The sequence below is a fragment of the Sander lucioperca genome, chromosome 22, assembly GCF_008315115.2.
Source record: "Sander lucioperca isolate FBNREF2018 chromosome 22, SLUC_FBN_1.2, whole genome shotgun sequence".
NCBI lineage: Eukaryota > Metazoa > Chordata > Actinopteri > Perciformes > Percidae > Sander > Sander lucioperca.
In genome coordinates this window covers 17,528,293-17,599,771 of record NC_050194.1, presented here as the reverse complement: position 1 = coordinate 17,599,771, position 71,479 = coordinate 17,528,293, and the positions used below count along the sequence as shown (strand labels likewise).

The window sequence follows — 71,479 nt, the reverse complement described above, 5'->3', positions numbered from 1 at the left end:
TTTGCTTTGTGTGCTTTTTGGGCTGCAGCTGCTGTGGAGTTTATATTGTTGAAACAACTGTTATCTGCTTTGGTGTTGTTTAATTCTTCTGTTAATTCCAAAAAGGAATGTCAGGTTATTTAATGTAGGTGGCTTTATAATGATTGTGGTGTGGCACCCACCGTGGTGCCCATACCTCTTTTTATTTATCGGCCATTTCTGATAAATTCTGTCTTTTTTCTAATTCTCGTAGGGCTACACTGATGAAGGTGATTCATGAGTTAATTCATTTACTGACACAGTAGAACACTCAGTTATTACTGAAATTAGTATTAGATAATTGATCATTAGTTTTATGCGCAGATCAAGTGCCATCTAATGTAACGTTTACTCGGAGTAGGCCTACATTTTAACTGATCTACACAACAAGTACAAGTAGCCTACTTTTACTTGTTTGCGTGTAATATTCTGGTACTCTTTTCATTCCTGTTTTCATTCTCTGCTACATTTCAAGAGCAATACTGTATTGTACTTTATACACCACTACATTTATGACAGCTCGAGTTACTAGTGACTTCTCAGATGAAGATTTGATCGTAAGCAACTTAATATTAAATACAACACACTGTTAAAAAATTCAGTCGTTCCTGACCTTTAAACCTGTGACCCCATTCAAAAATGCTGTGTGTCGTTGGAGCCTTTCTACAACTTTTCCCTCTAGACTTCTTACATGATGTAATATTTTGATTACATCGTCTGTTTGAGGCCCAAAGAGGTAAAATTACCCATTATTTTACAGAAAATAGCAAAAGATTAATACAAATGTTTGAAGCTTTGTCTTTTCCTTCTTTGCTACCCATTAGGCTAATCATCTCAGATTTATCTTGACACCCTTTAGAGGGAGCTAACTCTTGATCATTGATGTATCAGTATAAACAATAATAGTATACATAATAATAATAATAATAATAATAATAATAATAATAATAATAATAATAAATAACAATAATTATAATAATATATCAGTAACATTTTGCCTAGAACAAGAACTTTTACTTATACATCAAATACATTTTGCACTGTATTTTAGTTCTGGTACTTATAACCTAAGTAACTGTTCTGAGTACTCTTATCAACACCCAATACTTAGTTGTGATTGTATATTATTTTTTTTGTAGCTACCACTTTATTGTGGTATTGTTGTTAATTTTTTTTTATCCCCTATTAAAGTGTTTGTGTCTGCTGTGGTCTGTTCTGTAAATCCTGAGAGAATTAGAACTACAGAGAGCATCTTAAAGAGCAGAGCCTTCACTGAAAAACAAATGTTTTGAGGCATTTTTACAGTGGTAATTTCACCTCGATGATGGGTTGTGTGTGGTCTCATTTTGTTTTGAGTTGTTTATTTATTGCATACAGCAAAAAAGGCCAATCTAAGAAGCTTACTGCTTATCCGACAAAAGCCTTGTGGAGCTGGAGCTTAGAAGCAATGTAATAGGAAAAACAGACCTTCAAATTAATATTGCACAAATGCAGTCACTCTGTGCAACTTTTTACTAATTTACTACACAAACATATTGCAATCAATAAATGGACATTCCGCATACTAGAGTCTGCAGATGCTTTTCCTGTTATGATTCACAAAATGTTAATGCGGTTCATATGAATTTACCTTAACGTCAATGTTAAGAAGCCATGTGAAGCGGCTTTTTCCTGTATCCTCGTCCAGAGCCTGAATGATGATGCAGGTTGGTCCATCCTCAGCTCTGTAAACATGCAAACAAAGTCAATAACTTGTTTACCAGGGTTTATTATGGATTATGTGTTTATTGTGTATATTTTAATATCAAAACGAAAACATCCACAAACTGCTCTCATATCTATTGTGTTTATCAATGTATATAAATTAATTAAAATGTACTAGGCCCTTATATACATCATTGCTAGCAGCATGAGTCCAGAGAAGTGGTGGAATACAACTAAGGACATTTACTCAATTCCTTTACTAAAGTACAATGTTGAAGTACTTAGTATTTCCATTTTCTGCTACTTTATGCTACTCTGCTACTTTGGTTTGTTTAACTAATGACATTCCCATCAACCTCAACTGTACTTTGTGTTGTAATTAACAAATGTTACAGTTGCATGCTAACGCACTAAATTAAGAGAGTGAACTCTGTAAGCATTATACTTGCAAAACATCACCATGGTAGCATTATCATTGTGAGCTGTAGTTAATCATTTTGGTCAAAATTTGCTTTGTTCAGCCATTTTACTTCCTGCAAGATTATACTCCACTCAGATGCTGTATATTATGAGAGAAAGTTTAATGAAGCTGAATATATTCTAACACGTGATATTTCTGCCTAGTTGAAACAGATTAGTGCCTGGTCTGCATGTGGTCCTACCTCACAAAGCCTGCCTGGGGTGGGAAGGACTCCAGCTGAATCGCTGCTCCCCCAAGATAAACGCTGGACTTTTGTTTGCAGCTGTGTCTGACACTCAGGAAATCCCTTTGGCCAATTAGATTTCCCCCTGTCGAGGCTGAAACCTCGTGAGTTACGATCGTTTCGGGTCCAACATGCTTCAGAACCTACAGAGACACAAATATATGTTTGCAAAGCACTACATGGACTGCAGGACTGAATTTAAATGCATGCAATGTCAGAATACATTTATATATATATTTTTTTATATATGGCATTCTATCAATGAATATATATCTATAAGCAGAAATGTGCAGACAACTAGACCTTAATTATTTAGTGAGGAAACATTTTTATAGAATACAGATCTCCTCTAAACTCAGGCTGCTTGAATTGAACTCATATGTTTTTTTAAAGGTTACAGTTGATAGAATATCCAATCATCAAAGGTTAGCAGCTTACTTTGATATGCTCTACGCTCGGGTTCCACTGGTGCATCTCCTCTACTCTGACAAACAGTAGGTCGTAGAGCTCGTCCACGCTGGCCTCCAGGACCGTCTCCAGTCTGAAGACCTTCCCAGCTCCCGGCACCACTTTGCTGCAGATCACATCCCCCTCACTCTGAAAAGGAGCAACAAACAAGCAGAGATATACGTATAACCATAACACAATGGACACTTAGGTTGGTGGAAATTGGAAACAAATTCAGTTTGGAGAAGATACAAAGCACTCAATCAAGTCAGGATGGCAAGCAATAGATGGTACCTCTGTGACCTCGACCTTCCATCCTTGTGTGTCTTCCAACATACAGAGAGCCTTTCTCATTGCTTCTTGGCCTTGTTGTATATAAAACAGCTGATCTTCTTTTAAAGGCACAGGCATTATATCTTCAGGTTTGGGCTCTGCAAAAGATTCTTCTTAGTAATCTTTCAACAACTACACTCTGAAACCAGAACATAATTATGTTTTTTTTTTTGTTTTTTTTTTACCATTATACTTTAATCCAGCATGTGTTCTCTTTTGATGTTGGACCTGTCCCCATCTCTGCAGGTGTGTGAGCTCCTGGCCTATAACTGCCACAGCTGTGCGTTGAAGTCCTGCACGATTAAACCATTAAGAGACATAAAAGAGAAACAGAAGCTCAGTAGTCTTACCCAGAATGCATGAAAATTTGCATGAGAAGGAATAAAGAGAAACGTCCTTCCTCAGATTATTGAGAGTGTTTACCTGTGCGACTCCTTAGATGTGGGTAGGAGATTCCACAGCAGAGCTTTACAACAGCAGGCAGCATGTTGTCTGTCTTTGGCAGTGACAGCAAAGCAACAGAGTGTGTCTCTGGTCTTTATATGGCCTGTGAAGGACGCGCCATAGAGATAAGGGCCAGAGACGAAGATAGGACCTGTTCTGAATTCTTTTCCCAAGGCCACACTTAACAAGAGTTTTATCAACTAAAACACAGCATTAGACGCAAGGCAGAGAGGCAGAACCTAATCTATGTGGGAGACTTTTCACCAAAATCTAATTTTTGAGGTATGCTACTAACTAAAACACGAGGTGTCATGTAGGAAAAAAAAAAAGAATGAGATTAATCATTTTATTTGTGCGCTTGATTTAGTAATTCATGCTCTCTATTTAAGAAGGCCATGTTCTTTGCACTTATTGTGCATAAATTTGTATCCATGAAGCACTACTGGATAGCATCCGTAGTATCATCGAATTTGTTATGTCAAAAAAGTCCATTATTCTGTAGATATGACACAGTGTGTAGTCTATATCCACGACGTTCCACTTTCGGGATTGCTCCGATGTCACTCTTTTCGGCCGGATGTCTGTTACCTTCCACTTTCTTTGAGTTGTAATTTTAAACTCTGGTTGATTTATGAGGACTATGGTTAACTGCTCCTCAGATCTCTGCAGGGTAAATTGAGACAGGTAGCTAGACTTTCTGTCCAATCTGAGTTTTCTGTTGCACGACTAAAACAACCTTTGAACATACAAGTTTCACCAAAACAAGTTCCTTCCTGAGGCTATTTTGCAGCGGCAGCATGGCTCCATTCGGCGCTTAGCATCATCTTGGGCGGGGATTGGTTTAAAGAAATGCTAATAAACTAGAGTACGTTTTTCTCCCATCGCGGAATACTGTGTGGACTAGCCAGACCCTCCTCTGCAGCGCTGTGGAGGAAGGTCTGGCAATGCGAGACTACACAGTGTGTAGCAGTCAAACCCTGAATCCAAGATGTATAGAAAATCGTATCAAATCCAAATGATCCACAGTGAGTATGTTTACATGCACACCAATATTCCTCTTTTATTCCGAATTTATTCCGGTTTTAGAGACATTCTTTGGACATGTATACAGCGCATTCAGAATATGTCTCTCAATCAAGGTTTTTACCGCAGGCTTATGTCAGCTCTGTGTGTTGCTATGGTTTCTGTACACAAGCCAACCATCCAACAATTTGCAAGGCTACAGACCCGATAAGAAGGAGAAACACAGCTACTTTTAAACATTATCAAAGACTTGGATATGAACAGGTTTTTTGATATGCGCACATATCGCTACGCCGACCTTTTCAAGACAGTAGGTGGCTGAAGGAATGAAAGAGGGAGTCTGCCACCGCTGGTAAACTTTGAAAAAATAGTATTTTGCACGGTTACATACATACAGCAAAAAACTCAATATTATGTGCATGGAACCGTAGTCAGTTAGAGTGTGAAAGATACTGTACATGCAAGACAAGACTAATGGTATAAGGTTAAAAGTTATGCTAAATCCCAGGCAAAAAAATAACCTCCTTAACAGAGAAAATCATTACCAGGAAACCCATGAAATGCCAAAAATATAGGTTAGGGTTAACAGGTAACTTGTTGTGGAGAGAAATCCCATGATTTAAATATCCTTGTCCTTTCTCCCCCGGGGCCAACCGGGAATATTAGGCCAGCGTGATATGCATGAGAGGCTCAGAGAGATCAGAGAAATCATTTCGCTTAGTAGCCATGTTTGTGTGAATAAAACTGACCCTGGACACAAAGTTGTATTAATCATTTATTCAATTCATGTTTTACATCATTTTGTCTGTTCATTGATCTCTTTTAACAGACTCCTTTTTAGAGTAAAGGCTAATACAATATGTGAAGTATGATCCCATTTCATCCATTCATTTATCTGTACTAATTACTTTTCATAGGTAGTTGCTATTTACCATGTCTTTGTGGAAACAATAATTGTATAATCATTCATTCATCTGTACTGCCTCCTCTTCATGGTTGTGGCTCGTTACTACACCTGTGAATTATGACCCCTAGACCGAATGGGTTTTTAATTCAATTCCTTCAAGTCAATCAATCAATTTCATTTGTAACATGAAATCGTACTAGGTACAATTACTGTGAAATGTTATCCCATCTGCTGCTTTCATGATTCATTATAAAGCAAAATATGTCTATTCATTCACCTATCTCTGAACTGACTCCATTTCAGGCAAAACTAAGAATCTTCCATCCATCTGAGTCCTATCTACTGTACTATCTATGTCAACTTCACCCTCTCACTTTGGAGGAACTCCTCAGTCTCCTTGTATGATATAAGGTATATTAGTGAGGTTTCTGTGATTGCAGTGATTGAAGAGGGGTTACTGTCATAGCTGTAAAATATTTGGTAGAAGGCCCAGCGACGCCCTGTCTTTTCAATGCTTCCTTGCAGAAACATTGCTGATAAAGCGCCAGCAGACAGCTGCCTCTTATCGCCTGGAGCCAACAGGTCCTTGTGAGAAGGATTCCTGACGTCAATGCTGAACTTCACCTGCTGACCAGGCCAGCTGACCTTAAACTGCGGTCACGCCACCAGGGAAGAGGCATACTGTAGCAAGGACTTGTTTAGGAATAGCCACTGGGATCCTCAGCATTTCTAGTTGGAAGTATGAGTATGTCTAAAAAAGTCATAGTATAGTATGTCAAAAAAAAAAACATAAAAAAGTCATAGTTAAGTATATTAAAAAAAGTTAGAGCATAGTATGTCGAAAAAAGTCATAGTATAGTATGTCGAAAAAGTAATAAAGTTATGGTAAAGTATTTCTAAAAAAGTGAAATTATAGTATGTTGAAAAAAACGGATACAAAGTCATACAGTATGTCGAAAAAAGTGATGGTATAGTGTATCGTAGTGGGGGGCGGATCGATCCAAATATTGACAATATCGATACCAACGTTGGTATCGATATTGATCAATACCAGTGTAATGAGATCAATACTAGTAGTGGGAGACCCGGGTTCGAGTCCCACTGCGATACATCAACCAATGTGTCCCTGAGCAAGACACTTAACCCCTAGTTGCTCCAGACCTCCGACATATGTATATAGCAATTGTAAGTCGCTTTGGATAAAAGTGTCAGCTAAATGACATGTAATGTAATGTAATCAAAGAGGCGACCTGGCCAGAGGCGTCAGACTGGGGGGGAAAAAGGGGACTGAGTACCCAGGGCCCTCATGTGAGGAGGGCTAGAATGAATAGCTGTGGATGCGGGGAGGGGCCCATAAAATATGCCTTTCTACAGGGCCCATAATTTTGTGCTACGCCCCTGGACCTGGCTGTCTGTGTCTTGCTGCTTTCAAGTGCCGCTCCTGTCACAGTGCAGAGCAGGCACACTGCTGCTCCCCCCTCTTGTGATTTGATGTTGTACCGTCACGTGACTCAGCGGCGCCAGGCAAACAAGCAAGCAAGCAGCCAGGTCTGGCAGCGGCCAGCAGCACACACACACAAGCAGGACAGAGACGGAGCAGAAGAATGCAGAGAGGAAGAGGAGCGCTGTGTGGCTATATTTTCAGGCCAAAAATGAAACGACAAGCTGTATAATATGTAAAAAGGCTAAGATACAATTTTAACGCAACAAATTTATACAAGCATATGAAAATTCTGTCCTGGGTTTTAACTCATTAATAATCCAAAGGAAAAATCACTAAAATGATGAATCCACCTTAATTATTAAAAGGTATCTGTATCGTATTGGCGATACTGACAGTATCGCACACCACTAGTGTATCGAAAAAGTCATAGTATAGTATGTTGAAATAACTAATGAAAAAAAATCATAGTACAGTATATCGAAAAAAGTCATAGTATAGTATGAAGAAAAAAGTCAATGTATATCGAAAAAGGTCATTGTATATCGAAAAAATTCATAGTATAGTATGTCAAAAAAGTCTAAATTAGTAAATCGAAAATGTCATAGTATAGTACATCGAAAAAAGTGATAAAAAGTTACAGTAAAGTATGTTGAAAAAAGTCATTGTATAGCATGTCAAAAAAAGTGATAAACAATTCATAGTATATGTTGTCGATAAAAGTCATAAAAAAGTAATAGTATAGTATGTCGAAAAAAGTGATAAAAAATTCATAGTATAGTATGTCGAAAAAGTCATAGTATGTCGAAAAAAGTGATAAAAAAGTCATAGTATAGTATGTCGAAATAAGTCATAGTATATTGAAAATAGAAATGGTATAGTATGTTGAAAAAAGTGATAAGTTAGTTTAGTATGTCGACAGAAGTCATAAAAAAGTCGTTAAGTATATTGAAAAAGGTCATTGTATAGTATGTCGAAAAAAAGTCATAAAAAGGTGATAAAAAAGTGATAGTATAGCATGTCAAAAAAGTCGTAGTATAGTATGTCGAAAGAGTCATAAAAAATCATGGTGTAGTATGTCGTCAAAAGTAATAAAAAAGTCATAGTATAGCATGTTGAAAAACACTGAAAAAAGTTTTAAAAAAATCATGTCAAAATAAAAAGGTCATAGTATAGTAGGTCAAAAAAAGTGATAACAAAGTCATAGTATAGTATGTCGAAAAACTCATAGTATAGTGTACTGATAAAAGTCATAGTATAGTATGTTGAAAAAAGTGATAAAAAATCAAATTATAGCATGTCGAGAAAAGTGATAAAAAGTCATAGTGTAGTATATCGGAAAAATGTCGTGGTATAGTATGTCGAAAGAAAGTCATAAAAAAGTCATAGTATAGTATGTTGAAAAAAGTCATAAAACAGTTATAGTATAGCACAGGGGTCTTCAACGTTTTTTTAAGCTAAGGACCCCTTAACTGAAAGAGAGACCCCTACTACATATATTGTATCAAATGAAGTTGCATATTAAACTGAACCTACAATAAGGTGTAGGGCAGCCTAAAGCCTTTATACCTTTTTTACATTATATTAAAATAGCCTAACAATCATATTTTAATGTTAAACATACATGTAGCACAATGAATCCTTAGGATGAACTGTGTGTGTGGCTGGCCTTACTGCCTACCTTACATATGTGCCAGTAAGCAGTGGGGATTTATGTTTGCTAATAATATGTAAGATTCATTTTAAAACCTTTTAATTTTTGAAAAAACTTTCCATAATTTGGAGGCCCCCCTGCACTGACTCCGAGGACCCCCTAGGGGCCCCGGACCCACTGTTGAAGATCCATGGTATAGCATGTTGCAAGAAGTCATAGTATAGTATGTCGAAAAAGTGATAAAAAAGTCATAGTATAGTATGTTGAAAATGTCATAGCATAGTGTATTGATAAAAGTCATAGTATAGTATGTCGAAAAAAGTGATAAAAAAGTCAAATTATAGCATGTCGAAAAAAGTGATAAAAAGTCACAGTATAGTATATCGAAGAAAAGTCATGGTACAGGATGTCGAAAAAAAGTGATAAAAAAGTAAATGTATAGTAGTTGAAAAAAGTGATAAAAAGTCATAGTATAGTATATCGAAAAAAGTCATATTATAAGCATGTCAAAAAAAGTCATGGTATAATATGTCGACAAGGTCATAAAAGGTCATAGTATAGTATGTCTAAAAAACTAATAGTATAATATGTCGACAAAAGTCATGAAAAAATTATATTATAGTATATCAAAAAAACTCATAAAGTCATATTATAAATTAGCATGTCCAAAATAATCCTAGTATAGTATGTCGAAAAAAGTGATTAAAAAAGTCATAGTATAGTATGTTGAAAAAAGTCATATTATAAGCATGTTGAAAAAAAGTCATGGTATAATATGTCGACAAGTGATTAAAAAAAGTCATAGTCTAGTATGTTGACAAAAGTCATGAAAAAGTCATAGTATAGTATAGTATGTCGAAAAAAGTCATAGCATAGTGTATCGAAAAAGTTATGGTGTAAATTGTCCGACTAAAGTCATCGTATAATGTATCGAAAAAAGTCATAGTACAGTATGTCGAAAAAAATTATAAAATAGTCATAGTATAGTATCTCGAAAAAAGTGATAAAAGGTCATAGTATAGTATGTCGAAAAAAGTGATAAAAAGTCATAGTATAATATGTCAAAGAAAGTCATAGAAAAGCCCTGTACAGTATGTCAAAAGTAGTAAAAAAAACATATAGTATTCCGAAAAATGTCATAGTATGTCGAAAATTCATAAAAAAGTCATAGTATAGTATGTCGAAAAAAGTAAAAAAAAAAAAATCATAGTATAGCCTGTAGAAAAAAGTCATTATAGCATGTGGAAAAAATTACTCTTTGCTCCTTTTTGTGGTAATTTCACATCTTAGTCATTTGCATCTCTTTGTGGTCGTTTTCAATGTGGTTGCTTTTTTTCTTCTAGCATCTCTACATTGTCATTTTTGTGTCTTTGTAGTCGTTTTGAGTCTGATATTGTGTCTCTGTGGTTGTTGTTTCTCTTAGTAATCATCTTGCGTCTCATTTGTTGTCTCTTTGTAGTTGTTTTGTGTCTCATTGTGGCTGATTTTTGTCACTTAAGACAACCAAGTCTCTAGCCCAGGGGCCTGGTAGTCCTGTTCAATAATTTCTCGCTGTGCATACTGATTGATTTACTGTATAAATATAAAAAAAGAGAATGAATGCTGAAAGCCAGACTGTATGTTACGGGGAGGTGGAGGAAAGAGGACCCAAACGCAGAGAGAGGCAGGCAGGCGATGGTTAAACACAGGTTTAATGAACAAAAACTGAGGAGAGCAAACAACGAAGGAAGTCCTGAAGGCACAGGCAAAAAGGTCCAAAATACAAAAACCAGAATAGGGAATCCAAAGACAAGGGCACAGGCTACGACACGCTGACAGGACAGGACCACAAACAGACACAAAACGATCTGACAAGAGACAAAGGGAACACAGAGGTTAAATACATGGGGTAATGAGAAGACGCAAGACAGGTGACACCAGGGCTGGGGAACAGGTGGAGCACATCAGACAATCACACAGGCGGGAAAACACAAAGTAAAGCTAGACAAGACAAGACAGAAAACAGACTATCAAAATAAAACAGGAAACAGGAACAACAGACAGAAAACATGAAATAAACTAAGCAGAGACTTGACACAACAAGATACGACACAACAGGGAACAGAAATATACAGAATGTTCAAAAAACCGAAAATGTACAATACAAAAAACAGAAAATGTACAAAACCATAACACTGTAGTTTACATTTACTTTATTGAGAGCTTGGAACAAAATATTCAATTTGACCATCTTCTGTGTTTATCTAGCTGTGTGCAGGTTTTTTTTTAATGCACAATCCATTAGCAGCTGTAATTCAACAGACACATTCATCTTTTGTTCAGTGATTCTCGTAATAACAGCAATAAGTTAGATATATGTTTAGAGTCAACTTAATTGTCATTGCACAGAGTACAGGTACTAGGACGAAGAAATGTTGTTTAGCATCTACCTATAGTGCAAAAAAGCAAGTGTAGAGTAATGTACAAATATCTGTTGTAATTGTTCTCCCCAGAATGGGAGAACACATTATCAAAGCATAAGTAAGCCACAAAGGAACTCAACCACTAATGACAACACAACATGAATGGAAAGGTTACTGTTGATGCTACAGTATGTAGTGCTCAGGGACGAAGCCAATGCATGTGAGTACGAGCAGATTCCTTAGAGATGACCCTTTTCCAAAAACACGGTTTGTGTGGTGAATTTCCATTTCACATTAAAGATAATTAACACTTTATAGGGCAGTCTCATGTATCACACGTATCTTTACTACTATCTGTTCTTGTGTTTTACCTTAGCAGCTATAGTTGGACGCATTCCCTTCCAGTCTTCCTCTCAAGTAACAATTTTGGTAGTAGTGTTTGGAGAAAAGCTTTTTCAATTGTGTGATGAAATTTCTTATGAAAAGTTTGAGAATAGGTTTTTGGAATAGAAATTGAAAAGAAATGTATCTTTGTCTCCAGAGTGACCACCCAGGTGTGCCTATGTTGACTCCTTTCTACTAACACAATCACACTCAGTTATGACCTTGAAGTTTTTCAAGTCTAGGCTCTCTAACAATTGTGTAGCTTCAATTCAAAAAAGCACAACGGGGTCTCAAATTTATTTGGGGGTTGAATCATGTCAATCCAGTAAGTTTGAGTTTCATTGTTTGGTAATGATTTGTTGAGGCTAAAATAATTGAGGTGATTGGACCTATTTCACTCCTCATTTTGAATGTTGAAAACGTTCAGTTTTTTTTTTATAACAATGGTGAAATCTAGCCTGCAAGGCTGTACTGCTGCATTCATGTGGTCTCAAATAATCGGAAAAATGAGTTTACAACTGTGAAAATTCATGTCAATGCCCCTTCAAGTCCAAACAACAAGAAAACTCACGAATTTGTAATTTGTATTAGGATGTAACCCTTTGTTGCTGTCCACGTAGAGTGACCAAGTTTGGTAAGTGGTTATTTATTAGCATTAACACTGATAAAAGTCAGGGAAAACAATATTTCAGTGGTTTTAGGGAATGTTAGGTAAGACATCACTGATACAAAACTTCAAACTGGGAATACTGGAAACAACCGTTGTGTAAATGCTCTGAGCAATAAAATACAACACCTTCTACATCTTCTTTGTAGAGTCCATGTTTTTTTTTTTTCCCACATTTCCTAAAGTTGAGCTGAAGTCGGAATAACGACTTCCCAACTCAGGAATTAATTGGTGTCTACATTGTTCTTCCAGGAAAAGTGGTTTTCAAGAGTTAATTCATGGATGTTTTTTGTGTTTTTGGGTAGAGGGTATTGTGTAGAGATTGTAAAGTGTGATTTAAGCCAATATAAATGACAGAGCTACACAATTTGAGTCCTTTAACAGCCTCAAGTTTTGCTTTTAACTCTGATTATGTGATGTAAATATTTAGAGGGATGTGATCATATATAGCTATTCTTACAGGCTCTTTTCTTGGATATGTTATTATTTATAGGTAGTTTAAGCAGCGTGTGATTCATTCATATCTCCCCATCTAGAATCTCTAGCTGCTCTGAAGATGTTTTGCATAGTACGTTTAAGTAATCCCAGAAGGGGTTGGAGTGTATGAAGTCCTCAATCAAACACTGTTTATTGATTTGGAGCTGTTTCTTGATGGGAATTTTATGGTGTTTACACATGCAAGTATGATATTATTGGAGGCATGTGCTGGGTGTCTGGTTATTATCTGTGTTCCATGTGTAACCATTTGCTTTAATGTCAAAACAGCAGCCTAGTTTCATATCTCTTTTTTAATGTTTAGTTTAACTATTAATACGTTAATGTATTATTATATGTGTCATGAAGACTGGAGCAGGTGGTCCCACACACAGGAGACTGCAGGCAGCAGGAACTTTAAAAACTATTTTTGGTTTGTGCAGGCAAGGCAAAACTGGACCCAACAAAGACTGAAAAATTAATATAAACTAATCTGACGAGTGGATAAAGTGCAGATGGAGAGATGGGCAGAGAAGTTCAGGTGAGGATAATGAGGTGATTAGGCAGGATAGCAGGCTGAGAGCTGATTAGACCGGAAAACTCTAACGAGGCTGATTGAGAGCAGGTGTGTAGATGGGCCAAGGAGGGAAAAGCAGCACAGGAACACAGGAGGAAAAAACACTGCTAACAGAAAACCCAAAACTTAGTTCATTCTTTACAAAAAGTCTGAGCCAGAATCTGACAATATGTTATTAATATACATTAGTAATTCATAATGCTGTCAATACTGTGAATATATCTTCAAAAAATGAATGTATCTAACATTGGTTTTGGACCTCTGAACCAACTGCTTTTTAGCTCATATCACAACCCTGTTCCATACAAATGAAGATAATATACCACTTTTTCCTTGTTTTTTCTCTCTGCTTGTAGACCCAATCACAATGTTTGTCTACAATAACTTCAGGGTAGAAAATACCTGCTTGCATGTACAATTTGATGGCCCTGAGCAAACGGGATGAGGAACAACTGGATATACTCATCTAATTTAATCTAAAATGCATGTTTAATGCTTTCACACTTTTACACTTTCATTAACATAACGTTGTAGACTTTATTTACCTGTTGTACAGACTAAAGGAAATGACACCACCCAAACTAGCTAGCTAGCTAGTCTGACTGGTGGTGAAATGTTGCTGTTCATAACACTAGATTTGATTTATGAAAGACTCTAGCAAAGCAACATAGTACATAAAATAAGCACAGCAGAAACTTCAGATTCAACCAAAGTGCTTAACTACATTAGTCGCAGCAGGCAGCTAAAAGACTGTACACACTATACACACTATAGACTGTACTCAGTACCGAACAGCAGGCCGTTAGAAATTAGCTGGCTGATCGGGGCCGTAGTCATTCAGATATATAAATAATGGTACACTCTCTATAATTTGTGTATTAGAGGAGAAAGCCAACTTTGCTTTGTTTGTTATTCTACTATGACGGCAAAGTAAGAACAGGAAAAGATAAATGAGCCGGAGCTAGTCTGTTCTGCAGCTAAATTCAGTTGGACAACAGCAGTTTCTTTAAAGACTCTTTGACCACAATGTGTAAAATACTACTTTGATTATTTTAAAACAACCTCACAGTTTATAACAACTATTTTTGACAGCAGCCATGTGGGAAACTGGACTTTGGAGCTGCTTAAACAGTCGACCTCTAGTGGCTGTAGTAATAACGAGAGCAAAGAAGGAAGTCAGGTGATGAGTCTAAAGAGCAACATCCACAGTTGGGGAGGGCTTGGGTGGATGCATGGGTCAAACCAAGTAGCTTTGTTTTAATTCACAACTTTAACCACGTGTTTAAAACTGGTACTCTCCAGCGGTCATATGTTGTATGCGGAGTCATTGGTAAACAAACTGTTTAGGTATGAGGGCGTGTTGGATTTATAAGAAGATTATTGAATAACACCGTCTTATCCTTAACTAGATCAATTACACAAGCTAAACTTCAGTGCTATTTAAAAAAAAGAATGTGTTGCACTTAAAACTTTAGTGACGCATCATGGAACATCTAGTCTCGCTTTGCCAGACCCTCCTCCAAAGCGCGCTGAAGGACAGTCTGGCTACTCCACATAGCATTCGGGGATGGGAGAAAAACGTGCTCTGGTTTAATGGCATTTCTTTAAACCAATCAGAATCGTCATTTGCGGTGCTAAACTCCGCACAGAGCCGCTGCAAAATAGTCTTGCAAGAGAAAACTCAGATTAGACAGATAGTCTAGCTAGCTGTCTCAATTTACCCTGCAGAGATCTGAGGAGCAGTCAACAACAGTCCTCATAAATCCACCAAATTTGGAATCCACCAAAAAGGAAACGGAAAATACATGCATCCAGCGGAATTTCCTGCAGCACCGGAGCAATCCCAGAAGTGAAACACGAAGGATATAGACTATGGAACATCTGAATACTGAGTGGACAGAGTGACTGTCAGACCACATACTTGAAACATTTAACATAGTGTAGTTCTATGACAGATTGAAGGACATTTCACTGCTCTGTAATCTCCCACGCTTTTTGTGCGGCTTTAATCACACTGCTGCAGCTGTCCAGCTGTCTTTTTCTCCCGCCACAGCTGAGTTTTTTTTAGACACCCATATTCTCACTTTAAATCCTTACATATCCTTATATTATGTTCAACAATATGTTATGGCCTCACTAGAACATTTAATGCCCTCCTAAAGTGTATCTTTTGTGGTGATTTTAAAAATGACTGGTCCATTAAGCTTAAAGTGATTTATGTTTTGGGAGGTTGCTTGCTTTGATTGAAAGCTTTTTCCCACTATCCCACTTGCACTCTGTATGTAGCATTTACATTGTTTGATGTAAATACCAGAACCATGCGCTACCATGACAGTCTGAGTCAGTTTTGTACATCACGTTAGATACTGTGACATTTTATTCTGTCAGCTGATTAGGTCAGCCTGATCTTGATAATATTTTTGCTAAGTCCAACCAGACCTGCTATGTGATTGACTCAGATTGTACTGTAGATTTGCTACTGAACTGAAGAGCCAAAGAGAGAATAAAAAATAGCACCTCTATCATATAGAATTATGCTAAAATGGGGCATGCATTATTTATGAATTTAAGCCAAGCTCAAATCATTTCTCAGGCCAACACTATCCTTGAAGTCATAAGTATGCCTTTGAGCGCCAGTGTTATCAACTCTTTTCAAAGAAAAGAAGCCAATCTAGCCTTCTGGTGATTTGCAGTTATTAAAGGAGATTTGCTACATTGCCAACAGCAACAGTTGGTATCAGAAGTGTCACTTTGTCCATCCATCCATCCATCTTCGTCCGCTTATCCGGGTTCGGGTCGCGGGGGTAGCAGCTCCAGCAGGGGACCCCAAACTTCCCTTTCCTGAGCCACATTAACCAGCTCCAACTTGGGGATCCCGAGGCGTTCCCAGGCCAGGTTGGAGATATAATCCCTCCACCTAGTCCTGAGTCTTCCCCAAGGTCTCCTCCCAGCTGGACGTGCCTGAAACACCTCCCTAGGGAGGGGTCCAGAGGGCATCCTTACCAGATGCCCAAACCACCTCAACTAGCTCCTTTCGACGCAAAGGAGTAGCGGCTCTACTCCGAGCTCCTCACGGATGACTGAGCTTCTCACCCTATCTCTAAGGGAGACACCAGCCACCCTCCTGAGGAAACCCATTTCGGCCGCTCGATCTCGTTCTTTCGGTCATGATCCAGCCTTCATGACCATAGGTGAGGGTAGGAACGAAAATTGACCGGTAGATCGAGAGCTTTGCCTTCTGGCTCAGCTCTCTTTTCATCACAACGGTGCGATAAATTGAATGTAATACTGCACCCGCTGCGCCGATTCTCTGACCAATCTCCCGTTCCATTGTCCCCTCACTCGCGAACAATACCCCAAGGTACTTGAACTCCTTCACTTGGGGTAAGGACTCATTCCCTACCTGGAGTAGGCATTCCATCGGTTTCCTGCTGAGAACCATGGCCACAGATTTAAAGGTGCTGATCCTCATCCCAGCCGCTTCACACTCGGCTGCGAACCGATCCAGTGAGTGCTGAAGGTCGCTGGCCGATGATGCCATCAGGACCACATCATCCGCAAAGAGTAGCGATGAGATCCCCAGCCCACCGAACTGCAACCCCTCCCCACCCCGACTACGCCTCGATATCCTGTCCATAAATACTACAAACAGGATTTGTGACAAAGCGCAGCCCTGCTGCCCTAACCACTAAACACACACACGGCCTCCCTTAGATCAGGGAGCCCGTTCCTCCCAATCACGCCTCTCCATGTGTCTCCATCATTGCCCACATGCGCTTTGAAGTCCCCCAGCAGAACTATGGAGTCCCTCCCTGGAGCCCCATGCAGGACTCCATACAAGGTCTCCAAGAAGGCCGAATACTCCGAGCTTTTGTTTGGTGCATACGCACAAACAACAGTCAGAGTTTCCCCCCCCACAACCCGCAAGCGTAGGGAGGCGACCCTCTCGTCCACCGGGGTGAACTCCAACGTAGCGGCGCTCAGCCGGGGGCTTGTGAGTATTAATATTGCAGGTTAAGCCTGATAAGCCAGACATCTAGCAAACGGCTTTGCCCTTTTACAATAAGAACAATCTCCGAGCTAGCAAGCTAACGTTACACGCTGAATATGGCAATGTTGGTTATGTTGAAGTTTGTTTATCCCCATTTTAGTTTAGCGTTCTAGCATGATAACATTTGCTAATTATCACAAGAGCTAAGGCTGATAGGAATTCCATGTGCATTGCAAGCATTTGGTTTTAAAGTATTAGACAAATTAAAAGTTTGACCAGAACATGAATACCTCTATTTTCATGGCAATACATCCAATAGTTGTCAAGACATTTCACTCAAAACCACAAATGTAGACCTTTATGGTGGTGCTCGACAAAATGTGACCAACATCATCGGGGTGCATCATCTAAGAATCACAAATGTCTCGACAAATATTTCGGTCCAAAATGATCATTATTAAATTATCTTTTGCCTACATTAAGCCACATGAACATAACTATCAGCATTCAAGTTTTATTTCCCTGAAGGTTGTTAAACTTCAAATCATTCAAAACATAATCCTCCAGATAAGTGATACAATTATGAAACATCATCCACAGTATCATGTCACACTACCCCACCTATTGAAGTCCCCTTAAATTGGCTTGTGGTTCTAACAAACATTGAAAAAGCAAATATGCTAAATAGAACCTGGTATATCATCTATCAAGGGACCAATGCACAATGAAACCAATTAATGCTCATAAGAAAACCATAATACAGTGAATATTATGATGAAAATCAGGGAGGTCTATGCACTCTTAGTGTGCTGAAGTGGATTATCTTGAAGATTATCCTGAGCTCTTGGGTGCACTTCAAGGACCTCTGCGTCTCCAATTCTCTCTGCAAAAGAATACTCAAGTCAGAATCACACAAAGTTTGATTTGATTTTATTAGGATCCCCATTAGCTGATGCAGAACATGCTACTCTTCCTGGGGTCCACACAAAACATAAAACATTACAACAGATAAGAGTTTTCAGACAAAACAGCCACATGATATTAAAATAAGAATAGTATAACTTTACAGTTAAAGTTATTATTCTTTCTTGCAAACATAACTATACATATTCATCTTCATTTACTCTTATAAATATTACACTAAATTCATAAGCACTGAAGTAAAATATTACAACATCTTCGTATACAATAGGGCCATCTGTTCTATTTAGAAAACAATGTTTACTCTGAATGTTCTGGTTTCCTCTAATAGGCCTACTTATTGACATTTATACAATACAAAATGTACAACAATCATTGCAAAACTGAATTTGTGTGTCAAAACTAGATTATAAAAAGCACCCAAAAGCCTATTGTAATCCATTTAAATGTTCGTGAAAAAGGACAAACCAAGACAAATTTACTTAAGGAAAAAAGGCACAATTCAAAAGAGGACTTTAATGACTTCAGGGACCTCCTGCTGTGCCATCAAACAGACTGCTGTTGATGTATAGCCTAATGTATCATACGGAAAGAGCTGTCTTTAATCCAAGGACATGCATAAACTCTGATAGTGGTGAAATGTGAAGGCTCATGGGAGGACACCTGCATTAAAAAGTATCTAGCAGGCAGGAGAGAAATGAGGAAAAAATAGTTCTGCTATAATAATAAACTAAGGCCACATCCACACTACTTCGTTTTAATTGAAAAATGAATATCTTCTGTTACGTTTATGCCCATCCCAAGCCCTTAAAACGGAGTCATTTGGAAACACTGATGACCCTGTTTTGGTTTAAATGTCTAGGGTTGTGTTGTATTGTGGACTGACATAAACGAAGATCTTCGGTAATGACGACGCTGAGGCCAACGTTTGCTTCTTGATTGGGTCTAGCAGATATGACGTGTCCTTCCCTGATTTGTCACGCCCCTATTACGTGACCCTTTCCCGGAAGAAAACAAGGTAAAACAGCCTGCACTGACTACAAGTGGTTATTTCAACATGGATAACAGGCATTGCTGACCTTGTTGTGGATGATAGCAGTAGTTACGCAGTTAAATTCTGCCCTTTATTATGCTCCTACTGCCTACATGCCAGAAGCAAGCTATTGAACGATTTGCAACAATTCACGCATCCGTAATTATGAACTACAGACCCCTGTCCTCCTGCAGAAAACAAGATGCAGTGCTATATAGTCTGCCATATGCTACAACACATTCTTTGTGCTGGTGCCCCACCAAATGCAGCTGGTGCCCATTTTATTTTTTGGCCCTTTGGACAGCCAAAGTCCGCCACTGGATCTGGATGTCACTCAACACCATAGGTCAACAGCTAGCTATTGCAACAGCTAGTTAGTGAAAACACATTGGGTCAAGCTGTCTGAATGATTACTAACATATAACTATTATATTCTAATGTATTTCATACCATAGAACCACATCATCAGATTATACTTTCTGCTTCCTGTTTACATGGGCATGCGCAAGCCCAGTATATGTGAATGGTTATTTGATATGTGTTTTTAGCTTGTTAGTATAGATGGAGATAAGTTCTGCTACGGTGCATAAAAACTATTGTGTGGACGGAGATCCATTTTTTTTTCAAAACTGTTTAAAAATGAAAACGTAGTAGTATGGATGTAGCCTATAAAACACTAAGAATGAAGTTGTGCACTATTTAGTTACCTGGTTTTTCGTCGCTGAAAACTTGGTTTCCTTTGTATGAGCTGTGGAAGTAAATAAACAATGTTAAACATGCTGAGCTCGAAACATTCTTGAACACAAGAACCAGATAAAATGTGAGAGATTATTTTGACCCCGTTCTTTGTGGTTTTCTCCACGACTGGTCGAACGATGGACCATACACAGATGGAGATGCACCAGGATGAAAAGCCTGGAGCTGCTGGAGGTTCTGCTGATGATGGCCCGAGAACTCAACACCGTCCAGAGCTTGCTTGATCATCCCCATCACCAGGTCTTTCTCTGAGGGTACATCACATCACATAATACCAGGAAAAGAGTTAAGTGATTCTTCTTATCAGCAGAGCAATTATACACTCTTTCAGTGGTTCATTTAAGTAACTGTTAAATAATAAATAGAAATGAAATTGAATTACTAACTGAATGAAATTCATTAATAATTGTTGAAGACAATGATCGTTTTTATAAACATTTTACACATTTGTCAGTAGCAGGATTTAAAGAAATTTAATTTATCAATTAACTGATTGTAAGTGCAAACTTTACAAACTGGAGGTGTGCAGTTTGGAAGATACTATTTCCAGCCAGGGAGGGGATGAATGAAGTAAATTCACTGTGTGGAATGAAAAACATTTTTACCTCTTTGGCCTGCAAGCAGAAGCCACTGTTGGACTGTAGACAGGGAATCTGTCTGCAGGATCTGACAAAGCAGCTCAAACACCTGACAAGAGAGCAGTAGGACTATCACACCATTAGCTTGCAAACAACTTAAATGTACATATACTGTATGTGTATTATATATATATATATATATATATATATATATATACAGCGCTAATCCTCTAAACCATACAAAGATATAGGTTGTTTACTCCTACAATCTAATATGGCCCCTAGCGGTGGCAGGAAATACAACCCACATGAGCCTTTTTTGTCCTCATATCCAAACCACAGAATAGTTGTGGTTTCAAACACGTCGTATGCATTTGGTTAGGTTTAGGCACCACAACTACTCAAGTTTAGAAAACGATCGTGGGTTGGGTTTAAATCATTACGTTACTTAACTTCTGGTTACGCACAGAAGTACACACGCAGAACGTCATGAGTTCCATTTGTTCAGTAAAGTAAAAAAAAACTCCCCAGTACTTTTATTTTCCAACAGGACACGGACCACAATGTCCTGGGTGAAATGTTCTCTATTTGTTGAACCATCCACCACCCCAACCTACCTCCTTCATTTCACGCTTACGGGCTATTACAGGGGGCCACTAGAGGGCGCCGTCATGATAAATGTAAATATAGGTCATAATTGCTTGAACAAACGACTTATGGGAACATTTTTCGGGGGAAGGACAGTCTCTTAGGAGTAAAATATGACATAGCTGTGCTTCATTTCAATCCCAAACTACCCTACTGGAAGAGGTCAACATCAGTGGAGGAGTTTTTCACCATTAGTTCTTGATCATGGAAGGACTGAGGATACATCAAGCGCTGAGAATGAGATCTGCGTTGGTAAGAGTTGGAGGATGGAGGGACGATTCTCCCCGTTTCTGCTGAATATTGAGTCTTTCGGCGGACAAATTCTTCCTCAGGCTGGTCCTGGAATACATTGACAAAATCATGCTCCTCAGTACAGAAACATCACTTGAAAATATGTACCAGTATAAATATATGAGGACAAATGCATGCAGTGTGTAAATACCCAGGTTTATAATTGTTTTTTGACCTAGTTGTGTCTACCACTACTACCTGTAAGGCTCTGGATAATATGCAATATTAATTGATTAGAATTTTAATGCAACCTAAACAGTTGCCAAGGGTGTAAGTGTACAGTGCAATTGAGTAACCCTGGTCATACTTTCTAAATTTAACTTTACGTAAAACTTTACTGTGGTTTGAATCTTATCTATCCAACCGTGAGCAATGTGTTATTAATATTGGGAACTCATCTTTTTTAAAGTCTAAAAGAGTACCACAGGGCTCTGTTCTTGGTCCACTTTTCTTTTAGCTTGTATAAATGACTTGCCGCAATCATGTCCAGAAGCAGGTCCTCAGATGTATGCAGATGATAGTCATACAGTATATGTACCTGGTAGAACAACCCTGTCTGTTCCCACCTAGCTGTCAGATCATTTACAGTCAATAGCAGCATGGTTTGAGAAGTCATGTCTCTCGATCAATGTTAAGAAAACTGTCTGTTTTCTTTTCTTCCATTTCATGCTGCAAATAGTTTCATGTGCGCTTTGATTTTTTTCTACATATAAGTTATTGTTTAACCTCTTGGTCACAAGCAGCACCAACAATAACAAAGCCTCTGATGATGATATACAATCCAGCAATTAAAATTTTGGACAGGAAGCCAATAAGATCTCATCATTGTCATGTTCTTAAGAAAATAAATATGTTAAATTTGGATACTTTTATAAAATTTGCTAATCTTAAACTTGTATATAAATGCCTACAAAGCCAGGCTCCTCAGGTGCTCAGTGATCTAGTGGTTCCTCTTAGAGCTTTGGGTTCTGTATCGCGTGGAGCATCCAATGGGAATAGTAGGATGCCCTTATGTAAATCCTGAATAGAACAAACTTATTTTTTTCTGTTTGGGTGATCAACATGTGGAATTCGTTACCTACTGAACTTAAAAATGATCTTGTTTGGGATCATTCTAAACTTCATTTGAAAAGTTTTCAAAGAGGGAGCAGTCATGTAGTCATGAATAATCTGGTGCTCCTGTTTTATGGTGCTTTATTGTATTTAAAAAAAAAGGTCCATCTATGAATGTGCATTGCAAATTACCTTAAATGCTGTGGTGTGTGGCATAGGTCTATGCTACATACGTGTCCCTATACAAATAAACATAAAGAAGAAAGACTTCAGATTACAGCATTACAAGTACCTCTTTTTTGCCTTTTTGTGCTTGACAAGACAAACTGACTTTTGCAGCGAGGTCTTTAAGTTCATCTCTCCAGGCCTCTGAAAATTGGGCTGTGAAATAAAGAGAATAAATTACTCCCATTATTCTGAAGCTTAATTCAATTCTTTGAAGGCAGAGTTTTTTGTGAGAAAATGTTGGCGCTGTGTGTGACTCTAAACATACCTGATTTGTTTTTGTTACTACTGACTCCATAAAAATTCTGAGCAAACGGAAAAGCAAAAGATGGATCAGTTGCTTTCTTGAGGACGTGGCTCTTGAGAAGTGGATGAGGAAATAATGATGAGGTCACAAACCAATCATCCCTCACCATGCACACAGGCCTACCATTGAGTCCTGTTGGAAAGGGAAAGAAATTAGTCATAATATTCACTCACACACACACACACACACACACACACACACACACACACACACACACACACACACACACACACACACACACACACACACACACACACACACACACACACACACACACACAAGGTAGAGTGCTTCAGAAGTGTCAAAGGAAATGCCTTAATGAAATAAAGCCGGTATCCTGCTGAGATTAAAGGTGACAACGTCATGAGAACCTCAGGGATGAAACCAACTTTTCTGCAGTCGTCTCTTTCATGTAGCTCACCATATTACTATTCCATGTGGCCATACAGCTGCTCATGAAATATTTGATATACAGTATACTGTATGTAACTTGAAAGTGAAATATTAGGCAGGAATGCACCGTGTTATTTAGACATTTTAAGATAAATTACTGCATTAGATGTAATTAGCTCTGTCAAGTAGACAGCTTGTTAAAACAAAGGTGGTGGTATAGTCCGTACTTTAATTGCTTCCGTCGGTACTTGCAGGTGGTAAGACTTTTCTCATTGCAAAGCATCTAATAATGACAAAGAAAAAAAATACTTGTGTGAAGTGGAACAAACTGTAAACACATTACTACCTTCTCTCCAGATAGAAATATGTCTCCTTAGCTGCTAAATGCTCATCTTTCTTCACCAGCTACTTACTAACTTTGTCTGTCAGCTATTTGGTGCTAGGCAGGTAGTGTGTCAGAATTTTTCGCTACTCTAGTGGCGTGGCTGGATGGCAATGTCTATCTGCTGGACCATTTTGGTCCCAATTGATTGGCAGGAAATCTTGTACTGACAGTTGTGGTCCCTAGAGGTCAAATCCTACTAAGTTTGATTGACTGACTTTTTCTCTAGTGCCACCAGTGAAATATCACAACATCCACCTAAGAGATTAGTGCAAAATTCGTACAGCCATTCATAGTTCTGAGACAATCCTAACGTTGACTTTTCCACTAGCGTCACCAGCAGGTTGACATTTTTTGTTATTCAAATATCTCAACTATTGGATGGATTGCTGTGAAACTTTCTACAGACATTTGTGGGCAAAAAAGATGAAATGTAATAACTTTGATCCCCTAATGCTAAAGCGATTGTAGAGCTGAAGGGGTTAGCTGTGTGTAGTGACGACACAGAGAGGCAACTGTTCATTTCGAAACAACAATGGAGCCTACTAAAGAGGTTAGCGTAGATGCTACAATAGCATCAGTTATATTAAAATTGGAGAATATGTCTTAATTGAAAGAAGAGCAACAAACAGTTTTCAATGACAACTTCTCAGATGGTTCTGTGAAACCAACCATCTGGTGCACCAGGTTATGGATTAGTGCAGCTTTAATAACAATAACTAAATGGAAACAAAGATTACTTATAGGTGTCAGTAAAAATGCCATAAAATACATTATTTAACCACGTAATAGAGCAGTAATATACAGTATATGATGTATAGTAATAGATGGTATAATTTGATAAAATATCCAATAGTGCTAAGATACCAAACTGAAGGCTCACACTGAGTGCTAAACACAGCTCCAATAAAATCCATCCAATTTTAAGATTGGAACAGAGTGATCTGCTGACTTTATTTCTTCAGGGTGCACCTTATATACTAGAGCCAAATCCACAAATAAAGGTACAAAACACCTATTGACGGCTGTACTGCATAGATGCATGAGAAAACATGAATTTACTGTAATTTAGGGAAGCATATGCCAAGGCATGAATCAACTTTCAAATCAACTTGCTATAAACAAAATTATCAATTTCATAAAGCACATTCTGTTGCATGCTGACCTTGAATATGTTTCACCCTGTGTGGATGAGGGTTGTGCCGGGAGAAGAATGAGTGATGACTCAAGGCACCAAAGCGTGGACTGCTTTTCGTCAGCATCTTGGTAAATTCAGGGGTAAATGGCACCTGATTAGTTTGACAGTGGCTACTGTCTCCTGTCGTCCCACGAGAGTCTGAACTCTGTGCCATCGACATATCTTGGAATGAAAGTGTGTTTAAATCTGAAGGAGTATAAGAAAAACTGAAGTGATGTGAAATATCGGCAGGCTCTATTGATTGCAAAGTTGTGACTACACATGCTAAAAACTAAAACCTAACAAGGAGCAAGACAGAGAGCACTCACATTTGATTTACTCCAGAAGATAATTTAGCATTTTGTCTTTGACCAAGAAAAGTTTTGTGTTATACCAAGAATAAATCATTTTAGATAGAAAATAAGTTTGAAGAACCACTTTACCTCTGAAAACATCATGCAGCTCAAAACCTTTGGTACTCAATGCGCTGTGTTGCCTTTGTTGCTAAGAAACCTGAACAAAACAAAGAACAATGCCATCTGTGCACAACAAGTGACTGGCATTCCAGTTCATTTTCAAGCAGCTAGAATCTAACTATTATATGATATCTAATTAATAGTCAAGTCAAGCCTACTGTAGTTTTCTGATTGTTGAAAAGTTCAAAATAAAATTGATTAAAGTCCACATTATTTTGTGAGTTAGACACTTTATGCCTCACCACAATATGTATTAATTTACCAGTTTGCTTCAGCATCTACGTGGCATATGAATTTGAATATTAATGTAAATGTGCTCAGAATCTGATGATAAATCTGCTATGGATACTGCTGTCTCTGGCTTGTATCTTAAATACTTGTAAGTTCAGAAGGATGACTTTACTTTTTTGAGGGAACAACAAGATAGTGATTAATATGTATACAATGTATTTAATTATTTACAATTATAATATTATATGTTATTATTATCTATAATTATGATCAAAACTGGTTATTGTGTATCATACCAGATACACATAGATATAGGGCGAGAACTTTTCCACATCCGCTGGGAAATCATCCGCACATTTCTGACAAGAGGCCTCTGAACTTGAACAACATGCTGCTGGTGAGCAGGATCTTTCCTTAAATATCACATAAAAATGTCACGTATACCCCTGTGGTTGCGCATATATGAGGACAACAACCAAACTGCTGGTGGCACATTGTTGTTCATTCCTAATGAAAATGATCAGCTCGGAGGAGTTAACTCTCTGGAGTCTTCTTGTTACAGCGAGGTTGGCTGGCAACCAGTGGGGAATTGTTTGTCAAGAAATATTTGTGCTGTCTCTATTACAAACTGTATTCACATTTTGCTCTTATAATAATGTAATGTAATATGTGTGCTTCCTTTCCTTTAAGGTGGTAAATCAGTGACCTTGAACATGCACACTCAACATAAGTGTAAATATAAGGTCCACATGAAATCTATGTTCTATGAACACATTCCTTTCGCTGCACTAGTAACTTGGTCTCTGCGCCTGCAAAGTAGTGGGTAGAACTGGGGGGGATTGTGTTAAACTCCGTAGCATTAAGCCCCAGCCGTGATTCATATTAGAAGTCTAAACAGGACATGGTTTGCATCCACTGTCAATGTTTAGTGCCGCCAGTGCAGAAGGCAGTATCTAATAGTAGTATGTAGGGGAAAACAAGTGTGATAGTTAGGGTTATGGATGGGATTGTGGAAGGGATTTTCAAAATATATTTCAAGGTTGCCTTGTGCCAATAACCTTTGCAACAGCCTCCAGTAGAGTACTTATTTATTTTATTTGGTGGAATGATCAGGATGCCTGTTAAAAATCCAGTCAGTGGTGCTTAAGGGGGATGGTGCGTGTTTCCATTATCAGCCTTTTCTTGTTCCTAGTCTGGTTTGAATGTAAATGCACAAAACCTAAATAATAACTTAAGAATCCATCTTTGTATTGTTGATCACCTCTATTATGGGTATTATGCGTTGGTGTGTGTATTGCACTGTAGGTCTGTTTTTCTTTTCTTTACAGTTTTAATGTATTTTCTGCTCCTAAATTAGCATCTACTTTTAATCATACCCAGTCTTTTTAGTTGTTCTTTTGGTTGCTAAGCATTGCTCTCCCTTGCATAAAAGAACCTGTGCCTTTTTAAAGTCAATTATTTTATGTATTTTTAATCACGAGTTCCTAGTCTCTCGAAAACTGGGTGGCGTTGCCGAGCAACACAATTTTATTTTTTTAAACTACTGTGACCCCACCCCTCACCACACTAGTGCACTCATTGATGCTTTGCAGGTAGAACCTAATAGAACCAAGTTAGATATTTTGGAGACAGAACCTTTTCTTTTCTCATATTTCATAAATGCTGCAAAGTCAAAAGAAACCTGCCCAAAATGTTAATAACTAATCAATGTTTATAACTAACTTTTAAAGAAAAAACCTTGTAATTCAAGGTGATGACATTGGGATATATTTTTGCCCAGTCTGTGAATGTGTGAAAGACCCCTCTTTCTTCAGTCTTTCCTGGAATTATGGCATAAATCTGTATTAAATAGTTTTATAATGGGCCAATATTAAAAGAAAACCCTCCAGTTCTGGGCTCTTTAACATAAAGGTTAAAAAAAAGTCGAGTGTGCATCAAATATAAATCCATCAAATGGTTCTATAAAATGACCCTTATTTTTCAGTCGCACATGCAGAGTGTTGTGCTCAGTAATCTGATGAATTTTTGGAGCCTTATATTTGCATGTCAGTGCTGTCAGGATCAAATGCTGCAGTATGTTTGCTGTGCAAGAGTGACTATTTTAAAATATGTTGACTGTATTCAAGTTAAAGTTACAACCCATCAGCCTGGAGACCTTAAGATCAGTTATATATCTTGTTCATTTGTTCACTCTCAGGATTCATCATAAAACTGCAGGTTTTCATATTTCAATCAGACCACCGAACTGAACCCTGTTTTTATTCAAGAGTTTTTGTTTCTTCTTGTGCTTCATTCTTTCTTTGTTATCTTAATATTTTCAGTGGGCTGACTCAAGGTCACACTCTTAATCCGGTGCTTCAATTTATTCTCACACCAAACTCTTCAGAACATATTTTAAATGTCTCGCTTTCATTTTCAACTCCTCCACCCACCCCTCCTGCATACATTTAGTTGAGTCCCAACTTTCAGACAATTGCTCAATTTAAAGGAGAGGCTGTAAAATACTAACCTGACATGCTAGATGGTTTGCCATCATTAGAAACTATTTGGAAAAGGGCAGGACCTGTTACAAAATAGCCGATGATTGGATAATTTATCTGTCTGTCACATAAGTTGTTTTAAACAAACGGTTGCAGCTTTTTTGTCCTTTTTTTATACTTTATTTTTCAAGTTTTTGTACAAAGAATGGGAACAAAAACAGAAAAAATGTACACATATGCCTGCGCACCTGAACACATACATGCACGTGTTCACTTACTACCATATGTCCAAAAAGTTGAAACATACTCATGTACATAGGTTGCAGCTTCCACACATGCCTAAACCACACCCGTAGCTGCCAGCTCCTAAACGGACGCTCATTGGTTCAGTAAGCTAGTAGTTCAGACACAAACACATTACTTGAAGCAAAGACGGACCGAGACACCCCCAACTCAGGTAGATCCTAAATCGGATCTGCTAGAATGGTCGGTGTAGTTAGGTTTAGGCATGGGGAGTGGGCATTGGTTAGGGTTAGATTAAGCCTACCAGGGTAAGCCAAAGAGGCAGAATAAGGCGGGCCACAAGGCACGTTCTTTGACATCGACACGTCAAGGGGATCCAAACTAGCATCTACTGTTGCAGGCATCAAATTCAAAATGAGTGAATATTTGTAAAAATACAATAAAGTTGATCAGTTTGAACATTAAATATCTTGTCTTTGTATTGTATTCAATTGAATGTAGGTCGAAAAGGATTTGCAAATCATTGTATTCTGTTTTTATTTACGTTTTACACAACGTCCCAACTTCATTGGAATTGGGGTTTGCATAATATTCACTCAATGAGCAATCCTACCTGCTCACTCTGGAGTTAGGAGCTCATGGCTGGTGCTTGGTACTGGCTCTTCATTGTCACAGTTAGCAAACTGGACTAGTGGCTGCTGCTGAGGAGCAACAAGATAAAGTTTGATTAATCATGAACGCTGACTTGCACGCAACGTTGTATTGTGTTTATACAACCACTAGCATCTTGCACTGTTCCTAACTAGCTTAGCTTCCCGGTCTCATCGTCTTCATTTGGCGTCATTGTTAACCAGGCTGCACTCTGCGAGTGGGCTGCATGAATGTAGAGAACAGTGGGCTGCAAGAAAAAATTAATAAATAAAAAGAGTGTGTGAGTGCAGGCAGACTAGGGACAGCATCCATGATATTCAACTTTGATTTCAAACCAGTGCCATGATTGAACACCGGCCATCGCGACTAAAAAACCAGACCAGCCAATCTGGGCCTGGTATCAGCGGACATTACAGTTAAGTTTAGCCAACAAAAAGTGAGCATCATGTGGCCACAGCAGTTAAGTTAAGGCACTAAAACGACTAGTTAAGTTTAGGAATAAGGTTGTGGTTTGGATTAAAACAATCCCGAGGAACAAACAAGTTTCCTGGGTGAAAGTCTTTTGTTTTCCTCGGGAAGCGAACTCCGCTCCTTGGCTTGAAAGCGCTGTGTTTTATTTTCAATGTTTTATGATCCACCAATCCACCCCGACCTCCTCCCTACACAGTCCACAGTGTTTTTAAAAAGCAAATGTCACTGTAGTGCATACAGCAAAAAATACGTGGAATGCATTCAAATTACAGTGCATTACTTTCCGTACAAATGGTTCATAAGAAGAGCCTGCTAAAATACAGTTAGTAATATTCATACTGCTGATCAATTCAAACAGCCAAAGAGCACTATTAATATCAGTCTGTGTTTTATGCACTTTTTTGCATTTTTTTAGTCAGATTGGACCTACAACTAGAGTCTGAAGGCAGAACAGGTGGTGTACGTAAAACAATTAAATTGACCAATAAGGAGATTTGTCAACAAGGGAAATGCAGTCAGACTGAAAACAAATCCAGAGGGCTGAAACCGACAGGAAACAGGTCATAACAAATTCTCGAACACTGTTACATGTAGACAAAATAAGGAGTGTCTAGGTGGGATGGTGACTAGTTCAAGTGATGAGCGGGAGAAAATTAAACAGTGACGGCTAGTGGGAAGGTGATGAATGACAGAGTCTGTTACGGAGATGACCCACCATTTCACTCATCAAATGTATATACAGCTTGGTGTGAAATCAGCATAAAATTATCCATAACACCATTATTATTATCAACAAATGTTGATCTGTGTTCCGAAATCTGGTAATGCAGTCACTCCGGAGTTTGCACTTTCCTTGAAATGAAATTGTCATCCCATTGAATATTGCTTTATTTCTTGGGTCTATTTTCCAGTAATATGGTAGTTAGTCTTGTTAAATGTATCTCCAGTTGTTGATATCTACAGGCATTTCCTTAAAAGGAAAGCTCCAATTAAATCAGAAATAAACATGCATTCAGAATTAATTTATTATTGGAAACCTCTGTTCTGTGCTTGCCAGTACACACACTAATCAGGGGACCTGATTAGACTATAGGTTGCTTTAGCTTGGCAATTAAGTGTACCTAATTAACTGGAAGTCTAACAGTTAACCCCTGTCTCTGTTTTACCTAATTAGTGCATAATTTAGGAAAAAAAAATCTCCAGGAAACTTGCTAGGAAATGATGCGGTATTAATGGCCCCTAAATAGTACAATAGTAGATTTTTTTATTTATTCTCCCAGAAGGATATTTGTCAGTTGGCCTACACAGAGAAACACATAGCCACATACAAATATGGTCAGCACACAAAAGCTCACAACAGTGCCAGCGAAGCTTTGTTCAGTTATTGCAGATGGAACAAAACTCTTTTCAAACAAGCTCTTTTCCATTTGAAAGCCCTGCATCTCCAGCTAGATAGGGTTAGGGTTAGGGTTAGTTAGTAAGTCATGTGAAGTGTTGATAGAGTAGGCCAGGGGAGGGGTCTGCAACATGCTGCTGCTTATTCTCGAACACTGTTCAGTGGCGCCTTGTGGCTTTGACAAAAGATTATATGAAAATGATTCTTACATAATCAATGTACATAACATTTGATTCAACTAAAATATGCGTCATACGTAATCTACGGCCCAGCGCCTTATCCTCTAAATGTTGCCCCTCTCTGCAAAGACCATGAAAGACAGGGCCATAAAAATGGCAACAAACATCACTTTATTAGGCTAATGAATGCTTATTTAGAACTTTTAGTAATGTTGATAGGCTAATTTAGACTTAATAGACCGTGTTACCTTTATTATTAGGCTCAAATAAGATATATATATAAAACATGTTTTGCAGCTCCAAACAGATTTAAAGAAAAAAGGCTCATTAGCTAGTAAAGGTTGCTGACCACTGGAGTAGGCTATTCTAATGAAACAATCTGAGAAGGAAAACCCGTCTTTGGTTGAATCGCCACCAAAACATATGCAACCTGTAATGAGGGGTTGACAAAGTTTTGATTCAAATGCACCTTTAACAGCACTGAGGCTGAGAAATGTAACACATTACTTTTGCTGTTGAGTTAGGCTATTAGTAAAGAAATGTTATAAATGTTTCAATGAGTAGGCTAATGTCTTTTCAAGTAACTTGCCCAACACTGCTGAGTAATATTAGTGACAGCATTTAAAGTTAGCTAACATTAGCCACCATAAGCCACTGCATGGTCAATGCCAGCCTTTGTCGCTGTAAAACGACAGAGTGTGATAAATCGAGAAGGGGTGCATTTTATTGCTTATAATTTCAACTATTTATTTGTAAGAGAAATCATGTTCTATCCTGTTTCAAAAGGTAGATAGTAGGCTATGGCTTTAAAGGGTCACAATTACCAAAAAGGTATAGACTATGTTTTGTAAATTGGATTTTCTAAATTAGCTATGCAATAAATGGGCTAGTGAAATATAATAGAGAAACCTGTAATTGGTCCTTACGCGCTGGGGAGATAGGTCTGGCAATGCGACACACACACACACACACACACACACACACACACACACACACACACACACACACACACACACACACACACACACACACACACACACACACACACAGAGCTGCAGCTGCAGCAGCGCAGTTCAGCTGATGGCTGGAGAAGGCAGCGTACCATTTGGACGGACTTGTGGGTTAAAAAGAAGCTTTCAGCTCTAAACTGTTAAAGATTTTTTATTCTGCCTGAAAGCAATTGGTCTCGGGTTTAAGGACGCGTGTCAGGATGGCAGCAGTTTCTACAGATTATTCAGGGCAAGGGTCCACCAAGATAACTCCTGAAGTGTTACAGGAGATGCTCCAGTACTACAACCTGAGCCGCCAGGAGTTCATCAACACTTACAAAATCCGGCCGCTCGTCTACATCCCTGAGTTACCGTACAGCGCCAAGACCACCTTTGTAATAATGTATATTCTTATTTTCGTCCTGGCTCTGGCTGGAAATAGTTTGGTCATCTACATAGTTGTGAAGAAGCGGGCGACACAGACGGCGACAGATATTTTTATTTGCTATTTGGCGGTCAGCGACCTGCTCATCACTTTCTTCTGCATACCTTTCACTTTGCTGCAGAACATCTCGTCTGAATGGTTCGGCGGTGAGTTTTAAAACGTAGGCTATATAGGCTTATTTAAAAGTCTACTTTTTAAGACCATGTCACGAATAAGAAGCACTATCTCTGATTTGAATTTTTTTTAAATGAAGGCAATTAAGGCGCATTCAAACCTTTATATTGTTATTTGCTCTTTGAAATCCGACTTCAACTTCATTAAAAGTGGAAAATAAGAACTTGAAATATTAAAAATGCATTAACTGCTAAATGCATCAGGATTTTCAAGCTATAAATATTAATAATGCACGCTATAAAACAGAAAGAAGTCCGTCATTTACTCAAACTATGAAGCACAATAACTATCGTGTAACTGCGACTTAAAGTAGCTAAATATTGAAAGGAACCAAACACAAGAGCTGACTCGCTCTAACACAGGTTGGCCAGCAAACACACAAAACATTGATCCCTTCAAGGAATGAAGCTGCAGCAGGAGGCTATCTCGAAGTTACAGGTTGAGCCTTGTGTATCCTTTTAGGATCTTTTTAGGATTTTGTAGGCTATATCTCAAAACAGACAATGTATGTGTTTGAGTCACACAACTGTGCTATTACTTGAAGAGTTTGAGGTGATGGGAGGAAGTGATGTGGGAGATATATTCAAAGAAATAGCACATGATAAAGGGCTTCTACACAGATTAATACATGCATTGATGAGTGCCACATGTAACTTTTAGGCATTGGAATATTAAAGGCTGTTTCGTTTTGTTTTTGCAAGATCCACTTTCTAGCTTTGCATCAAGCCAAGAGAAACTTTGCAGCACATGAATGAAGAAGTGTTGCCGTCGCTGAGTTTGTGATGCTCATACCTTGCAGAGGGTGGACACTATATTCATAAAATAAACACTTAATGCAAGGCTATGCAATACTCCTGCAAAACACACACACACACACACACACACACACACACACACACACACACACACACACACACACACACACACACGCACACACACACACACACACACACACACACAGAGGTGTTGATTCAACATTCTGATGCTCTAATTTAAGTTGCTGTCACATTACAGTCAAATGCATCGTTGCTGTTGTAAATTACTGCATTGCATGACATTTAGAGGCTTTTATGACTATATACAACAACTCTTCTTCAGCCTCTAAAAGAGCTATATCAAACATATTTTGTCTCAGTGTCAGTAGAAACTGAGCAGTATCAGCTTTACAGATAGAATATTATTGCAAGTAGATTTCACAACATTGTGACCAAGATTCCAACAAAGAGATTTTATTGAAATGTGTATCATAGCAATAGAAGGCAAGCTCAAAGCATGTGCTCCTATTAAAATGTGGTTACAATTAGTTCACGGTGAATCCGTTACAGTGCTAATTTACTCCTGGGTTTCAGCTCTGTGCTTTATTAGCTGTGAAATATGTGTTCAAGAGTAATCAGAGATGGACGTTTTTTCATTTAAATGAGAAAAAAAAAACATAGGAAGATGAAAAGGGTGAGGGCATGCCTCCGTTTCATAGAAATGCATGTTTTCTGCTGTTTCTCAGTACCTCATTATTTCACCCCTCTGTTCTTCTTGCAGGGGTTCTGGTTTGCAAAACGGTTCCCTTTGTGCAGACCACAGCCATAGTGACAGGCATCCTCACAATGACCTGCATTGCCATCGAGAGATACCAGGGCATTGTCTTCCCCCTGAAAATGAGGCGGCAGTACTCGTCCAAGAGAGCACATAAGATGCTAGGTATTTTCTTTGCAAGAGTGGCTCATTATTCTTTTTAGTGGATGTGTTTGTGTGTTAAAGGAAATATATATTCTGTAATCAACAACATCTGCACTGAAATAAATAAAAACAAATTAAATAACCATTGGGTAAAGCCTTCACGTGTGCATGATAGCTGCCTCACGTAGGCTATCCTGTGTTTCTTCTGAGTGTTATGCAGATCAAATTAACGGTTTGTTTCTGTGAAATCCAATTAAAGCAATAATTATAATTGTGTGTAGATACACACAATCATATTTTTGGACCTACACAAAGAAGGGTAGTAGTTGTATTTATTTATTTTGATTTCTGATGTTTCTCCGGGCTCCTTGTTGATGAACACGAATTGGAGGTTTATTTTCTACTTGTATGGATTTTTTTCTTCTTTTTGGTTTCAAAATTTGCATCCCAAATAGAGTGGGATTAACCAATCATCTTGCACAACACATTGTTGAGATTTGGGGCACGTTCAGCCCCAACAAAACATCGCAACACGTTTTTTTAAACTAAAATAGGGGTGCATTGAACATTCTGTATCGTGTGCAAGTGCTCTGCCTTTTTATTACATTACAATGTCATTTAGCTGACGCTTTTATCCAAAGCAACTTACAATTGCTATGTATGTCAGAGGTTGCACACCTCTGGAGCAACTAGGGGATAGTGTCTTGCTCAGGGACACATTGGTTGATGTATCACAGTGGGAATCAAACCCTGGTCTCCCACACCAAAGGCATTGTGTCATATCCACTGCACCATCACCTAAAGATTATGGCAGCGGTGGGACTCAAACCCACGCCCCCCGAAGAGACTAGAGCCTTAATCCAGCACCTTAGACCACTCAGCCACGCTACCTTGATGAAGCCACGGCGGTGCATACTGGAGAGAAACTTAAACTAAAGTATTGATCTCATTACACTGCTATTGATCAATATCAATACCAACGTTCTTTTATTACCACGAGTTTACGTACACGTCTCTGCTTATTGGGTATCATCAAGTGAGAGACACACCCACCAAACGATAGAAAACATACCTCAAAGCCTGTTGCACACCGTTTGACACCGTTCCAAGGAGACATGTTGTTTAACCCGGAAACCGCAGCAAAACATTGCACACTGTTTTGAAATTTAACGTGCCCCTGGTAGGTGTGCACTCCAAAAGCCCAAAGATGATTGGTTAATCCAACTTGCTGTTCGAGCCTTAATCTCTTGTACAGTGGAGGCAGAATGTAGGGAAGCAAACGACAAATGACAACAAATGACAGAAATTCCTGCTGCAGCTTTCTCTCTCTGCTGTGATTTCAGCATAAAAAATGTAGTAACCTCCTGAAGTATTGACACATTTATGACATGTTTATGTTGTGCAAAATTAGAAATTCTAAAGGAGGATATTCCTTTTGATAACCTCAGGATGATTTGGCCCTGTACACAACAAAGTATGAACAATGTCACTTACGTCACATGCACGTTGAGAAAAATCAAATATATCACAAGCCTTAAAGGTAGAGCCTGACTGATATATCAGCAAATTAATATTAATGGCCGATATTGGCTTATCATACAGAAGCTATATCATGTACTTTGACAAATATGCAAAGAGAAATATAGGTTTCACTTTATTATCATTTTGGATAGTAAAGAAAGAAGTGCAAATTTGTCACAACTTAATAATGTGTCTCGGATATGTGTCAGGCTCAAGTTAAAAGAACAATATCAAATTGTCCTTATGAAACTCCACAACACTGTTTCCTCATCTGAAATAGTGAGTCAAAACCTCTTTATGTATGATTATTCAGTAAGCAACAAGGTTAGTAAGTGCTGATATTTCAGGTAAATAATGACCAAAATAACTGAAATTAAGTCCAATCATGTGAATACATTTTAAGTCAGTAGCATGCCGTGCGCTCTCACGCTGTTTGAGTTGAAAAGAAAGAAATGCGGAGGAACCTTGCAGACACTCAACATGATTGGCAGCTTGTGAAATATGAAGATGAATTTAATCGTGCAGCTGCTGTGACTACAGTTTGGCATTAGTCAAACACAGGTTTCTCACCTTGAATATCAGCGGCAGCTACCAAACTATTTAAACCAAGTATTATCTGCAGATTGTATCTTTAAATAATTTACTTTAACTTGTATTCTGCAGGGCTGGTTTGGATTGCCTCTGTGATAGTCGGTTCACCAATGCTGTTTGTGCAGCAGCTAGAGGTAAGTGGTGCCACTCAAAGCAACACAAGTCCTTCCATCAAGTTAAAAAAAACTGATGCAGCACAGAAGAGCATATCATTTTTGTAAATATCAAGATTCAGAAAGACAGTTCCACATTATCTTGTTAACTTTCCGTCCTCCAAATGTGTCCTAAGAGTCTTGCAATGAGTGTCTCAGACAGGCTAGCTAGCTATTTATCTTGCTATTTTATATACAATATAATCCTGAATCTTAAATTCCACTCCTGTGTATTTGCATCCTGTCAGAAATCAGTTTTTACTGATTTGAAACACTCACTAACCTCTCAGGCAGAAAACATATACTGTAATTAGAAAAATCCGAACTGTCACGGTTGAGGGTTTCTGTTGTAGTTTTATCCCGTTTTATTGTGTTGATTTAGTCTCTGTTTCCTTGTTGTTTTACGTTTCATGTTTCTGTCTTCTGTGTTTTACCTTGTGTCCATGTTTCATGCTTAGTTTCCTGTTTTATTTTGTAGTCTCCATTTCTCCCATGTTATGTCTTGTTTTACTTCCGTTGACCTGTACCTTTCTATTGTGGTGGCATTATGGTGTTCCTACAGTGTTGTCTGTCTGGTACCCCTTGAAGAGGCCTCTTGACCTGACCTTGATTTCTTTGCAGTTTCAGTGGACTTGGTAATTAAGTCTTTTAAACCTGTTTTTCTAAACCCAGAGTGAAAATATTTGTTTTAAATGCTTAATTTTATAATACACTTAGTTTGACATAAATGAGTCAGTTGTATAAAGTGCATAATGCAGAATATAAAGAACACTATTTGTAAGTGTTTTATGAATATTCAGTTCACCTTTGGCTGCATCTGTGACTGGCAGATTAATTACTTCCCCGTTATCTGAAGAGACAGGAGGCACAGACTGACAGCCAATATAATGTTATACTGATATCATATAAGAAAAATATCACAAACTCACTGTTGAGGAGCTACAGAGAACATATGTTATGATATGGTATGACAAATTAATATGAATATAATGTCGGGTATGCCGCGAGGTGTAAATACAACAGTGCAAAATCATAGTTCTTATATGATATGATTCCTATGTTCAAAGTGATATCAGAAAGTATATGCTAAAATGTGGTATTTTAAGTATTAATTACAATATTTTCAGCGCATTTTAAGATACTGAATGTTGCAACATATGTCCTAAGTCCCAACAAAGATATGATTTTATAGTAATATTATACAGGGCTTAAAATGATTAACTGTGAAGTAGTGTGCCAATACCATAAGCATACTTTACAATTTCTATATTGTGTTTATCAGTGGCGGGCCATATATTTTACACCTGGGCCTTCAGTACTATCCTACAGCAATTAAACAACTTTCAAATAACATCACTATGACATTAGGGCATTATCGTGTGGAATAAAGTGATTTGACACAAGGTTCAACAGCTAGAGAATTGCAATACACTGCTGCAGACATATGAATACACGGTGACTGAATCCATCACTTTTATGCAGTATGACAGGACGCTGGTCCAAATTAATGAAATTACCAAAGAAACAACAACAAACTCACAACAACCGGTCACATTTACTCAGACGACGACCACAAAGCAATCAAAAATGCTGTCAAATAACTCAATCAGAATCATAAAGCTTCCCCACAAATTCACAATTAAACAAATAACCCTAAATGCACATATGCCACCACCCACACACAAAGGCTGAATCAGGTCAACATCTAAAAATCTAAACAAACTTGAACTAACGTTACTGCAACGTTACTTGCTTCATTTCAAATCCTGATGTAGGTGGCTAGGCCAGCTACAAGGCTCCGGCCTGTCAAAGAATACGCCCAACAGGGCAAACTCGAAATTTGATTGGCTTAAGATATGACAATCAACAACATCGTCCCTATTTGCTTAAACATCAGAGGAATACACTCGAAATTTTGAAGGCCTGAGATTTTTCACCCGGAGACAGCACAGGGGGCAAATCTGATTGGATAAAAGCTCCAATTTAAGAAATGCACTGAAAGCTGCACAAACGAGGCAAAGAGTAGCATTGGAATTACGGAAACAGACTTTAATGAATATATATATTAGGGCTGTCAATCGATTAAAAAAATGTATCTAATTAATTACATACTCTGTGATTAATTAATCTAAATTAATCGCATACATAATTTTTGCCCGTTGCCTTAACCGATACTTTTTAAGAAAGTAAAAAAAAAGAAAAAAAAAGAAGGGCACTAAACAACAGTCGGCAATATTAAAGAACAGCTTGTTTATTGCTAGGCCATATGGTGAAAATTAAATGATATAATAATAACTATAACAATAACTTATTTCACTAGTAAATTGCTGTTGAATGAGAAAAACAACCACCAGATAGGAAAAGGGCATTTAACAACAACTTTGAATGCACCACGAGACTGTAGGTTATCAGTTTCATTGAACACACTGTCTGTGTTTTTCCGACAACGGCAGCTGCAGACTGTTACACCCGGTGTTGAATCCTCAACAGTAAAATACAGACAAACTTTACACCATTTAGCGTTTTTTAACCATGTTTAATCCAGCTACTAGCTAGCGGTAGGCTAACGTTAGCTGCTGTTGAGTATAGTGTTAACTAGCATCACGTGCAGTGATGTTTCTGTTGCCTGTAACGTCTGTTTCAGAGCATCCGAGAGAAGCGCAGACATATCAGCGGCACCGAAATGAGGCGCCAAAATCCGCGTTGCTGTTCGGTCTGGTAGATAGATATACAGGTCGTGAAGGCACCTGTGCCGTATTAGCACCGGATTTTGGTACCCAAACCTATTCAGGAAGAAGATTTTTATAAGTAAATGTTCCAATTAATGATCCAGGCAGCGCATTCTCGTCTCCCTCCTCATTTTACAGTCGAATGGTGACTAGAACGGCTCCAGGTCAAAGTTCAATATGGAATGGATTAGGTAAGGGATAATCACCTCACGGCAGGGCAATGAACAGTTTGATATGCCCGGTTTGTGGTAACCTTCCACAAACCGGGCCTATCAAACTGTTCATTGCCCTGCCTTGAGGTGATTATCCCGTTTATTCTTGCCAACATAATAAAACAATTCAAATACTTTAGTAATTATGCTTTTTCTTATTCGTATTGCATGCTTATTAAATGTATACTCTGTTTGAGTTCATCTCCCTAAAAAAGTAGTCCCCTTTAGAACTGTGAATAACGTTAGCTCAGCTGTAGCTAATTAGTTTCTATAGCAACCACGCAAGGTTCTTCGGCACTGTAGATGTCTGGGTCAGTTCTCACTGTCAGTCTATCCTTCTGGTGGCTCTTCCACCTGGTGAAAACCTTGATAGCAAAGGCAGTTGCCTTTTTCGTGTTTGATTCAAGGGCCCCGTCTTCAATTATACGCAGCTCCTCATCTGTCAGATCTCGGAAACAGGTACCCTGGGCCTTGTCTTTTTCTTTTGTCATTCCGTCGTCCTCGTCGCTCTTTAACCAGTCCTTAAATGTCTTCCCTACTCCAAATATATTAAAATTGACAATGAATTCGTCCATTTTTAAAACACAACTTCGGCGAATAACATTAGCTACAGCTGAGCTAACGTCATGTTTCTATAGTAACCACACAAGGCTGCATCTGATCACAAACGTTAGTTTAATGACGTAGTTGCTACATTGTATCTTGCTTGCGAAACTATGTATCGACTGACCCTCCGATAGATTTCCGACACATTTTAGAAACTTTTTTATACACGGTTTATTTTTACAATGGACCTCATGTTTGAAATTTCTGTGATAGAAAAAAAATACAAGCGGCGTATTGATCTACTATTTGATGATGCTGTGCTCAGTCCTCCCAGCCAATCAGAATCAAGCATTCTTAAACGAAGTAGAATAATCGAAATTAATGCGTTATTTTGACAGCCCTAATATATATATATATATATATATATTTAAAATTTGATATATATATAAAATTATTCAAATACAATTTTCTGATTCTGACAATCTCTGGGCCAGCAGAAAAGGCCTTGCTGGCCCTGACGGCCCACCTCTGGTGTTTATGAACAGTATTACTAATGATAACAAAGCTCTGCCCCCCTGTCTTGCACCTGAATATACCCTCTTTAGTGAAGCTCATCAAAGCAGCAGGAGGATTGGCTGTGACAAGGACTGCTGCCCATATAGGCACTCCAAAATTGTGAGAAAATATTGTGGGAAAAACTATAAAAAAATAAATGAACATACATTTAAAAAGAGCAATCCAAGAGTTTCGTCATAAATACCACCCTGTCACTGAGATCTTCATCTGTCTCGATCATTCATCCGGGACTAAAGGCCAATTTATGCTTCTGCATCAAATCGACGCCGTGGGTACGTACGTAGGTACATGTAGATACGGACCCCACGTCGGACCCTACGCCGTAGCCTGACGTGCACCTCTCGGCTACGGCCAAGCAGCATGCGTCGCTGCGATGCATGTCTGCGACCGTGGCTTGGTAGCTTGGTGGCTTGGTAGCATTGTGTTTCCCCCTACTCATTTCCAGTTTCTCCTTCTCCATAAACAACATGAAATCAAGAAGAGGGTTAACTTTTCCTGCTACAGATTTCCGACCGTGGTCAGAAAGCACAGGGGAGACACTTTGTTTCTCTTACTATGACTCGAGAGTTGCTACTCGCACCGAAGCTAATCGCCGTCAATCTCTCACTCACTCTACCACACACTCCCAACACACACACACACACACACACACATGCTGACCGTGCTATTCTCTTTAAGAGATTGAAGCACACACCAACACATAAGGATAAACTTCAGGCCACTTAGGAAGGCTATGGCCAAAGCTCTGCGTGGAGCCTCTGCAGAACTATAAATCCCGCTTAATAGTTTTTTCCCCTCTCTCTCAAAGGTGAAGTACGACTTCTTGTATGATCACTACCACATCTGCTGTCAGGAGAGTTGGCGCTCTCTGACTCACAGGCAGGTGTACACCACCTTCATCATGGTGGCTCTTTTCCTGCTCCCATTGGCAGCCATGCTTTTCCTCTACACACGTATTGGCATTGAGTTGTGGATCCGCAAGAGGGTGGGCGACTCCTCAGTCCTCAACACCATGAACCACAGGGAGATCAGTAAGATCTCAAGGTAGGCATCTTGAATCCTGTTAGTATGGATACAACTCCTCCAAGTAGCCTTTTTGGCTTTGTTTTGTATTTCAAATAACACAATTGGCTGTAGTTGTAGTTGTGGGAAGCCGGTGAGGGATCATGTCCTTGTAGTTGCACTAGTGACTCCTACTGGTTGGACAGGGTACCTGCACAAAGGGAAGAGAGAAGCTACATTTGATGTTTAGCAACTTAACAACTTAAACCTTTGATTGTTACCAACCAATTTTTACATTCAGTAGTAAAACAAGAAGTAGAAAAAAGGTCAGGGTGGATGGATCTGTGTACAAAGCATCTTGTTACCTAGCAAAATTAAAGTTGGTCCCTTAAACTTGTCAAGTTCAGGCCACTTAAAGTAGGGACAGATCATCATGATGCCAAATAAAATATGGTAATGTTTAAGGAAGAAGACATTCAAACATAGACCTTTTATACACCCATCCAACCTGACAGAAAAAAATTCCAATGGTCGTTTGGTGTCAATTGAAGCACGTCCAATGATACCACTCTCCCACCACCACTACCGATATGTTTTTTGCTTAAGTCAGCTTCAAACTCAAACATTTGTTTTGCTTATTTTAACCTCACTCGGAAGTTTTATCTTCACTGTGCAGTTTTACACTCGAAGGCTGGGTTCATATTCACCTGCTGCAGGAGGAAGGTTTTTTTTGTGCTGTCCTTTAATATTTAATATACAATGTACAACCGTGTGGTGGAACCTTAAAACCACCAGTGCACAACCACTGAGAATTTTTCAGTGAAGTAGGAGATATCTGAAATTAAAAGTATTTGCATATGTATTGCTTCTGGTTATTCAATGAGGAGAATGGATGTAATCTTGAGAATTGCTGCAGTCCATTTAGGTGCATGACTGCCAGGGTCCTGATATTTTCCTGGCTGACTCACTGCTCAAGGGCATTTTAATGAAAGAGTGCAATGATTGGTGTTCTTAGTTGTGCCTGTTCATTTCCTGCTGTAACAAGTCAACATGTATAATGTGACCTTGTACAGGAAAAAGAAAAGAGCCGTTAAAATGATGATCACCATCGTTCTGCTATTCACCATTTGCTGGGCACCATTCCACACAGTCCATATGCTGTTTGAGTACTGTAAGTATAAATTTACATGTAAAATGGAAATTTCTTGGCATAGATTGAGTGCAAATTGCCATTTATTTAAAGTCTGTGCAGCTCATTACTTTGAGGCTTAAACTCTGTCTGTGTGCGTTATTGTCCAGATGACCTGGAGAACAAATATGACGGAGTCACACTAAACATGATCATCGCCATTGTTCAGGCCATCGGGTTCTTTAACAGCTTCAACAATCCCATCGTCTACGCCTTCATGAACGAGAACTTCAAGAAGAGTTGCGTCTCCACCCTCTCTCACTGCATCTCAAAGCCTAACCAGCAGGGCGGCGCCGTGGTAGCGTCCAAACTGAGCGTGCAGTTCATCAAACCCAAAAGCAGAGAAGCCTTCCTGGAATCAGATGAAGGCGATAGCTCAAAGCGGGACTCGGCAGATAAAGGACCTTCAAATTCATCGCATGGAGAGAGCTCGTTGGAAATAATAGGAGATAAAATCTTCACCATCCAAACAGAGCTCCATGCAAACAACTCCTCTCAAGTCAAATGAGAAACTGCTCCAAGTTGAGCTGTTTAGCCGATGAATTCAACCCTCAGCCAGCTGCAGTTACCTCATATGGGATTTCAGTTCTCACAGCTACAGGTGCCTCATATGGGATTCCAATTCTCACAGCTGCAGGTGCCTCATATGGGATTTTAATTCTCACATTTGTGGCTCAAAGACCCATAAAGTCTTGGAAACAAATCTCTGCAGTGCCAGAGGCAAGAGTGTTTTTTAATTCTGGTCTGGAGAACAGCTGAAAGAAATGAAGGAATACTTAAAAGAGGCAGTTTTGCTCTAAAGAAGACTTGTGGAAACTGCCAGGAACAGCAGTCAGACACTGAAACACAAATTTGTTGCCTGAATGGAGAAATAATTTCAGTTGAGATGTCTCTGAAACCTGCAGGCCACTCAGCCACTTAGTGAGCCTTTCATGATGTGTCGGGCGGAACCACGTTCAGTGCCATGCCAAATAAGCACTATCTATTACCACTGTAGTGTTGTGCTACACTGAGAACCCTTTGAAGACACCATAGAGGACACTGAATTTTACAGAGCCGTATGCCTTTTAGCAGCAAAGGATGACGCCTCGGCTTTCATTGCACTGCTAAAATTCTCTCGCCTCGTCATAACATTCAAGGGATGAAAAAAAAAAAAATTCTTATTTCATATAATGTGTGAACAACAATCTTTTACTAAACTGAGCTGCTGGGATCAACAGTTTTCTTTAAAATGTGCTCCTTAATCACCATACAGTACTTAGACTCAGCCTTTTTTTTAGATCAAACCTGATGACATACAAAACATGAAATTTAATAGTTAATTAGAAAAACTAAATGTGATTAATTCCCACATGCACCAACATAGCGCATCCTTTAGATGACACATTTAATTGAATTTAATAATGCAAGACGAATCACAGCAGCTTCTATCACTGTAGTAAAATATACAGCCATCTTACACAGGAAAAACATGAATAAGATGCACTGAAGGGAATTGTGGCATTACACACACACACACACACACACACACACACACACACACACAAACGTAATGTGTTTGCGTTGGAATATTTTTGTTTTCTAAACGCGACTTAAAGTGAATGTTATCATTTTGGTGTACCTTTAAAGTTAGTATGATGTTCTGTTATATGTTTTGTAACAATATCTTACAAGCTTTGCTTTTGAACACTGTTCTGTGCAGATTGTTGTTTTTATAGATGTTGCTCGAAAATTATATCATACCTTGAAAATTCCTTTCTTTATCTCTTTTTTTTTATGCAGATCACTGTATTAGAATGCCAGTATGCTTTGTTCTCGGCTTGTGTCATACAACTATTGTCGATGGATAACTATCAGTGGCATTAGATTGTGCTCTTTCTCATAGCAAGAATGGGATTTGGCGAGAATGAGGTCATAATCCTGTTGGTATATTACATTTTACATTGAGTAAAATGACTTATTATGTTTATTTTGTCGTCAGCATCAATTTAAATGGGACCTTTTAATTTAGGGACCGTATGAAAATGATTTGAGTAGGGAGGGGGGCCTGAACCTTGTTTTTACCTTTTAATAAAGCAAGGCTCTCCCCAGGGTAATTCATATTTTCTTTGGACTATCCCTATGACCTAGAAAGAAAACTGCATCCCCCTCCCCCCAATATCTAAAAAATATAACTTAATTGGTACGTTTCATTAGCAATGCATAAGAGAGACAAAGCATAAAGCATTGTAACATAATGTACCTCAATTTAAACCATAGTAATGTTGGAATAACAATATTCACTACAGCCACCAATGGGAACATTAGAATTATGAAATTAAGCATTTTTGACAAAATGTTGCTCATTACGGCTACTACCGTCACTGAATGAATAAACTGATGTAAGCCCTGTGGCTGCTGATGGACTTGTAAATGTTGTTTGTACATTTATTAGGGATAGGGGATCACCAAAGTCATTGTGATTCATCCTGTGGGGATCATGAATGTGTGTTCAAAATATCATGATCATCCATATTATAATTGTTGAGATATTAAATTCTGTACCAAAGCGGAGGTTCAACCAACCAACATTTATCACTAGAGCCTTGCTGCTAGCATGGTTAACGATGTCAAGAAGTCAAGCAATGAGCTGATATGTTCAATTTAAAATTGACGGTTGTGATGGTATCTGACGCGGGGTCGCTCAATTAAAATTTCTGGAAACTTGATGTTACTGCCTCTAGAAGTTGATTGGGTGCGCTAATCACTGGATGTACACAGAAATACTCTCTCATGATTTCCTGCTTCATTTATTTTATTACATTATAATATGAATAGGCTTCACACATGATGAAAACATTTTACCTCAATGAACCCCTGCTGATTTGAATCTTGTATGAAAACAAATACTTTTTTAGAAAAGACAACCTGAAGTGGGTTTTGCAGTGTTAATGAAAAGTCTCGAAGCTGCAACGCTAAAAACAAGCAGTTCATACTATAATGCAAAACTAAGTGCCAAACCAGAAGAGATCAAGTCTGCTTCATGATTAAGAGGTAATCTATCTTTCTGTCTGCTGCACACTTGTTTAGCTCCATTACATTGAGGGAACATAAGATTATAAAAGATCTTGATAACAGAGGAAACGCACTGTTTTACAAACGAGTAAAAAGCCAAAAAAAAAAGAGCATGAAAGCATCAAGTTTTCTGTATTCTCCTCACAGTTGTAAAATAAAACGCAGCGTCATCACAGTCTGTGGCATCAATAACAACGTCCCGCCCCCAAAAAAGAGGAAACAATTCCATTATCTATTCTATGACATTAGCTTGAAACTTTGGCAGGCACTTCTGTATTTGCTGAAGATAATCTCAAGATGTCTGTAGACAGCAGGCTCTGAGGGGAAAAAAAAACTTCAAAACTGCTGCTCCTTTCCTCGCTGCTATGTGATTAGAGGTATATGGAAGTCGGCACTGTCAAAGAGCAGAGGCCTTTTGACTGGAGAGGGCTGCCTGTCAGCCTTGTGTAGGAGTTTAAACAGTCCTGTTCCGATATTCATAGGTATCCCCATAATGATGCACTCAGACACACCTGAAACAGAAGCACAGGACACGTTAAGACCCAATTAAGACAAAGAGTGACGCTCAATTTCACTATAGAGATGAAGTGTCAGTTTACCACAGACTGAGTCCTTTTGTCCGAAGTAGGCAGCATCGAAGAGATGATCCGCTGTTTTCTCGAAGGAGGCCAGCATGAGGACACTCTCCTTCATTTTGGCTAAACCAAACCTGGTGATTCCCAGTATCTCCCCCTTTATGGACAGAACACACACAAATGAAATTACTTCTAACTACACACAAAGACATATATATCAAGACTTCAACTGGTCCTACCTTGTAGGACATGAGATCTGCTAGAAGCATGACATGGCGCCGGTCAATGCTCATTCCATGGTTCACCATGGTGTACTGGATCTCATTGATGATGGTGGATCTAGCTGCCTCAATACCCAACGTCTTCTCAACCTAGCAAAAAACAATACAGAAAAGCTTTTAACAGAGTCCCTGCAGTCAATAGATGAATCATTTATACTATGTATACTGTATTATGTGTTATATGGACCTGTGTCTGCAATAAAGCTTTATATAATCAAATCATCAGCTCAGGAATGGTAATTACATATTCTACTATAAAGATTGACTTAATTATGTATAGTAGAGATGTGGAAGCATTTTAAAATGTATCTTTTTTTCTCATGCATACCAAGAACAAGCTTCCCACCCACAAAAATCCAGATAATTTTTTTTATAACACTCAGGAGTGGATGTATTTTAAATGTGAGTTGTGGTGTAACAAAATAAAAAGTAAGCCACTGACTTGACCTACATGCATTATAATTATTGGTTTAAAGATCCTCTAAGCGATGTTGGATGACGACGCTTCTTGTTGACATTCGAAGTATTTTCAAACAAAACGGAGGCTAGCTCCTCCTCATCCTGTCCCCTCCCCTCCCTTCCGCGCACTAACCCCCCAACCCCCACCCCCAAATCCTTCTTGTTGGTTATTGGCTGGAACGCTGGAACTCTCTTATGTTTCGTGGTGCAGGTTGGCGCAGTTTGTTTTTGTTGCCGTTTGTGGAGCCTGGGCTGTCTACAGAGACCGCGTTTTTTACAGTGTGTTCAGGGGACAGGCAGCTCGCGGATAGTGAGGAGATGTTTGCTGTATGTGACAAAAAAATGTAGCCTAAAAAACATGTGACATCGCTTAGAGCACTTTTAAATGTCTCAAAATTCTTGGTACAGTTAGGGCCAAAATAAGGAAGAATGCATGGCTCTAATCCAAGCTTCAGCGCCACTGGCTTTAAATCTCCCTTTACAGATACCTCATAGGTGTTGTTTGACGTGGTCCTGTTTCCATTCACTCCGTGTGTTGCCATGACAGATCTCAGGTTGTCCCCCTCCACCAGGAGTTTGTACATGGTCTTGCTGCTCTGTTCGTCAATGTGAATGACAGCTCGGGAGACTTCAGGTATTCCTTGAACCACCACCTTTCCAAGTGAGAAATAAGAACAGTTTAAAAAAAATTAACACAGGGTGCCACGTTTCCTTTTTAACTTCGGGCACAAGTTTACGAGTACCTCTTGAATTAACATCCAGCACAACACATTCATACTCTTCATGAGTGTTACTGATCAGTGCTTTGGAAACAAACAGTTTACTCTAATTATCAAATAACAAACAACCAGATTTTCACCTTAGGAAGTTCCTCTTTTAGTGACTGCAGCACGTAGTACATGGAGCTTTTGTTGTTCTCTCGTGGAGACACACACACCACCGCCTCGCCGTGCACAGCGATGTCCCCTGGTTTCACTCGTAGTTTAGACATGCAAATGGAGTAACGCACTGTTTCTGCATTTACCTATAAGACAAAAACAAAACTCAGAGGCAAAGCTACCATTTTTATTCAAAACACACAACACAAAAGCAGATATATATTGTAGCTTAAAGTGCCCATATTATGAAAAAAACACTTTTTCTGGGATTTGGGGTGTTATGTTGTGTCTCTGGTGCTTCCACACACATACAAACTTTGAAAAAAAAACATCCATGCTGTTTAGAGTGAGATACAGTTTCTGAATGTGTCCTGCCTTCAGTCTCTGGGTGAGCTGTTCAAAATCGGCACGGCTTGTGACGTCACAAGCCGAAACGAGCAGGCTAACAGCAACCATTAGCTCATAGTGTTAGCGTTAGCATGCTAATGCTAACGCTAGCATGCTACCTCGTTCTCAATAGCAAAGCACTGCTACAACACACACAAGTTCACCATAATCTCCAAAAGAACTACTTACATGTGCGCCCTCATTTAGAAGTCTCCCAGCTAATCCTGCCTTGTAACTGACCGAAGTTGTAGAAACAGCCTTTCTTTTACTGTCTATGGAGCTAGCTAGCTGACATGATCTACATCTGAGCTACTGGGCATGTGCAGTGCAATCAAAGATAGTACAGAAGAAGAAGAAGAAAAGAGGTCTCACTCTGTAGCTAAAACAGAGACCAGCTGAAAAGAGGATCTGCAGCAGTGAGAGAGAGCGGTGCAGTACAACAAAAATATGGTGTTTTTTGAAAATTAAACCATGTAAACCTATTCTGGTACAACCTTAAAATACAATTATGAACCTGAAAATGAGCATAATATGGCTGCTTTAACCAATAAACTGTGAGAGCACTCTGCTGTAGCTGCTGCTTTTGAAGTAATAGAGTAAAAACCTTCACATGTTGCATTATGTAGGATGAGAAAGTAGGAAGAAAGACTTTGGAGCTCCATCAATGGCAGTTTGTTTTAACTTCAAAATAGGTGTTGTACTGTGGTTAATGTATGCCTATTCTCTATCTGGCCCAAGTTAATTTAGGATTATTTTGTAACCATGGCAACATGATTTAACAAATCACTACTTAAATGTGTTTTTTTCCCCCCGTTTCCATCTATTTAAGGATTATCATAATTTTCTAATTTATATAACTCATTTTCATAGTTTGTGCCATCATATATAATCAATGTGTAGGTGTGAAAGTGGGGATACAGAAATATTCTGACACTGTGTCAGTAAAAATAACAAATCTGTGGTACCTCCAGTCGCAGCAGCCTTATTCTCTCCAGTGACAATTTCACCAGGATGAAACAGTCGTCTGGTAGAAAAACCTCTTCTATGTACTCAGAAATCTGTAGAGGACAACAAGAGACCTTGGTCTTACTACAGCACTTCAACAGTCAGTTCAGAAACTACTCTCCTTCAGTTGATTCCATGGATTTAATGTTAAGCTCAGTACAGAACAAAGATTTGCAACGAGACGTTTGCAGCGTTCTAAAACCTGCCAGTTTACACCAATGTGACGAGACGGTGCATCATCTCCATAACAACGCCTCTTTGTACTACTAAGTTTCGACTTTTAGGCTTTTTTGTAGCTGGATATATAATTTGTTTCATCTAAATATGAATGTGGATAACGTTAGTAATATTGAGATGCTTGATACAGTTGCATTTCTAGTGATGAATCGGCGAAAACACATTTTATTTCTCCGATTATCTGCTTTGTTCTAACGCCGCTGGGCACTCCCTCTCTTCAGTGGTCGCTTGACCATATAACGTTACCGTGCTTTCGGGCGGTCATTAGTTGTGTTTCCATCAACGTATTTTTATGTGCATTTTGAAGTATCGCATAAAATGTTGATGGAAATGGCAAAAATCAAGTTAAAAAAAGTTTTTATGCTTGCTTGAGGTGGTTTTGGCCTTTTTAGAAAAAGAGTTAATGCGCAAAATGGGAGATGGAAACAGCTTTGCCGAATTAGTTGTGACATAGCGAACATGTAACTCACATGACTATAGTCCCGGTATCCATCTGATGGGGGGAGGATCGGGATATGGGTCCCATCTAGTGTGCAGTACACTTATGGCACAAGGTGCGTAGTGGAGTTGCGGTGCGCTATAGTCTGTGCCTCAGCCACGTCGGGTAAATTGACGAATTGGTTCAAGAGCTTGGATCGTATGGCCCTGCACACCGCATATACACAGCAGTGAACGGTTGTCTTGCTGACACTAAATGTCTCTGCCACAACCCTGTATTCTGCACAGGTGGCCAACTTGTACGATGCTACCTCTCTCCATTTAGCCAAAGAACTTCGCTTCTAAACTCTTTGATTTAGCAAGCCGGTTTGCAATCTACAACAATGTGTCACGTCAACTTATGATGAAACTACGCTTTGCGTAGTCTAGTTTATTCGCTCTAAACCAGTTGATGGAAACGCTTCTAATTCACATTTTCTTTTGCTTTCTTTTTTGCGACATTTTAAAAGTTTGCTTAAAATTCCTTTGACAATTAGATGGAAACATGGCTATTATGGCTGCGTCCAAAACTCTGCCATTTTGACCAGCTGTTTGTAACATAAAACTAAAATGGATTATGGATCATTTTATAGTTTATAGCTGACTTTACCAGCTGACATCTCTATTGGTGGTTGAAACAGGTGACGTCTCTTACTTTGTAAAACCAGCCTATGCGACTTGAACTGCTGAGTCGCAGCAAACCCATCAGCTGGCTTAAGTCGAGCAGAGACGGGTCGGTTCAGACCGCTGCAATTTTTCCCTGCGACGTTCTAAAACGGTTTCGTCTCGTCGCCAATCTTTGGTCTGAACTGGGCTTTAGTGGTTTATTGATAAAAGAGGGGCAGACATATGCTGCAGATTGGAATACCTCTCCTAGAAGAGTTTTCTCGATCCTTCCCTTCACCAGCCTGGCAAAGTCAGCGTCGTCTTCCACATCCAAATGAGCAGTGATTATAGGGGTGCTGGGAAGAGAGGAGAGGGCTTTCAATGGATTATTCAAAACAAATTAGGGATGTATTCATTAAGAGACTATTTCTGTGGCCCGGCAGTGCTCATTCTGCTAAATGCCCTAATTCTGTGTCTAAACCGTGTGGCTTAGGCCAAAAAGAGAGAACATTTGAATTGCTTCCATTCTTCTTTCCCTCCCCCTGCTCACATGACACAGGTAACACAAAGACAACATTTCTGTAATTATATATCATACCTGATGTTCTTGGAGGCATTGATGATCTCTTTGATGCGAGGCACCCCCAGAGTGATGTTCATGGACGCTACACCAGCAAAGTGGAAGGTTTTCAGGGTCATCTGAGTACCGGGCTCTCCGATGCTCTGGGCACACAGGGCCCCTACTGCTGAGCCTGGCTCCATCTGAGCTCTTTGCGAGTAAACACATGATAACAGAGAGTCTCTCAGCGGAATCAACTAACCATGGCAGTTAGTATACAAACATTAACTACATCATTAGCTCAATAGCCCTCAGGTGACGTAGATGAATGTGCATGACAGTGTGATAAAAACAAGCCAATCACTTGATAAAAACACTACTCTTACAAGAGAATAGCAAAGTATGTAACTTAGGCTCACTAGCTTTGTTTTTCATTGAAAAAAATGCAAGTGAAAGTTTGTTTTTTTTAAACATTTTTAATATACCAAAACAGTTGTACCTCATGTACTTGTCTCTGCAGGTTTCAAGGAACTTCTCCAGCTGGGTGGGGGTTATGCGGTCCAGCTGATAAAGAACTTTTGGCTGCAATAGAAAAGTAGAGAGAGCAATTAAGTTTCAGATATAGCGGAGCTTTCGTTACATTCAGCACATTAATCGACGGCGGGGGAGCCTACCTCGCTGGTGCCATTGTCGTTGATGCCGTACTTGTCTCTGGTCTTCTTGATCCTTTCTGAGATGCTCTTAATAAAGTTCTTTATCTCCTACAGTTGAGGGATGTGAATACAACTGTTTCAAAGATCAAGTCAAAAGGCTCATTAACACCTTTCAGAACAGATAATGAAGTCGGTGACCAAACATGTATACTGACACAGAATACACTGTCATGCAGTTGTTAGATAGTACGGTGAATCACATTCTCTTTCACAATCTCGTTAAAAACCATCAGCAGTGCTTTAAAGACAGCAGTCAGATGTCGTTGACCACATGAATCTAAGCACAATGACGAGGGCTTTACAAAAGAGCGTCAATGGGGTTATTAAATAAATGATCACTCTGTTCCAGGCAGCTCTCGCTGACACACCATTCTCGATTCAGTTAAACCACAACTCAGCATGCTCGGTCACTATACCTCCAGGTACGTCCCTGAGTCTGTGTCAGTTAACTCCTTCACAAAAGGGGGGGAAGGTTCACATCAATTACTGCCAGCACAACACTTAACTGCATGTAACTGGCTTTGACTTCATGTAATTAATCGTTTAAATCTAATAACTACATCCTTTTTTCTAAAGAAAGTCTAATAACCTTTCATATGTCATTGCCATGTTATTCCTCATTATAGCATACTGTCAAAAGCAGACCATTTACCAGACTGTTACTGCACCTTCAGTCCAGTCCAGTTTTTCAAATAAACTAAAAAGTAACGCACGCATGCGCTGAAATACAGGTGGGAATGTGAGTGTTCTGCCACAACTTTGTTTTGTTTTTTTATGTTCATTTCTTGTGCTTCCATATCCATTCAGAAGTTGAATTTGCTATAATGACTGTTGTTTCCTGCAGACGGGTGAGGCACTTCTGCATGACATGGACAATAAGTTGTTTTATCAACAAGAGAGAGAATCAACAATCCTTTTTTAAAATGTAAAAACATATTGAATCATACGTTAATGGGTGTAATTAATCTCAAACCCTTTTCTGCATTCTGCAAAAGTGAACAACAATCAGAAGTTCCAAGCACTTCTATCAAAGTAATATTAATAAAAACAAATATATTAAATAAAGAAGAAACTATAACGGCACTGTACTGTGATGAGGTTACCTCCAAGAAGGTCTCTCTGCAGCACAAGAAGTCAGCTCTCTTCATGATGACATCAGCAGTGAGGACCAGCTCGTTTTGACTGAGTGCTGGCTCGTCTGGACACACATAGACCGCCTGGGGGGGGGGAATCAGAAGGAGATCACTGGAAGCCAACACAGCAGAAGCACTTCACAGTTCCTGATAGCTCCCTCACTAAGAGTTAACAGCTCCTGATAGCCAATTCTCATCTCAAAAACATAACTGAGGAGGTTGTCTTGACAACTGCCTTGTTCACTAATTAACTCTAAATACTGTCACTCTACAGTCAATATTCAATCTATTATGCGATACAGATTCTCAGCTGAGGGAAGATGTTATAAATGCAAACTAACATTAAAGTATATACGCTACTGAACGCAGCCAGGCAGTTACAGTAGCGCTTACTGTATGCATCGCGTTGCCGGGTTTCTTGCCACAGGTAAGAACATGGTTTGATTTTATATGTAAGGTTGTTGCTCCCACTAAACTACTGAATATGTGTGGTGTGTTCTATGGTCATTTGCCCACGCTGGCTCTAAAATGAGTTTCTATAAAATCACAACTAGCATACATTAATAGTTCACTATATTATTACTCAGCACGTACGTTAACGTTACACATGAAAATTGCTATAGGAATAATGTCCTTGGTCCTGAATTGCTGAAGTCTGTTTTACACTGCTGGTATACTGCAGTTAATAAAACAACGATTTCAAAATCAATTTCAATTGTGACAGCCTAATGTTAGGCCTATTCATCACAGATAATATTCAAAATTATTTCACTTTGATTTGTCAAAAAACTAAAGTGATTTCCATGTCTCCTTCATCGTGGAACAGTGTCAGACCTAAATGCAGTTCTTGAGTATAACATCAAGTTTAAGGTGTAAGGGGGATGTTAAGGGAGAGCTGTAGAATGAGCAGCCGATTAGAAATTTGCATTGAGAGTGCATCGAGTGGTGAAATAAATATATTCACTTATGAATTTACACAATAGTAATAGCATTACTCTATTGCCTTATTTGCAGCAACAGTGTTGCTTTTTGCATTTTTTTCATATTCTTCATAGATGGAGGTAGGCTGCACGCAATCTGTCCATTTTGTGTGGTAGAGGAGTCGCCCCTTTTATGTGGACGTGCACAGAGCCTGAAATAGAAAGCCTGGGTTAACGGAGCATGTTGATAAACACCGTCACGGTACCCCGTTATCTCCGATTAGGTCCTCAGGCTTTGTCGAGCCAGCTAAGGCAAAGAAACCCTGCCTCTGTTGAACTTGCTTGGTGGTACACCCCTCTGGAAGTTAATCTCCTGATGACCAGAAAATCAATTCTAAACTACTGATCAAATAACTCGGCCAACTACACCACTTCCCCGCAAAAAAACAAACTCCATGCAATTTTATTCACGCCGGAGGTCATTAATGCAGAAAGGTTTTCCAGTAAAAAAATAATTTGCTATAATTTAAGCTCCTGTGTGTTTTCACATGCTAATGAACTGCCTCTCTGGCAGGCAGTAGGCTTCTCGCAGTGGGAGAATATTCACACTGGTGTTTGTTCTCCCAGAGAACCAACATTTAATAAAAAGGCTTCACTGAACCAATGCTATGAGACAGAGAAGCTTGGCTTTCTTAATGAATGTTGCACAGGGCTGCTAACACATCCGTCCTTTGTCCTTTTCTGTGCCTGTTTTGTATCTGTGAGGTTGAACTTGCCCAGGCAACAGTGAAGACACTATATAGGAGTAATAAAAAAATCAGATGAAGGCATAGTTGGGGCACTGATTTGGATGTTCATTACCATGGCAACGGGCAAAGTTTTGAAGCATTAAAGTCAGCCCGAGATATAGTAAATGGCAATATAGTCATTGTTTCTAGAAACACATACAATTGCCACAGAGCCAGCACCAACTCCAGCAACTGGATGCCCATTTTTTTCCTATTCATTCCTGCTTCCAGCTGGGCAGATGGATTTTCTAAGCTTTATTTATCCGGGATAACACTGAGCCTGCATAAAACAATGTTTTTAGTTAAATACAACAGACTGAACATTAGCATACCAAACTCTGTACTGCACATTCATTGTTTATCAGAGTTCAGATACGGATATGTGAGACCAAACAAAACAAAAATGAAAGACTTACTTGAAAGAATTATTAGAGTCGAATGTGACTGCACTAACAAGACAGGTTATGTGACATAAGTTAACTATTGGTTGGTTTGCACATGTGTTGGTGTATGGGTGTGCAGGGAAGCATCTGTGTGGATGTGTTTTAAAGAATATTTTTAGGCTTTCATTTATAGAGGACAGCTGAAGACATGAAGGGGAGAGAGAGAGGGAATGACATGCAGAAAAGGGCCGCAGGTCGGAGTCGAACCCGCGGCCGCTGCGTCGAGGAGTAAACCTCTATATATGGGCGCCTGCTCTACCAGGTGAGCTACCCAGCCGCACTGTGTGGATGTGTTCAAGGAGCAAGAAAACTAAAAAAGAAAGAAAAAGAGGGCCGAAAGAAAATGCCATGCCGGTGCAAAAACTGTCCGCTCACCCGCATGTTGTCTAGGACTCTCTTAAACTCCAGCGGCTCATCCTTTCCCTCCATGGCAGCTGGATCCAGACCATCGCCGCCATAAATAAACTGGATGACGTCGCCAGTGGAGCTGCGTACTGTCAGGTCGTACTGTGAGCACAAATCCTCCAGGGACTTAACCAAACGTCTCTGTCCAAGCACAGGCAGGAACACAAAAAATATCAGTGACATATGTAACCGACGTATGGAAAAAAGCAGCCTGTCTGCACTGACCTGAAAGTATACTTACAGTTCAGACATATATCTGAAAACACATCTGAGATGCAAGCTAATTAACTCATAAGATAAAAATGTTCAGACTTTTATGTATACATATCATTTGCATACGTGAAGACATACTTTGATTAACTGAATGACGAAAACGTTTTCATTTTTTATAATCGATAAATCATGTAGGTAATTTGTCATGCAAAAATGCCAAACATTCACCAATTTCAGCTTCAAAATGTAACGATTTGCTGCTTTTCAGTGTTTGTATCATTTTAAATTGAATGTAGTTGGGTTTTGGACTGTTGGTTAGACAATTAGCAATATAAGGAATTCATCCTGGGCTTTGGGAATTTGTGCTTGGCATTTCTGGCATTTTTGTTTTTAGACAAGTTTTAGTAAGATGGAAAAGCATAAGAGCAGCGAGAGTAACCAAAACAGTAAAGTTACGGGCCGAACAGCTAAACATTTAGCTGTAAATCCCTATAAAGCTCTATAAAGAGATTTAGTAGATTTTACTAGTACCAGTTTATGCTACAAAATAGTGTCTACTACTTAAAAAACCTGCATAAATGCACACCAAGGTATACTGGACAAACAATAAACACCTTAACTGATACAACAGACAGGCACACACTGTTATTCATGTGCACTATTCATCGGCATGGCAACAGGAGTAAACTGTGGGGGAAATAATCATCAGGCATTACCTGCATATATCCAGTCTCTGCTGTTTTTACAGCAGTGTCCACCAGACCCTCCCGGCCAGCCATGGTGTGAAAGAAAAACTCTGTGGGCGTCAGGCCAGAATAGAAGCTGTCGGCCACAAAGCCTTTAGCAGCAGGCAGCTGTAGAAAAATCAATGTCAAGCCATTAACAGGCCTGAGTGTTCTAGTGTGCTTATTTTTCTACAGGTTTCCATGAAAAGTAATTCATTAAAAAATAAAAAAAAAAATAAAAAAAACATTGTATAGCTCAACAAACAAATTCAGAATAGGACATGTATGATGCCTTTGAGAAAAGCACAATAATTAAAACGAATAAATTGGATCTTACTTTCGAGTGCTTTTCAAAGTGAGGCAGGGAGCGGTTCTCAAAACCATCAGGTACTCGAGAGCCACTTATGGCCTGCTGGCCCACACAGGCAATCATCTGAGAGATATTAATGAAAGATCCTGTATGTGTACAGAGGAGGTACACAAACAAAAATGAATAACAAGAAAAAACGAACACATAAAGAACACATGCAAAGATACCCAATTTAGCATCCATTTGAGCAGAAGAGCCAAGTCGATTTCATTTGTTGTTTAAGATGGAGACAAGCATGTATTTGGAAGTTATTGTTAGAGTAACAAAGTCTTAACAAGTGAAGAGGAGGATAATCAGTTTAAAAAAGACAATTGTTAGAGCTTCAGCTGTGGTTTTCCCAGCTTCCTCAACTGCCTCAGCATTCACAAATAAATCTTAAAATTAAAAAATATATGGTGCCAAAGTGAGATTTCATTGTTGGTTAAGTTTCCTTTCCAGCGAGCTTACCTTTGGAGCCGCAAAGAGCCATGATCAGAGGGCTGTTGCTCTTGTCAAGCTCCCTGAGGCAGGCACTACCAGCTCGGTCTCTGATGACGGACAGCTCTCTCAAAATGAGAGCCTATTGAGAAAGACACACAAAATAAAACAACCTTAGTGGCTGACATGCAAACATTTAGTAAGCCGATGTAAAAAAAAAAAAAAAAAAAAAAAACAGTCAAAAACTGTGTTGTTAACCATGTTCAGAGCCTTTTCAAACATATTCTACAAATGTTTCAATCCACACCGAATGAGTGGTGCGTGTTGATACGGGACCCTCTTCAATACGCTAAGATTTCTTTCTTGTGAAAGCATCAGTGCTTGTATTGGTGCGATGTAGATCTGTGAATGTAGATGTAACTCACTCTCAAAAACAGTAGCCTAAAATTGGTTACGACATGGGAGAATTAAGGTAACACATTAGTCATTAATTAGTAAACTAGCAATCTGTGATTTCTTGTATTATGATCCGACGAAATCACAGCATTCAACAAATATCTGAAATATATTAACATATTACGGTGAAAATATTTTCGCTTTTTGGCCAAGAAACATACCAATGCAGCAATGCATTCAAAGGAAAATGAGGAAAGAGGCTTGTGGATTTTGTTTTCCATTTCTCTGTCCAAACATCAGCCCAGTAAAGGTTTTGGTGATTTGCAGCCAAAAAGATGTCTTGGCATGTATTAAAACTGGGTTTTATGTTTTTTAGACATCTAGATTACATATAGGCTTGTTTTTAACATTTCAGTGACTATATTTCAACAGGTATATTTATGAGACGTTACCACAACATTAATGTCACGTCTTTATACTTCCAAGATGTAGCCTACTATTGGTCTACTGATTTGATGATAAAAGCCTGACCCATACTGGATTTTTGAGGCTATTGCCAGTGCCAATACAGATATTTGAGAGTTTAAAAACTCTCTGGCTTATCGGCTGAGATTTTTTATATGAACACATACCATATACAACACTTTTAGTAAGGATCACTTAAGTTTGATTATGAAAGAAATTCACTGAGCGCGCAACATTTTTCAGTTGAAAAATTGTCTCTTCAGTTCTTTTTATTGAACTATGTAATGTCTACTAAAGGCACTCTGTCGTGGGGCCATTTCTATTATCAGCCAGCCTGTTCTTTCAGCAGCTTCAGTTGAAAGGCAATTAGAAAGCTAAGCAGTTAATATCTTAATTCACTTTCAAGATCATTAACCAGTTCTTCCTTTACAGGAAGTCTGTCCACTGATGAGTCACTTGTGGTGTGAATAAGTTAAGTGCCATGGGGTGAGAGGTTGTGAGCTGCAATCAAATGTATTGAATGAAATATTTTAAATGTGATGTGGTGTGCACATTAGAGTTGAAGATCTTTGCCCGAAACCGACGGGTAAAAAAAATGTATAAATTACTCATTCTTGACAAAAGACAAAAGAGCTGTGTGCGTGCGACGCAGTCTCCTTTTTCTTTCTCTCCCTTTTCCGCCGAGTGGTGCGTGTGCCCGCTCGCGGTGTGAAGCGCGGGTCTGCGCTATTCTCCGACATGCACTCTAATCACTGCTGATAAACGGCCTTTTGTACAGTCGGGCTGTAAACGGGTTCGGGCTTTTAAAAAGCTGTCAATCAAAATGTACTTGTCCGGCTCGGTCCTTTTCAAGGCCCGATTACAGCTCTAGTGCACATGGCTCATTAAATGACCGCAGCAGTGAGGACCCAGATGACGCATTTAAATTCACGTGGGTGTTTTTGTTTTTCCCTGTATGAATATATATGTACCTCCAGAGTCTCCTCTGCTGTGCAACCTGGCTGCTGCTGCAGCTTTCCCGTGGATAGAGCTTCGATGTATTCGTCACACTTTTTGTAACCGTCATCCAGCAAGTCCTGCTTGGCCTTCAGCAGACCCTGGCCAGGTGTCACATCACCAATGCCAATAGAAAAGCCACGGTTGGCTGAAAGTTGGGAGTAAAAAAAAAAAAACAATACATATAAAAACAATATCTCTATAGATTATCTAGTATGCAAAATTCTTTTTGTGATTGACAAACTATTTAAAAGGTCTAATATGTACCAAACTACAACAGAGATTAACTCATTCTATAATCATTTTCGAGGTATATTTCTGCAGAGATTGAACGATATATATCTCAATTTTCAGAACAATGTAAGATATATATGTTGTGATAACCCAGGCGACCACCTACAGAGAAACACCGGAGCGAGTCTTGCGAGGCGGGACATGGCGTTAGCAGCCTCCAGCTGTCCCCAGTCTCTTAGCAGGATGTAGAAGATGTTGTTCTTGGAGCCGGACCCCAAAGTGCCCTTGTCCATGCTACCACACATCAGCTCACTGTTGTGAATCACCACGTCTGAAAATGTGACAAGGGAATGTGACAAGAATTGACATCATTGGGTCCCAGAATAGAAACACGACACAAAGGTGAATAAAACACAGCGGTGTCCGGGCCCAGAGAGGGTCGGTGACGGCTGAAAGACATTCAGCTTTGGGGGGGGGAATCATTACCATCATCAATTTCATTGAATTCAATTGTTGAGCTAATAGAACAGTAGGTTGGCCCTCTTAGGTAAGGGGAAAATTACATATTATCATTTTTATTACAGTCTCCTAGGGGTGGGCATGAATTTAATATTATCATTTATCGACTTCCACTGGAACCATTGTGATAATAGGAACACATTATGTTGTCCAAATTGATGAGAAACTCACAATTATGTTTTTATTTCACACAAACGTGACAATGAACGGACACAACCATGATTCTGCTGTTTTTTACTTTCTCTCTTTTGTTTTTACTGCTGTACTTGGGTCTTTCTAGTGTCTCGCTCAATAAATCTTATTAGATTACCTGATTGAATAAGGTTATAATAAACTTTATGACTTGGCAAAATAAAACCTTTTCATTTGGTGTGTTCCATGGACATTTTTACTGAGGAAACTCACATGAGTCGTTGTGACAGAGATCCTCTCCCTTGCCACAGTACTGTTTGCCCTTGGTCCGCAGGTTGGCCTTGACAGGACATTCCTTACTCGGCTTCAGAATGAGGCTGAAGATCTGTTTGCCCGTCCAAAGAGCAATGGGCTGATGGACAAACAGCAAAATATTAGTGCAAGGCCACAAACACTGAGGGCCAGGTGTACGTACATTTGCGAAAGTAGCGTTATCAGCGCCATGGCCAACCCACAGAAAGCGCACGCTGTGATACATCAGCTTACGTTGTATTTACCAAACCTGCAGTTCATCGGGTAATCAGCGCCTTTCTCCGCCCACTATACCGTAAATTGCGCGCATTTAAAAGCGCAATTGAATGGGCGATGTCAAAGAAATCCTGCTTGATGCGCGTTATTTCGGCATTAGTGGTGGGGAAATGTAGGCCTATGTATTGACTAGTGCGCTGTAGCAAAGCGTTAAGTACTGGTGCTATGATACGGCTGATTGCAGACTGCGATATTCCCACTGCTGATGCTATGACTGTTTGAAATGATCCTGATGCCAATATTTGTAATGTAGTGAGGAGTTTAACAAGTGCTGGAATGGAATGTGAACGCTGAGTCGGAGATTCAATGTCATCTTTGATTTCTTCCAGTAACTGTAATATTGCATGGCTGCTTAATCTGTAACGCTTAATGATTTCGTGTTCACTCAACTGAAAAGTGTGATCTTTTCAGCTCATCTCCTTGGCCTATGTCTCCGTCTTGCTTGGATTACAGCTGCCATTTCACCAGGAGGCATATGCGAGGTAACCCGCTTGCGCCTGGTTTACACCTGCTTTTAAGAGGCGGAAAATTTTCACCACAAAATAGAGGCGTGCTTTCACAGGCGTTTTTTTTGTACATACCGCGGAATACATAATTAGGCGCACTTTACACTTCCCCTCCCATCTCTTTATGGGAAACTCCCACTTTCAGCTCCCGCGACAGGCAGTCTGCGGTTTTACCTCAGTGCGGCCTGTTTGTACATACCTCACCATGCTTTTACACGCACGTTGCCAAACAAATACGCCTGAAGTGGGCGCAAAAGTGTTAGTACATCTGGCCCTGAGTTATGTAACAGTCACACTAGAGTTCAGTACCTTCATGATAGCCGGGCGGGGGAGACAGATCCTTATTTTTTCATCTTTGCCCACAAGGATTGATGCCACTATCTGACAGGTTTTTGATCTGTCAAAGAAAGTGTCCTTCAGCGTCAAGAGGTAGGCACCTAAGAGGTAGAAATAAGCTATAAAGTTAATGGAAATCAAATACAGTGGATTTTCTAATTTTTTAAGTGCTCCCCCATCAGGTAATAAAATGGTTATTCAATACCAGGATGATTCAAATATTTAAAGAAAAGAGAACTAAATGAGCATTTTCTTTAACCATCAGTGACCAGTTTTCCCTCGATTCAATGATAAACAATTCTCTGCCTAAAAGCACCAGTAGCATCACATCATATAAAAACACTGCCCTGTGACTATCTGCCACGTGTGACTGCACTGACCTGTCAGAAAGTCTTGAATAGCAGCAATCAGAGGTTCGCCATTTCTCGGAGTGACAAGATTCGCTTTTGTCTGAAAAAAAAAAAAAATAGTAATTTGTGTCAAAGTGCAGTCAATTTCCTATGGACAATACAGTTCCCAGAGACATCTTTTCATTGCTCAATGTCAACACTGATAGGTGTGTATTCTGAATGGACCACATGCTGTTATAATATACCCCCATTAGAACGAGGGCCTCAGCTTTGGCTTCTTCAGTCTGAGGTAGATGAAGGTTCATTTCATCACCGTCAAAGTCGGCATTGTAAGGGGTGCACACACACTCGTTGAACCGAAACGTCCTGTGAGGTTTGACTCTGGCCTGTCAGATTGGGAACAGTAAAAGCCAGTGTCATAAATAAAGAAGCAACGAAACTAAGACTTACTACATGAGTAATCCCTCAAATGTTGTACTAAGGTTTTTATAGGAGTTAAGGAATGAATTGTAGTCAAAAACTGAGCTTACGATGTGGGCCATGATGCTGAGTTTGTGCAGGGAGGGTTGTCGATTGAAGAGGACGATGTCTCCGTCCATCAAGTGCCTCTCCACCACATCACCAAACCTGAGCTCCTGAGCTATCTTCTCACGGTTTCCATATTTTAAAAACCTGACAATTAAAATGATATATTTTCGGTTGGTGAACCACATCAGGAAAGCACTGGTTTTTAATTTGAATAGGAAGCAGCCAGCCTCACCTTTTTATCTGAGTGTGACGATTCTGGATAAAGTTGGCTCCGGGATGAACCTCAGGACCATTGCGGACCCGTTTCCTCAGTAACTCCAGATTGGCTTTGTTCACCTATTACATAGTATCAAACTTAGATTACTTAGGTTCTGGCATGAAAGTGGTTGTTTAGTGTTGCGAGGCTTACCCTCTCTGGGTACGTCAGGATTTTGGCCACATGCACGGGGACGGCCACCTCATCGATCCTCAGGTTTGGGTCGGGAGAAATGACAGTTCTGCCAGAGAAGTCCACTCTTTTTCCTGAGAGGTTTCCTCTGAATCGACCTGAATTTTTACAGTAAATAAATCTTAGCCTGCAATTCAAAACGGGCACTTTGTTTTCGTCACTGAGATGAACAAGCAGAGTACAAATTAAATACCTGCCATCTGCCAAATTACTGTAAAATGTGTCTTAGGGGGTTATATCGACTGATAGGAAAACTCACACAAGCCGTTAACATTTGAGACAATACAATTGAAATGCCAACATAAAAATAACTCTCACTCTCTTTCTCTCATACTGTGTATGGGTGAGTAAGCTTGAAATTAGTACCCACATTTGCTTCATTGAATGTTTTACACTGTACCTGATAAATCGTTTCTCTACATAAAATAAAAGGCTGGTTAAGAGATTTTAAAGAAAATGTTAATGAGTCAGTTTGTCAGATAAAAAAATGATTTTAGGTTTTTTTTTTCTTCTTTTATTTACTTGCAATTGGCATTTACTGCACAGAGTTAATTATGTACACTGTGTCCAAATGACAGAACAATAAAATAACACAATTGAATATACACTATACCTTGTTTCCCCTTAAGTCTCTGCACAAAGCCTCTGGTCCATTTCTTAGGTGCCATGTTGAGGGGGATGCCAGAAAGCTCGCTGTTGATGTATAGAGCACACTGCAGCTGAAGGAAGTCCCAGTCCTCCATGATCATCTGGGTCTTCGCCCCTGTCATACGATGCTAAATGATAAAAGAGTTTGTTAATCTCGGCCGTCACCATGAAAATTAAGACATCTGAAAACTGCATTCAAGACCATTTTTAGCTGTAATGCAGGTGAAGATCAGATCAAGGCCTCTGCAATCATCGTATAACAACACTGAGCAATGTTTGGTTTGTTACAATTTGTTGAGCAGGTCCATTTAGAAACAAAGAACTGTAAATAGGCAGGATTGAAGGTGTAGGGAAGGGATTTGATCATTTAGGACGGTATTAGACACAGATTTTGCCCTCTGTCTTTATTGTTCAGAAGCTGTATGCTCAAGAAAATGTGATTTATTGTAGCAGGAGGCTGCTGGAATCTGAAATAACCGTTTTCCTTTGCTAAAGGCTGATATCATTAGCTTACATTTGCCCGCCACAGCTCTTAAAAAAAATTTTGATCCATATTGTAGTCGTAGTAGTTGAAATTTACAGTCATCAAACTAGAGGCCCAAGTCTTATAAATCCTTGCAGATACCCTGTGCTGGTCAGTAGCCGCCGTCAATGATAAGATACAGCACCAACCTTTTTGATGACATCGTTGAGGAAGATTATCTCTGTGAGCTTCATGGTGAGGTCGTCCTCATTGGTACCTGACTTTAGGTCGCTGACCACAGATGGTCGTATGCAGAGAGGAGGCACCAGGAGGCGGGTGAGAATAAGGTCCGCAGGTTTCCCCGCCTCAGGGTTCATCAGCAGCAGGGGAATGTCTTCTTGGGGAATCCTCTTGAACATGTTTAGCACCACCAGAGGGTTCAGGTTTTCCTGGAGAGGAAATGATAATAAGGGCAAAATACAGGGTTGTACAGGGCTTCCACCTAGGGTTAAGTCTCACTTGAACATTTTTGATAATGACACTTATACATTAGTTATTTCCATACCTTTTTTGGGGAAATATACCCATGAAATTTTACAAACCCATTTTTTTCATTCAGTAAAATATGCCAAACTTTACCAATGAATCAGCTTTTGGTGTTTAGAATTCGCAATGTTTCCTGATTTACATGAGTAAATATGTTGTTAAGCAATACATCAATAAGACTAAGAATCTGACCCATTGTTCAAAGCCAACTTTTAATACTTATTTCATCAGTAGGCAAAATATATTAAAGATACCTTGATACCTTGCCCTACTTCTGTTGTACCTTTTTATCCTACACAGGGTCATCACTTGCCATACCACAGCATGGTAACACTAACTGCATAGTGTGAAAGAGTATACAAAGTTCACCTGTGCTCTGGACAGCAGAGGTTCCACCACTTTGTTGTGCTCAATGGCAGTATCAAAGGACTGCAGGAAATCTGACACAAAAACATCCACCACCTTCTTGTTTGTTTTATACTTCTCATGGATGATCTTAAGAAGGCCACACTTTTTCACTGGTCCTGAAGAGTAAAAGAGACACATGACTCAGCTTTTTCCCCAATACGACATCAGGATGGATTGCACAAAAAGTCAGTGTCAAAAAGCAAATATCACAAATTAAATTGTCTCTTTTCACCATTAAAAGCAGAACAATTCAAACAGATTGTCTTTTTGCGGCATTTATCAGAGATCTTCTTCTTCAACCCTCGTTTCTGGAGATAGGCCAGGTTGGGTCTTTTTAATAAATCCATGAACTGCAGTTTGTCCTCTTTCGTCAGCATTATGCTCGAGCATGTCTTGCAAATCATCTGGAGACATGACAAAATACCACAGCACAATGAGAGAGGTGAAACAAAACCAAAACTGGTCACACACAAATGCACACAATTACTGCTATGAAAATATGAAAAAACAATAACTTCAAGAATTTGCAATATAAAAAAACTAATACAACAACACATACTTACTTGTTTTAGCGATAAGCATACACACACCTGTCAAAAACGATGTATATTCTAACTGGTCTAATTTTGATACTCTAGTGACACCTAGAGGAAAAATTATATTTGTGCATGCTGCATTCCAGGTGGAGGTATCTTGTTCAATTTAACTTTAGTAATATCACTGCTTCTTCTTGTACGGTGTGGAACATGGGCCGTTTGACAGAATGTTGGTCTCCCAATTGATTATGAAAAGCGTCAATATTGTTTTACACAATGTGCGTCACCAAATGACCATTTAAAAAAAAATATACCATCTACTTTTGCAGTTTTATTGCATAAGACTGTAAACTTGCCTGTAAGATTCCTATTGTGGCTTTGAAATAGCCAACGTGAAAACATGGCAGCTCCAGATCCAAGTAGCCGTAATGTCCCAAACAATCTGCCAGATTCTTCCCACATGTTAAACATGGTCTGTCTTTCTCACTGGTGCCCTGCGGAAACATGAGAACAGAGGGATAAGCCTGTAGTATGAGGGTGAATTGCAGAAGTTACATCTGAAATGGCTGACAACATTTTTGTATGTTCACATATTGTGATTCCTTGTATTTCATGTATCACTGCGAACAAGAGTAAAATGAGTTTTGTGTCCATGTCATACCATACGGTGGTCCAACACTCCATAGGACAGTGGAGTGTGTTTGGTGTCTTGGCTGTACAGATTCTTACTGACCACCTGAATGTGGGCCTGCTGACGCATCTGTTCAGCAGATTTGATCCCGAAGCAGATGTGGCTTCTGTAACGTTAAACAAGAATGAGTAAATCAAAGAAAATCACAGGGTTAATATCTCAAAATGATAACAGGCTAACGTCTGCCTCACTGCTTTGTCAGCAGCACTGGTTGACCAAACTAGCTAAACAAGTATTCATGTTGTGACACATTTTTCAGCAAGCAAGGGGTAAGCAGTGCAGACACGAACTTTGTCAATATAGCCTGAGCCACATTGCAAACTGACTAACACTGGCTAACCGGCATGCTAACTAGCTAGCTACAGGAGCATCAGTCTAACGTTATTATAACGTTACTCACATTTTTTGGGCTACATCTGTCTCCCTGAACTGCTCCTTCACCATTTTGGCAGCTTCTCCCAAACAAATAACAACACGACTGCTATTTTTTCATCATTCCAGCGAGCCAGGCTTTACTTGTAACCAGCACGCTGTCACTTCACTTTCCAATGTTGTGGTAATGCTAGCAGCCAGCAACATGCAATGTGTTGAGCATGCGAGCTACAGTAAGCGCTGCCTACAGGGATAATCGGTAAAGTACGTTAGCGACTTGACACCTAAATGGTAAAAAAAAAATTAGTTTAAAACAAAAAGTATATATGCTGACGTAAGCTTTATGGTATCGTCTATATTGTAATTATATTTATTTGTGTACAATCCAGAGTATGCTGAATCTGCTGGTAAGCCCACGAAAACCTATATTTGTGACTGATTTGTATAAAAGCCGAGTTTACAAGAAGTACCTGAATGCAGCACAAGCCTATGCACAACAACAGCAAGTAAGAGAAACCACGGGAGCACGAGCACTATCAGTCTCAAGTGAGTGCTGACACCTAACGGCTAAAATGTGTAACATTTTCAAAGGGGGTTGACGAGGTGAATAACTTTCATCTACAACGCAAAATCCCTGAAATAATCCTAACTAAAATATGCTATGGGGAGTTATTTATGTATTTAGGAATAAAATGTGAATTTATTGTAAGCCTTATCTTGCTTCAAGCATACAATTCTGACGGTTGCCAATTTGCATTGCTTAAAAAAAATATTATTTACATTTTTACTATTCACATTCAAACATCTATTTGCATTGTATGATATTTTTTAAGGTCAGATGTCAGGATACAGCTGGATGTTTGACTTTGAGTTAGTTAAAGTTTAATGTGAGGTTTATGTTTATGCTTGAGGTAAGGATCAGGGAACAAATGCACTCTAGTAGGCCAAGATATTCTCAAATATAACGACAAAGGCCAATAACAACATGTACATGTGTTACAATACATTTAGTTCTGTCCCTTTTTGTGCTTATATATGCATTTATTCGGTGATGAAGTGGCATGAATAGGATAATGAGGTTTGCTTCCTAAGGAATTTCGACTCATTCAAAAGACATCACTGTTGTCCTGCCTCTAGATGGCACCACATTCCAACAGCTGGAAATGTCAAGACAGAGGAGGTGCAGAGACTAAGAGAAAATAAACCTGTTAAACTACCTGTGTTGTTTGATGCATTGACGTGGAAGCACGGATGGCGACTGATGACTTCCTGATGACTTCCTGATGAGGATTTCCTTTCACAATGTGCTTGTGCTGATTAATTGTTCTGTCAACTGATAACCACCAACAGTGAAAATTGCATGGCTGAATCTGATTTTCCATTTTCTAATTCTGCTGCCACTTGCATCATGAAAGGCCTCTAATCAGACCTCTAATATCGTGTTCAACATAGTAGTATAATTTACCTCCCGAGGTAATGTATCCCCGAAGAGCTTGGTCTCTCTAAATTTTTACATCTGGGGGTCATCTTGGGATATACAGACTTATCACTCTGTGTAAATATAATAGCATATGGAATGATCTTCATAGTCATTTGAGGGACTGCTGCTAACAATGTTTTTCAGCTTGAGAGGCATCTCAGTGTCCCCCCCTCAAAGTGCCTCTTAAGCATCTCTGTGCATAAACAATGTATGAAATACAGTGGGCCAATCATCCAATCCCAATCAAACACACACACACACACACACACACACACACACACACACACACACACACACACACACACACACACACACACACACACACACTGTACTCCCTGTGGAGGAATTGAATATCTCAGACTGTCTGAGATATTCAAGTCTCACTCAGGACTGGGGAGCCAGGGATTTGGTCACTCTCCCTGCTCAATACTAAATAATAACTCAATAAGATTGAAATTCTGAGAAATGTTCTCAGATTATATATGTACAATTCACCTTTGCTCATTTGTATGTACTGAAGCCCTCAGGGTATATGATGACCAGATAATTGCCAATGTCTACCAAATCTGGAGATTAATCAGTAGTTGTATCTATGATTATTTAAATTAACTGACCAATCATTTAGTCTATTAAGCCAGAAAATAGTAGGAAATGTCTATTGCAAGTTCCCAGAGCCCAATTTGATGTCTTCAAATGGCTTGTTTTGTTTGACCTACAGTTTCAAATCTAAAATAATTCAATTTACAGTGAAATTAAACAGAGAAAAGTTGCTAATCCTCACATTTGAGAAGCTGGAATGATGCATTATTAATCAATAATCAAAATTATTTTTCTTTTAACAGGCTAATTGATTAACTAATGGTTTCAGCACTAAATTATTAGAATTCCCTCAGAGCCGAGAGAAGTGCTCCTCTCTCCTTTCATCTGATCAGTGCAGGGCGTCCATTTCAATACTCAAGTGCAACCCAGTGTTTACTCATCATACCATTTACATTATGCAAAACGTATTTGTAGATCAATGTGACCACCATCTTTGTGTAATTAACATGAGTAATTACTGTGCTTAATTTACAGAGCCACCCAAGGTTCATAATAGGGCTGCAAAACACTGACCCATGACAATTGATTGATCCCTCCCTCCTTTAATACCTTGCCCCTGCTAATGACTAAGTAATGAGCAGATAGTGTGTAGCTAGGGTGGCTAATACAGCTTCCATATTGGCTGATCCCCTTTCCTCCCCCCTCCTTCTCCTTCTCCTCCTCTTACCATGTTTTCTGCAATGGTGTCAGCTCCTCGATTAGAGGCCCCTCTTCCTCTTGCTCTGTGTGTGTTTGTCTGCAGTGCATGTTGTGTGCACTGCTCAGTAATCAGCCACACAGACTCGCCTTTGGTGGCTGGAGACTGATTCAATATTCCACGGGGTAATTTATGCAGAACTAATTCTCTACAGGAATGGAAGGGCTTGGAGGAAGGCAGAAAGAGAGAGGGAGAGAGCAATGCGTAGAGGAAGAAATCTGTGGTGAAATAATTATCCCCGGTGTCACTGTGGCAACATTCTGTGAAGTTGATGTCAATAAAATATTGAGCTACACAATCCATTTCAATTTCACCTCAAAAAGATGCTGCAGAGGGTCGGGTGGCTGCAGGAATAGGGAGCACCGTGCATGTGGAAAAAGCGTGCACGTCCACAAACACAAGCACAACAGCGAGAATGTGGCTGGCTACGTGTGCTGCTTACAGACTGGCAACTGGGAAGCACATCATTGCCTTTAGTCATTTAACTTGTCAAAACAGCACGGCTCTGTGTCTAGCTCATATTTGGATTTAGTGGGTTTGAATTACTGGAAATAAAGTGAAAGAGGATGAGATGAAAAATGAAATGAGGGGAGCTTGCCAGGAGAGCCATTGGGAGCACAGTATAGATTATGGTCATTTGTGACGGACGGGTTTGTAATAACAGCCCTGTGTCAAAGTGCATTTGTGTGTATGGATGTGTATGTTGTGAGGGCGGGGATGGAGATGGACTTCATTGTATTCTTCTCACAACTTGTATTGATTAGCACAATGCATATGGAGTTGTATGCCATTGATCTCACAAGTGCAGTAATGTTTGATCTATGAGATGTGGTTGGTCATCAATCAGCACATCCTACTTGTGGTGTTAGTCAATAATCTTTTTTTAATGGATGCAACTGTACAGACAATAAGAGAAGACAGATTCTGGATTATTTCAAAACAGAGATAGCAGTGCTACTAGTACTACTACTACTAGTGCTCAACAGTATATGTTTTGGCATTTTTGCTTAATAAATGACTTTTTTTAGTCTTTTTATATTTTAAAACAATACTCACATGCCCGTATGCACATTAAAAAGTTGATTGTTTAATTGTTCCTCTCCTCCATACTGGCCATGAAAAGATCCCTTTCACAGTTTTACTGGAAGATATGGAGGTCAAACTTCGTCCTTATTCTGAGCAAAAATGCATTCTTAAATTCAGCAAAAGCTAATATGAGGCTTCAGCAGTCTAAGTTAGACAAATTAAGCTTCCCAAGTAATAGTCTTCTTGGCACAAAATTCCCTATGCATGTACCAACCACACTGTGGAAACACAAACAAACAAAGAAGGAATTTTTTATTTAAATGACCATAACAATGGAGCAGGTGACCACATGTGACACCCAATGTGAGAGGCTCAAGATCAAGTGTAAACAAAAGTGGACAAAAGGGTACAACCAACAAGAACAACCTCAGCTTTAGGGTCATACTGGAGTAGATGGCTCCAACCCCAAACGCTGCAGCTCCAAGAAGACCAACTCAACCTAGAACAACAGAAAAATAACTGTATTTGTTCAATATGTGACTGACTTATGATCTGACATCCAATACCCATGTTAGTCAGGCCATCGGTTGTCACACATTGCAGTTACTGAACTAAGTGAAATAATACTCTGGCAGAAATCCATGACTGTTTTAAAATTATCATGACTTTTATTGATCCCTGAGTGCATGTTGGGCTGCTGTAGAAATAAATAAACATACTGATTCATATATACACATATGTGTCATATGTCATGTCAGCACATTGTCCCTATTGGCCACTAAGGTTGACTATGAAGAAATTTAAAGATTGACAGTTATAGTTTTACAAATCCTTAACACATATAGGAGTTGCAAATTTGCATCACTGGGTATTCATAAAGGCATACAAATGTGGCAGATTGTTTTGTAACAGCCACATAAGTCCACATGCTGAAGAATAATGTTATCATTTCTCTCTGTCTCTCCACGGACACCCCTGCGCTCTCCTCCCAGACATCTCATTATTTTG

At 39.2% G+C, this 71,479-nt stretch overlaps 4 protein-coding genes, 1 long non-coding RNA gene and 1 other non-coding gene across 9 annotated transcripts in view; 2 read left to right on the top strand and 4 right to left on the bottom strand.

Moving 5' to 3' along the window:
- star2 (steroidogenic acute regulatory protein 2) overlaps positions 1-3,711 on the bottom strand; it is a 5,143-nt gene extending 1,432 nt beyond the window's left edge. Inside the window, exons 1-6 of the mRNA XM_031315670.1 lie at positions 3,630-3,711; positions 3,392-3,499; positions 3,168-3,304; positions 2,865-3,023; positions 2,385-2,569; positions 1,649-1,742 (exon numbers count right to left, since the gene is read on the bottom strand). Of these exons, the coding sequence (XP_031171530.1) occupies positions 1,649-1,742; positions 2,385-2,569; positions 2,865-3,023; positions 3,168-3,304; positions 3,392-3,499; positions 3,630-3,693 (747 nt within the window). The 5' untranslated portion in view covers positions 3,694-3,711. The remainder of the gene's footprint in view (positions 1-1,648; positions 1,743-2,384; positions 2,570-2,864; positions 3,024-3,167; positions 3,305-3,391; positions 3,500-3,629) is intronic.
- A 13,942-nt stretch (positions 3,712-17,653) lies between these two features.
- Positions 17,654-25,836, bottom strand: tbata (thymus, brain and testes associated). Its single transcript, XM_031315853.2, has 9 exons — positions 25,378-25,836; positions 24,923-25,141; positions 22,944-23,114; positions 22,743-22,831; positions 21,296-21,445; positions 20,486-20,567; positions 19,963-20,128; positions 19,832-19,872; positions 17,654-18,053 (listed from the first exon to the last, which is right to left on the bottom strand). Exons 2-9 carry the CDS (start codon positions 25,113-25,115, stop codon positions 17,962-17,964), a joined length of 984 nt encoding a protein of 327 aa, XP_031171713.1. The 5' UTR covers positions 25,116-25,141; positions 25,378-25,836; the 3' UTR covers positions 17,654-17,961.
- LOC118494315 lies at positions 18,958-21,304 on the top strand. Of its 2 annotated transcripts, none has more exons than XR_004896428.1 (3): positions 18,958-19,109; positions 20,015-20,134; positions 21,009-21,304. It is a non-coding gene; the product is annotated as an uncharacterized LOC118494315 (long non-coding RNA). The 2 variants fall into 2 exon arrangements; XR_004896429.1 differs by having other exon boundaries at positions 20,015-20,165.
- Positions 25,837-32,181: 6,345 nt separating the features above from the next.
- Positions 32,182-43,966, top strand: LOC116061246 (pyroglutamylated RF-amide peptide receptor). The gene is made up of 6 exons (XM_031315320.2): positions 32,182-32,641; positions 34,206-34,364; positions 36,528-36,589; positions 41,479-41,714; positions 42,746-42,843; positions 42,972-43,966. Exons 1-6 carry the CDS (start codon positions 32,272-32,274, stop codon positions 43,367-43,369), a joined length of 1,323 nt encoding a protein of 440 aa, XP_031171180.1. The 5' UTR covers positions 32,182-32,271; the 3' UTR covers positions 43,370-43,966.
- On the bottom strand, positions 35,152-35,234 carry trnal-aag. The gene has a single exon. It is a non-coding gene; the product is annotated as a tRNA-Leu (tRNA).
- On the bottom strand, positions 43,338-67,103 carry polr3a (polymerase (RNA) III (DNA directed) polypeptide A). 3 transcript variants are annotated; one of them, XR_004896379.1, is made up of 32 exons: positions 66,697-66,740; positions 66,267-66,402; positions 65,962-66,099; positions 65,302-65,473; positions 65,031-65,185; positions 64,325-64,564; positions 63,618-63,780; positions 62,966-63,102; positions 62,789-62,892; positions 62,559-62,700; positions 62,274-62,414; positions 62,059-62,128; positions 61,652-61,779; positions 60,522-60,660; positions 59,764-59,928; positions 59,339-59,511; positions 57,537-57,648; positions 57,057-57,175; positions 56,711-56,848; positions 55,752-55,922; positions 53,196-53,309; positions 52,054-52,140; positions 51,879-51,961; positions 51,419-51,589; positions 51,083-51,176; positions 49,461-49,553; positions 48,090-48,254; positions 47,719-47,883; positions 46,730-46,861; positions 46,515-46,647; positions 46,061-46,427; positions 43,338-43,350 (listed from the first exon to the last, which is right to left on the bottom strand). XR_004896379.1 is itself a non-coding variant. In XM_031315318.2 (31 exons), exons 1-31 carry the CDS (start codon positions 66,738-66,740, stop codon positions 46,279-46,281), a joined length of 4,173 nt encoding a protein of 1,390 aa, XP_031171178.1. In that variant the 5' UTR covers positions 66,741-67,103; the 3' UTR covers positions 45,635-46,278. The 3 variants fall into 3 exon arrangements, 2 of the variants coding, with proteins under 2 accessions (XP_031171178.1, XP_035853519.1); XM_031315318.2 differs by lacking the exon at positions 43,338-43,350 and having other exon boundaries at positions 45,635-46,427; positions 66,697-67,103; XM_035997626.1 differs by lacking the exons at positions 43,338-43,350; positions 65,962-66,099; positions 66,267-66,402; positions 66,697-66,740 and adding an exon at positions 65,633-65,801 and having other exon boundaries at positions 45,635-46,427.
- Between the last annotated feature and the right edge of the window lie 4,376 nt (positions 67,104-71,479).

What these genes read in the sequence shown, in the direction of transcription:
- tbata (XM_031315853.2), bottom strand. Translation starts at nt 25,115, where the DNA reads ATGTCGATGGCACAGAGTTCAGACTCTCGTGGGACGACAGGAGACAGT. An exon ending in TAGTAACAAAAACAAATCAG is followed by an intron (nt 22,832 to 22,943) that starts GTATGTTTAGAG and finishes TTTATTTCACAG; the next exon opens with CCCAATTTTCAGAGGCCTGG. An exon ending in CACAAAAAGGCAAAAAAGAG is followed by an intron (nt 21,446 to 22,742) that starts GTACTTGTAATG and finishes AATGTATTCCAG; the next exon opens with GACCAGCCTGAGGAAGAATT.
- LOC116061246 (XM_031315320.2), top strand. Translation starts at nt 32,272, where the DNA reads ATGGCAGCAGTTTCTACAGATTATTCAGGGCAAGGGTCCACCAAGATA. An exon ending in GAGAGCACATAAGATGCTAG is followed by an intron (nt 34,365 to 36,527) that starts GTATTTTCTTTG and finishes TGTATTCTGCAG; the next exon opens with GGCTGGTTTGGATTGCCTCT. An exon ending in TGTTTGTGCAGCAGCTAGAG is followed by an intron (nt 36,590 to 41,478) that starts GTAAGTGGTGCC and finishes TCTCTCTCAAAG; the next exon opens with GTGAAGTACGACTTCTTGTA.
- polr3a (XM_031315318.2), bottom strand. Translation starts at nt 66,740, where the DNA reads ATGGTGAAGGAGCAGTTCAGGGAGACAGATGTAGCCCAAAAAAT. An exon ending in CTCTGCTGTCCAGAGCACAG is followed by an intron (nt 64,565 to 65,030) that starts GTGAACTTTGTA and finishes TTTCCTCTCCAG; the next exon opens with GAAAACCTGAACCCTCTGGT. An exon ending in TCAACGATGTCATCAAAAAG is followed by an intron (nt 63,781 to 64,324) that starts GTTGGTGCTGTA and finishes TTTATCATTTAG; the next exon opens with CATCGTATGACAGGGGCGAA.